We start from the raw sequence: 72,089 nt of genomic DNA on the forward strand, positions 1-72,089 counted from the left end.
CATTATATGTGGTCTTGATTGACATTGCTGCTTTCTTTATTAATACAATGCATCTATTAAAATCCAGCCTAGACACTGATCGCTGATTTCTCTGATCGATTTTATTTTCATACAGTAGAGAAATTACTTCATTATTGTGTTCAAGTAAATACACCTTTATCTGAAAACACACTTCCTCTTGCACTTCCATGAATTGTTTAAGGTAGGTTAAACAGTGAATTTTCTCAAAAATGTGGCAGTCAGCACTTTTGAGGAACTTTTCAGCAGGGTTTCTGTTGTAGTCTTGAAGAACAGTGGTGTGGTGTGATACGAGCACACTGAAAAGTGACACTACTTAATTATGTTTTAGAATTTGCAGACTTTCTGATTCGATTTTTGCTGCACGGTGGATGTTTTGAAGATGCATTTTGATGCTTGAGGTGTTTTCTATTTTTATGCGCTGTCCCTTTAAATAAAGCAGTGCGGGGCGTGCGCGAGCGCGTGAGGGAGTCAATGAACTTTTCTCATTCTGCTTCAGACCGGATATGGCGGATCTAAGAGACTCCTACTACTTAGGGTTTGATTTCAGCACCCAGCAGGTAATCTTTAACGTCATGCATTATTATTATCACTTTATTATTATTATTATTATTATTCGTAGTTCTTACATGCACGCTACCTCCTATTTAAAGAGCGGAAGAACGATTTTTCTTCATAGTCCTACTCCGGGAAGTCCCGCCTCCTCATCTGTGATTGGTCAATGCATTCCACGTCACATTCTGTCAGCCAATCACCAAATACAACCAGAATTTATTTCTTAATTTATTTAAAGCCTACAAAGTTGTGTTCGTATATTTTTTAGGACTCAAGATGGAAAAATGTAAAGCTTATCAGTGGTGTAATATATATTAATATATACAAACCTAAGTGGAAAGATCAGCAGGAGTACTGTGGTGTTGTACTGTAGTGCTGTTAAAAAAATTAAAGATCAAATACTCGTTTTAATGTAATCTTATATGCTGCATATAATATATATGAAACACAATTTCACATTCATGACATTCAAGCTTAAGTGTTTCATAATAGATTTAGCATCAATTTTAGTTTGGTCAATATAAATTAAAGCCTGTCTGTCTGTCTGTCTGTCTGTCTGTCTGTCCGTCCGTCCGTCCGTCCGTCCGTCCGTCCGTCCTCCCTCCCCCTATCCATACATCCATACATCCATCCTAATACCAGTGCCATTACTATCACCACTGCATAGCCAATCTAACCACTATAAAAGTATTTGTCAATTTAACCTGGACTTCTGGAGTCATGAAGCTGCAGTACCACCAGTGACATATTTTTTTCTTTTTCTTTTCTTCTCTACATTTTAATGTAGTGTTTTATATTTACTTTGTTTGTCAAGGGTTTACTGTTCCTTGTTTTTTATACTATTTGTAACTTGAGCGAGAAGGGACTGGGAACTGGAGCACACTCTTCGTTCTTCCACACCAATCTTGACACACCGTGTTTTCACAGAGCTCACTTTGTGCACAGGAGCATTATCATGCTCTGGAACAATTTGGATCTCTTAGTTCCAGTGAAGGGAATAATATTTTGTAAAATGTACAATATTCACCTCTGTATGTATATTAGAAATTGTTGTTATTTTTTTGTCTTATATTATTTTAAGCTGAAAGCCATTGCAATTGATGGAAAGCTTCAAGTTATTCACCAGAGCAATGTCCAGTTTGACAGCGACCTTCCAGAGTTCAGGTAGGGACATGTTTGGATTGCTTCAGAATGTCTTCTTTAGCTACAGCAGTTACAAAAGCATGTTGAACTATATTTAAAGAATCTTACTGTATGGTGTACTGTACAACCTCAGTGCATGTTGTTCTCTGAGATCTTGTATTCGACAAATTTGTATCTGAACAGGACTCAGGGGGGAGTACACATCCACGAGGACAGAGTGACTGTTACCTCTCCAGTTCTCATGTGGGTCAAGGTAGGACATGTTAAATGCATGGAAATGGTGTAAAATAAAATATTTAGTCTATAGTGTTGTGCATTGCATATTAGCTCCTTTTTTCAGCTATGCAAGTTGAATACTCAGTTAGGTATTAAATTCATTTGCAACTGCAGGCGCTTGATCTTCTCCTTGAGAAGATGATGAGTGCTGGATTTGACTTCTCTCGTGTCAAAGCTATTTCAGGCAGCGGACAGGTACGTCATACTCTCTTTGGCTGTGTGCGCTAAAATGCATTTGAAATAAATGAAGCCAGTTTGTTTATGTCTTCACTGCAGCAACATGGCAGTGTGTACTGGAAAAAGGGAGCAAGAACAACTCTGCAGTCTCTGAATCCAGGAGGATATTTACACAGCCTGCTGCAGGTAACACTTATTTCAACAGTAAATGAATTGAGGAGATCTAACCTGATTTCATTTTCAGAGTGTTTAGAGATTATCAGCTGTGTGTCCTTTCTGGCTTTCTTTAATACTGTTGCCAAACTGTTCTTAAAGTAGGACTCCAGAAACACGTTAATCATAAGAACAGAGGGCAGAGTCTAAGCTAAAATAGAGAGTGTAGTGCTAAGTTATTCATTCATTTATTTATTCATTTAACCATGAAACACTAATGTCTGTTCTGACTGCAGATAGAAGGGTTTTTTATTTATTCATTTTTATTTTTTTAACTCTATTGCAAAAAGAGAGCTTTCATCTGCCAGTGACAAAATACAAAGATTTACATTTCAGCATCAATTACAACCCTGAGCAAGATTAATCACTTATTGAAGTCGAATATACGAAAGGCCTAATTAATAAACAAAGGGCAATCAGGACAATGAAAAAAAAACCTCTTGTATTTGTGGAACTATTCTACAATTTATTTTACTATAGAGATAATTATGTTCAAATTATTCGATTATATATATATTTTTAAATAAAAATAACTGTAAAAAAGTGTAAAAGTGTGTAACTTTTCACATGCCCCAATGCTTATGAAATTTCATATAGGTCACATATATTTTATTCAATTCAATTCAGTTGTATTTGTGTAGCACTTTTATCAATGGACATTGTCTCAAAGCAGCTTTACACAGATAAAGCAAGGAAAAACTCAATGAGATGGTGGAGGAAGAAACCTTGAGAGGAAAACATCTTTATCTGGAATGTCCATTCATTACAGTTCCATCATTTCTGAGGTGTACTGTAATAGGCATTTAAGTGCAAAACTGGCATTTAGGGGTCAAGTTAAAGATATGATTTGTCCATAACCTAAATTAAATTTTAATTGATCTGAATTCTAAATAAATCCAGGCACGGTTTGTTTATATTTCAGTAATATTCATCTGAACTTGCAAATAATGGAAAGAGAAGATGAGTTGTGGTATCTGTTTAAACTGATATAGATGCTTTTGTTTTATTTAAAATCTATTCAAACTGATATGCACTTGGTAGACTGGGATATAATATAGAAATTATGATATTTAAAAGATTCTGACCTTTAAATTAAGATCTAAACGAAAAGGTTGACATTTTTACTGGAGCTTTAATTGAGTAAGGGTACGAGTATCAACCTTTTTATTATACACAGCTACGTTTACGTTAATGGCATTTGGCAAAAGCCCTTCTTCATATCGACTTCGAATTATCAAATTTATTTTAAACTTTCAACCTTCCAGTCAGAAACTTAACAGCTTAACCACTGAGCCAGCGCTTCCTGTAAAATACAAAGGGTCTAAAATAAACATTTAAATGGTAGTCACTAAAATGATTTGGATGCACAGTATATAAAAACTAGTCATATTGTAGTTTGGTATTGGTGTAAAGGGTTAATTCATCATACAGCCTGTGTTTGTATATACATTGTATACAGCTATTTATCAGTAATGTAAGAAAATGTTTGAATGTGTGCACAGCCTGCATTAAAACTGGATCTTATCATTCCACACAAATTGTGGTATCTTAACGGGTAAAGCTCTGGGTTACTGATTGGATGGTCAACCCTGGACTCTGACTCCAGCTTTCTAGCAACCTGAGATATGCAAAGAAAGAGTTTCACTGTGCTGTAGTGTATATGTGACAAGTCAAATCTTTTTATTTCACTATGTGTACATTTTGTGCAGGACACTTAGATGATCTGTTGTGTGTTTAATGTGATATAAGAGCCAGTCTGCAAAGTGTGACATTGAACCCTGTGGTGAAATCCTGAGTAGATTCCTGTTTATCTTTTATAGGATTGTTTTGCTGTCCAGGACAGTCCAGTGTGGATGGACTCCAGTTCTGCAGAGCAATGTAAGAGCCTCGAATGTGCAGTAGGGGGAGCTCAACAACTCGCTGATATCACTGGGTCACGAGCCTATGAGGTGTGGACTTTTTTATAATCACTACATTTTTTAGAATGTAACAGGTGTCTAGATTTAGGTTTGATCATGAGATTCAAAAGTGAACAAAGTGTTTTTTTTTATTCCAATATCTGTCATGGTCGCAGCGCTTTACTGCAAATCAGATTGCCAAGATCTATCAGTTACAGGAGGAGAGATACAATGAGACTGAGGTAAGTGTGACAGCAAATTTATAATGACTGTATTTACTCACATAAATAAAGTAAATCTAAATATAATATGGTACATCTTGTACAACATACTTTGTTCTGTTATGTTTGATTTTAATAGAGAATCTCCCTCGTTAGTAGCTTTGCTGCATCTCTTTTTCTTGGTGATTATGCAGCTGTTGACTACAGTGATGGTAAGTTAACAGAGGACTTCTACTATTATTATTATTATTATTATTATTATTATTATTATTATTATTATTATTTTGCTTGCAATTTTTAATGTTAGTGCAATTCTTAATTTTTTTTCCACTACATATTTTATTTTATATATATTTTCTTTGCAAGGTCATAAATTATTATTTACACCTTTTTTTATTTTTATACATTTATACTAATCAGCTAAACGTTTGCTTGATTTGATCTAGGTCATAATGGTTCATCTTTAGTGTTAATAGGTTAAAAAGATAAGTTTGTGGTGATGTGATGAAAAGAAGTTGGAGGAAGTATATGCTGTGCCATCTTTATCCAAAACTTCTTTGATTAGATTATGGAAGCTGAATTACATACAGTGTCAAGTGTGAGTGGTCTGGCTTGAGGTTTATCAATGGGGTAATGAGCACGAGGGGATTTAGTTTTATCAGCTAAATAATTACATATATTCTTTGGTAAAATAACATTATTATTATTATTATTATTATTATTATTATTATTGTTATTATTAATAATAAGAGATGTGTATTATTATGTTTTTTTCTGAGTTTTCAACATACAAGTCTGCCATTATGCTGTTACTACAGAATTAATAATGTATTAGAACAGGACATTTTTTATAAACCTGTAATTTGTATCCAGGACTATTTTCAAAGCTGTTAATTAATCAAGTATTTAACATTGTTGTAGTTGCCTCTATATGATCTATATGATTACCTATGCATCCAATATTCTGGCAACTATAGTCAGTCTAAAGTTATATCTTGTACAACCTTCTGCTTTATTTATCTGGCATCTGGGAATTTAAATGGGTGATCATGGATTTGGTGACATTGTTTACATATGTAAGTGTTTGCTTATTAAAGGTTCAGGGATGAATTTATTGGATATCTTCACTAAAAAGTGGTCAGAGCCCTGCCTGAAAGCCACTGCACCACATCTGGAAGAGAAGCTGGGTAACCCCACACCACCCACTGCAGTTCTGGTATTATTTTTTTCCCTTTGGTCCTGTTTTCTTTACTTTGCTGGTTGTAAATGTGTAGACGTGCTGAAAAATCTGCTGTGGATTCTTTCAGGTGCCTCTGTAGCCTCTGTTGGTGTTTAAAGTGTTATAAAATGTAGATACTACTTTATGGAGCAGCACAAAAGACATGTTTTAGCAATTATAAGACTGCTGTTTTGAATATTTATGTTTTCTCATTTTAATATTCATTCTTCTCCTAGGGATTTGTTTCTTCCTATTTTGTCAAACGATTTGGAATGTCTGAAGACTGTAAAGTGGTGGCTTTCACCGGAGACAATCCTGGTGAGGCTAAAACTACTATAGCAAAGCATGCTCATTTTCGTTCTAGTCAATGTAAAATGCCTGAACCAATGAATCCAGGTGTTCTCACTATATACTAACTTTCTAACTCTCTATGTCTAAATATACGGTAGTAATAAAGGGCCAGTTTTTCAAAGGTAAGATGATCTGATTTTGGTTATCGGATTGGATCAAATCTTGAAAATGGGTTGTTCAAAGGGGAAAGAAGGAATCTGAAATCAGATTAGATCATGGAATCCAATCCTAGTATTAATCTGGATTCAGTTTGTGTTGTTCAAAACTTGTCAGTAGGATTTGGATAACTCTGATCCAAAAAAACAGGATTATCCTGATCCCAACAGGGGGTAGAATTTCAAGATGGATTCCAAGAGGAAAATGTAGTAAAGCTTTGAAATTGGTCAAATGATACATTTGTATCATTTAGTGTATATACTTTTATTTATATTTTGCACTTGACTTGTGTAACCGTTGTAACAGTGATAAAGTAGATATAGTAGAGTTAGGCTACCAATTAAGCTATTCAGTATAGTAAAGTAAAAATAATGAAATATGAAATAATCCCCAAACAGATTTCAATAACAAACAAAAATAATATATTAAATTTTTTTGTCATTCATCACCGTATATTAATTTCAAAGAAACAATCATCAGAGATGAGCCTGTCAAAATAATGTCTAACAATTGCATCCCTTACTATACGTCCAGTCAGTCTCTCATTCTGACAGAATGACAGAGGTTGGTCTGGTTCTTCAACAGGCTCAGGTGCATCATAAACATCATCACAGAGAGGGACATTGCACCTGGTAGGGATGTTGTGCAGGATGATACATGCTAGTATTATGTTGCATGCTCCCTGTGGTTCCACTCGCAAGTAGTTAAGGCATGCAAAGCGTCAGGCAACCTCCTCTTATGAGCACTCATGTTCAGGGTTTTACTCTGGTTTATGTGAAGGGACTAAACTGTCCATGTTGAGAACTTGTTTCTGTGGTAACTTAATTATTTTATGAACGAAACCGTATATTAAATTGTAATCTTGTTTGGAATACGCAACAATAACCCATGGCAGAGGCAACTATGATGATCGCAAATTCTGTACAATGATTTTCTTAATAACATTTTAACTCATCAGTATGAAAGCTGGCCGTAATCCTTTTGCTGAGTGTATGCCTATTTAAGAGTTTCACAACGCCATGTTTTGATGGGTGGTAGATTTCATCACCTTGCGTCTTAATGCAGCCGTTAGATCAAAATTTGATTTATAAAATCCTGCATTAATTTATGTGTAGAACAGTGTAAAATAATTCTATAATTGGTACACCGAAGAGCTGTACTGTATTTGAAATATTATGGGGACACTGCAGTTATTCCCCTGGCTTCCTCACACTATTTAGTGAAGATTTATAGTCACTAGATGGCACTAAAACTGCATCATGTTTCTCGTCCCTCCCCCTCAGATATTCTCTTGGAGGATTTGGATGCACAGTGTTGCCAGTTTGGGTGGTTTCCCATCCGACTGGGGTGTTTTTTTTTTAATCACATTTGGCTGGTATAAATGGCCTTGGGCTTGGAATGTAATTTGTGCTGCCTTTGTTGATTGTGTTTTGTAAGAATGGAATTTAGCAACCCCACTGTATTATTTGTAATAGTAATGATAATAACAACTATTATTTTTATTATTGTTGTTGTTGATATTATTATTATTACTAATACTATAGCAATTACATTAATACAATGTTTGAAAGATATTTAATTTATATTATTGGAACGATAATTTGTATATTTATTACATTTAGATATTATTGGTTTTTATAGTGACTTTGAATAGATTTAAAATAGCACAGAAGCAGCATGTGAACATTCCAAGCTTGAAGTGAGGGCAAAAACGAGGGATGTGGGATGTGAAGAGGGAATATTCCCACTTCTGGCTACATGCCTGACGCTCTTACCTCATTACTCCAGCTTTTAATAGGTCCCCCTCCCCTAATTTGCAGTCATAACCATAAAACTAACCCTTATGCCAACCGTCATTTGTTTCTAGTCATTATTACATCTTGCCCAGCTGGCCAGAGAGCTTCTCTATTATGTGATAGGTATATTAGTGATGCATGCTTCAGTGCTCCTACTATGTATTACCATTTACGTACATGGTACAGAACAACCCATGGTAAAAAAGAATGGCATTTATACATACATGATGAATGTCAAATGCCCACTAGACGATTTTGCTGTGTTTATACGAATATACAGGATGTACTGTCACACAGTTCACAGTTCAGAGCGTAAGCATCAAGAACGTGAATAATGATTGCAGGGCATTACTCTTTAAAATGAGTTACGACAGAGTGACTGCACTCTTGAAAGCTGGAAATAAATGCCTGTAGTCCAAAATGAATGAACAACGGCATTCCTGTTGAAGTATTGAAATGCTCTTATGGGATCATCAGTCACAAACACAGGAGGTCCCTGTGGCTATAGCAGGTTTATTGCTCCGTTTTTACTGCAAAGAAGCTAAAAACAGCCCTGACTAACCATGATTAAATATTAAACATGTACACTCTGCCAACCAAATTAAACCCAGGAAAAAAAGTAGTAGATGTGGTTTGAGCTGTAAATTGCAGTCCAGCATGCATGCTACAGCAGTGTACAGTAAAAGTCTTTTTTTCTGAACAGGATTATAAGACTGTAGAAAGGACATTCTCATAATCTTACATTCGGCTCATGTTAGTTCTCACTCTCCGGTGTTTTGTATTATTTTGAAGATTTATAATCACACTCTTGATATCACCCAAATGGGGATGGGTTTCCTTTTGAGTCTGGTTCCTCTCAAGATTTCTTCCTCATAACATCTAAGGCTGTTTTGTGTTTTTGCCACAGTCGCCATGGCTGCTCATCAGGGGTAAATACACATTGCTCACCTTAACTCTTAAATTCTGTAAAAAGCGCTATAGAAATAAACTTGACTTGTCTTGAATTGATTAGCTTTTTTTCCCCCTCTCTGTCATCTATCGTTATCACTTTCACAGCCAGGGCTGGATATTAGATTGATGGCATTCATTGGGGCATTATGAGTGCCTGCATGGTGATGTTTTATAAAACGGAGAACATTTGGGATAGGAGCTTGATTTCAAAGAGCTGTGTAATACACTTGTGACAGTTTTAAAATAAACTCTGTTCAAATAATTTGATTTTTCTCTTTTCAGGATCCCTGGCAGGGATGCGCCTACAGGAGGGAGATATAGCGGTAAGCATCTCCCAATTTCTCAGAGAGATGGACTTCAGCTTTAATTGGTTACGAGAGTGAGTAAAGCAATATGTAAAATGCAAACGTTTTAGGAATACCATTATACCGCATGTTTCACAAATGAGGGAATATCAAAATAGATGACCAGCTGCTATGCTTTCAGTGCCCAAAAACCTGCAGGTTATTATTCAATTCTTTTTCTTTAAGAATACTATTCAGTAACCACTATGAATTATTCATTATCTCCAGTGAAATTCTTAGGCAAATGATGTAGTTAGGAGTGAAAGGAGTGTTTTACTAAATTGTTTTAAGTACCAAATAATCTAGTCTATAGCCAAACATATGTGAACACCTGACCATCACACCCATATGGTTCTTCCCTCAACTGCTACAAGAAGCTGGAGAACACCCTTGTCTAGAACGAGATTGTATGAAGATTTCCTTTCACTGCTAGCTAAATGCAGGCTTGGCTTGCCAAGGTTGGCGTGGATGAACTCTTATGTCCTGCACAGCGCACTCTACCCCTTTGAACACTTTTGGGATGAACTGGAACACCATCAGCACACTATATCTCAGCATCAGTGCCTGACCTTACCATGCCAGTTCAGTACCAAAACTCTTCTACAAGAAACCATGCTGTTATAATAGATGCATTAAGCTGTTTTGCATTGTCTCAAATATATTATATCTTGTATTTGATATACTTAATATAGTTTTTCTATTTAATACATCTTATATAAACTGTGAAGTTGAAATTAGTGTCAGAGCTGCTGTTGTAGAACATTTTCAGACTAATCAGAATTAAAAATTTAACAATGTTGTGGTATGAAGTGTTGGAGATGTATCAGTCTTAGGTCAGAGATGCAGGCTTTTAAACTAAGCATTGATCACAAACTGGATGGTCCCTCTCCTCTTTAGACCGGAGGACAAGGTTTCCAAAAAGAATTTAAAATTTTGATTAGTTTTATTTCATGTTCACATGAGGCTTCTTCTTTACATGATAGAGCTTTAACTTGTGTTTGTTCAAGGCATGAAGAAATATGTTCACAGACAATAATTTCTGGAGGTGTTTCAGAAAAGGGCCCGTAGATCATGATTTTCACCATTGTCCCTTGAGCATAGAGATTTCTCCAGATTCGCACAATCTTTTGAGGATAGATTTTTTGATGATAATGTGTATTAATGTAGATGAACCTCTGCCCATTTTAATACTAAGAGACTCTCTAAGATACTCTTTTTATACAATCATGTTTCTGACCTGTTTTCAATTAACAGTTTTACTATAAAAATCTTCTTCTTCTTTCGGCTTCTCCTATTAGGGGTCGCCACAGCGGATAATCCGTCTCCATCTCCATCTTCCTATACCACATCCATAAACCTCCTCCTTGGCCGTCCTCTTTTTCTTTTTCCTGTTGGCTCCATCCTCTGCATTCTACTACCAATATACCTTATGTCTCTCCTCTGCAAACGTCCAAAACATCGTAATTTCCCCTTCCTTACCTTGTCCCAAACTGTCCTACATGCGGTCCCTCTAATAAACCTGTTTCTAATCCTGTCATCTTCTCAACACACTCTCCTCACTAGTCAACACATTTCCATCTTTATCCTTTATTGCTCTAACTTGCATCACATCCTTCCCAGCTCGGTTCCTCTGCCTGGCCAATCGGTACAAATCCTTTTCTCCTTCCTTAGTGTCCAACTTCTCATACAGCTCCTCATATGCCTTTTCTTTGGCTTTCGCCACATCCTTCTTCACCTTCTGCTGCATCTCCTTGTACTCCTGCCTACTTTTCTCATCTCTCTGTCGATCACAATTCTGTTTTGCCAACCTCTTTCTCCTTATGCTCTCCTGCACTTCCTCATTCCACTACAACATCTCTTTGTCTTCCTTTCTATTTCCAGATGTCACACCAAGTACCTTTCTAGCTGTCTCCCATATCACTTCTGCAGTAGTTGCCCAATCATCCAGCACCTCTTCACTCTCCTCCACTTATTCTCCACCTCCAAAACCATTCTACAGACCACCATCTGATGATGTCTAGCTACACTGTCCCCTGCCAACATCTTACAGTCTCCAATCTCCTTCAGGTTGCGTCTCCTACATAGAACATAGTCCACCTGTGTGCATCTTCCTCCATTCTTACATGTCACCCTATGATCCTTCTTCTTAATAAAATAATTGTTAACCACTGCCATTTCTATCCTTTTAGCAAAATCTACCACCATCTGCCCTTCCACATTCCTCTCCTAAAGGCCATTACTACCCATCACCTCCTCATCACCTCTGTTCCCTTCATCTACATGCCCATTAAAGTCTGCCCCAATCACCAATTGTTCCTAGGTACACCTTCTACCACTTCATTTAACTTCCTCCAAACTTTTTCCTTCTCCTCCATTTCACAACCCACTTGTGGAGCATAGGCACTGATGACATTTATCATCATCCCTTCAACTTCGAGCTTCAAGTTCATCACCCTATCAGAAACTCCCTCCACTACACTCTTACTGTACTCTTCCTTCAGAATCACCCCTACACCATTTCTCTTACCATCCACACCATGATAGAACCGTTTAAAGCCACCTCCAATGTTCCTGGCCTTATTCCCTTTTCACCTGGTCTCCTGAACACACAACATATCTAACTTTCTCCTCTCCATCATATCACCTACATCTCTCCCTTTACCCGTCATAGTACCAACATTTATAGTACCCACTCTAACCTCCACTCTCCTACACTTCTTCTTTCCCTGCTGTTTTTCCCCAATTTCCACTGGTACCCTGTTGGCTAACAATACCTGTGGCGGTCATTGGTAACCCCGGTCTCAACCAATCCGGTAAAATTCTGGTTTGTGATCTGCATATTTGATTTGGCATATATTTTACGCTGGATGCCCTTCCTAACACAACCCTCCCCAACCCCCAAGAATGCACTGGCTTATGCAATCCTAATGGCTGGGTTAACAGTTTCACTGTAAAATGTATACTTTTTAAATTAAGGGTTTCTCTTGCTGCTCTCTTTTAATAACACTTTTCCAGGATTTTGTTGCCCCATCCCAACCTTTTTGAGATGTGTTGCAGCCTTCAGTCTCAAAATTATCCTTAAAAATTGTACATTTCCTCAATTTGAAAACAACATAAAGCATTTGGTGTTCTCTAACTTCTATTGTGAAATAAAATGAGTTTATGCGATTTGCACATAATTGCATTCTGTCTTTATTTACATTTTATCCAGTGTCCCAACCTTTTTAGAATTGTATAACACATTTTGGGTTGTATAACACATTCAGATTTCCAGCAATGCGTGGCATGTGTTATGTATATCTAGTGATATAGAAAAGAGACATCAGAGCATTATGCATATCTTTTCACTGTTCTTAAAGATGATGCCACACATCTGACATGCCTCTAGTGGATTTCTGTCAGTGTAATTTATCACATTGAATGGTTAAACGATTAACATTTGCATCTAATTAAAATACTAGATCTCTGCTGTTAATATATGCTCATATAAAGCAGTGCTGTTGGAGCTCCCATGCTGTGTGCTTACAAATGTAACTGCTGGTCACAGCTCATGGGGTGTGTCCAAATGAGAAGCCTTGATGCTCTACCGCTCATGCTGTCGTCTTATAAGTCGGTGCTTTTGATAGCTATGCAATTAGTTTAAGGAAATGGTTTGAAATTCGCTTCAGAGGCAGTATACGTCATCATGTTGCCAGGTAACTGGCACAAATGGTCAGCTGTGAGAATGATTTGAGCTTTTTCTGTCTCCCAGGTGAGCCTGGGAACGAGCGACACTGTGTTTTTGTGGATCAAGGAGCCCAAGCCTATGGTGGAGGGCCACATCTTTTGCAACCCTGTCGACTGCCTGTCCTACATGGCTCTGATTTGGTAAAATGATTCAGCATTACACAGAAGCAGATTAAAGTGGTTTATAAATACAACTATATACCTGTATGTTTAGTAGAAAAGAGAATTTATAAAGTAATAAAGAGTGCTAGATATGTAAATGCCAATGAATACAACAGAAACCTAATCATCCATAAGCCAACATGTTCATGGATGGACTAAATTTGTTAAAAGATTCAAAACAATTCTTATACAGCTCTGCTGAGTTCTTCAGTCTGATTGGTCACAAGATGAAAGACAGCAGATAACAGTAGATCAGACTTTTGAAATAAATCACAGCATTATATTAATGCACTAATTGTAACACAGCATAGTATCTATGCAGGGAATTGTATATTGTATTGTGGCAGATACTTTATATAAACAGATAAATAATTTGCATATCTGTTGATATGTTTAAGTTTTAATTTGCATTTTTTTTAATTTTGGAGTCTACAGCATCAAAGCTTTGCCACAGAATATTCCTTAGGTAGAGGACTAACCTGAAAAGAGTGAAAAAATATTGAGTCTGGTGATGAATTGGCTGTTAACAGCTGCCATGCTCTTAATAAAAACAGAAACTAAACCTTCACAGATGTTCACAACAATAAAAGTAACTGTATACAAAAAAAAAAGTATAAGTGGATAAATTGATTATTAAAAATAAATGCATCTTTGGTAAATTGCTGGGGTATAGGAGGGCAAAACAACTTTTGCATCTTATTTGAATTCACCACTACATTGTTTGTTATTTTATTATTACAGCTTGTTCAAAAATGTTAATTTTTTTACAAACATTTTTCTTAAATTTGACAGTGAACAGGATAGTGGAGAAAGGATATGGTATATGGTAGTATGGCAGTATGATAAGGAGTCGAACCACTGCATTAGAAACAGTATGAACTATATTAAAAGAAGCTAAGGAGTATTTATCATCTCTTTTATCCAAAGCATTACAGTTATCAAGAGTAAAAAAAAAGAAAGAAGCTGTTTTTTTGTTGATTTGTTGCTCAAATCTTATGGCATTGTAAAGAGTTATACCCTATTATACAGTGATAATGTTTATTATGTTGTGTGTTTAATAAGGATGCATTGGTACAAAATTCACGGTTTGGTAGGTACCTCGGGTTTTATGACACAGTTTGTTCAATTTCGATACAGTTAGGGAAGAAATGCAAAAAATAAAATGAATTGTCTTTTTTTATAATTAACACAGTTTATTATTATGAATTTTTTTTTTTTAAACAATTTTAAATAAAATGCCTAAGTAGTTAAATCTTCTTCTTCTTCTTCTTCTTTCGGCTGCTCCCATTAGGGGTCGCCACAGTGGATCATCCTTCTCCATACCACCCTGTCCTCTACATCTGCCTCTTTCACACCAACTACCTGCATGTCTTCCCTCACCACATCCATGAACCTCCTCCTTGGCCTTCCTCTTTTCCTCCTACCTGGTGGCTCCATCTTCAGCATTCTTCTACCAATATAATTCATGTCCCTTCTCTGCACATGTCCAAACCATCTCAATCTCGCCTCCCTCACCTTGTCACCAAAACATGCTACATGTGCTGTCCCTCTAATAAACTCATTTCTAATCTTGTCCATCGTCGTCACTCCCAACAAAAACCTTAACATCTTCAGCTCTGCTACCTCCAGCTCCACCTCCTGTCTTTTACTCAATGCCACTGTCTCTAATCCATACAACATCGCAGGTCTCACCACAGTCCTATAAACTTTCCTTTCATTCTTGCAGATACCCTACTATCACAAATCACTCCTGTCACTCTTCTCCACCCACTCCACCCTGCCTGCACTCTTTTCTTTACTTCTAACACACTCTCCATTACTTTGCACTGTTGACCCCAGGTACCTGAACTCCTCCACCTTCTCCACCTCTTCTCCTGCAACCGCATCACCCACTGCCCTCCCTCTCATTCACACACATGTACTCTGTCTTACTCCTACTGACTTTCATTCCCCTTCTCTCCAGCGCATATCTCCACCTCTCCAGGCTCTTCTCAACCTGCTCTACTCTCACCACAAATCACAATATCATCTGCAAACATCATAGTCCAGGGAGACTCCTGTCTGACCTCGTCCATCAACCTGTCCATCACCACTGCAAACAGGAAAGGGCTCAGGGCCGATCCTTGATGCAGTCCAACCTTCACCCTGAACCAGTCTGTCGTACCTACTGCACACTTCACTGCCGTCACACTGTCCTCATACATGTCCTGCACCACCCTCACATACTTCTCTGACACACCTGACTTCCTCATACAATACCACAACTCCTCTCTTGGCACTCTGTCGACGCTTTCTAAATCCACAAATACACAATGCAATTCCTTCTGTCCTTCTCTATACTTCTCCATCAACATCCTCAAAGCAAATAAGGCATCTGTGGTGCTCTTCCTCGGCATGAAACCATACTGTTGCTCACAGATGGTCACCTCTTCTCTCAGCCTGGCTTCCACTACTCTTTCCCATAACTTCATGGTGTGACTGATCAACTTAATTCCCCTGTAGTTACTGCAGGTCTGCACATCTCCTTATGCTTAAAGATCGGTACCAGCACACTCCTTCTCCATTCCTCAGGCATCCTCTCCCCTTCCAGAATCCTGTTAAACAATCTGGTTAAAAACTCCACTGCCATCTCTCCTAAACATCTCCACGCTTCTACCGGTATGTCATCTGGTCCAACCGACTTTCCATTCTTCATCCTCTTAATCGCTGCTCTCACTTCCTCCTTACTAATCCTATCTACATCCTGCTTCACCAACTCCACATCCTCCAACCTTCTCTCTGTGATTTTCCTCATTCATCAGCTGCTCAAAATACTCCCTCCACCTTCTCAACACACTCTCCTCACTAGTCAACACATTTCCTCTCCATCCTTTATTGCTCTAACTTGCAGTACATCCTTCCCAGCTCGGTCCCTCTGCCTGGCCAATCGGTATAAATCCTTTTCTCCTTCCTTAGTGTCCAACCTCTTATACAGCTCCTCATATGCCTTTTCCTTGGCTTTCGCCACATCCTTTTACCTGCTGCCGCATCTCCTTGTACTCCTGCCTACTTTTCTCATCACTCTGTCGATCCCACTTCTGTTTTGCCAACCTCTTTCTCCTTATGCTCTCCTGCACTTCCTCATTCCACCACCACGTCTCCTTGTCTTGCTTTCTATTTCCAGATGTCACACCAAGTACTTTTCTAGCTGCCTCCTCATCACTCCTGCAGTAGTTGCCCAATCATCCGCACCTCTTCACCACCACCAAGACCCTGTCTGACCTCTTCCCTGAACCTCACACTACACTCTTCCTCCTTCAGTTTCCACCATCTTATTCTTCTTTCAATCCTTACTTTCCTCCTCTTCTTCTTCGCCTCCAAAACCATCCTACAGACCACCATCCGATGCTGTCTAGCTACACTGTCCCCGCCAACACCTTACAGTCTCCAATCTCCTTCAGGTTGCATCTCCTGCATAGCACATAGTCCACCTGTGTGCACCTTCCTCCACTCTTATACGCCACCCTATGATCCTCCTTCTTCTTAAAATAAGTGTTCACCACTGCCATTTCCATCCTTTTAGCAAAATCTACCACCATCTGCCCTTCCACATTCCTCTCCTTAAAACCATACCTACCCATCACCTCCTCATCACCTCTGTTCCTTCACCTACATGCCCATTAAAGTCTGCCCCAATCACCAATCGTTCTTTCCTAGGTACACCATCTACCACTTCATCTAATTCACTCCAGAATCTTTCCTTTTCCTCCATCTCACAGCCAACTTGTGGAGCATAGGCACTGATGACATTTATCATCATCCCTTCAACTTCCACCTTCACGATCATCACCCTATCAGAAACTCTCTTCACCTCTACTACACTCTTACTGTACTCTTCCTTCAGAATCACCCCTACACCATTTCTCTTCCATCCACACCATGATAAAACAGTTTAAACCCACCTCCAATGTTCCTGGCCTTACTCCCTTTCCACTTGGTCTCCTGAACACACAGCATATCTACCTTTCTCCTCTCCATCATATCAGCTACCTCTCTCCCTTTACCCATTATAGTACCAACATTTAAAGTACCAACCCGAACCTCTACTCTCCTACACTGCTCCTTTTCCTGCCGTCTCTGTAGATGTCTTCCTCCTCTCCTTCTCCTCCTTCGGCCAACAGTAGCCCAATTTCCACCGGTACCCTGTCGGCTAACGATACCTGTGGCGGTCGTTGTTAACCCGGGCCTCGACCGATCCGGTATGAAATTCTCATTTGTGATCCGCATATTTGATTTGGCATATGTTTTACGCTGGATGCCCTTCCTAACGCAACCCTCCCCATTTACCCGGGCTTGGGACCGGCACTAAGAGTGCACTGGCTTGTGCCCCCCTAATGGCTGGGTTTAAGTGGTTAAATAATATATAATTTTTATTAAATTGAGTAATCAATTAAATTGGAAGAAATTAAATGGATTAAATAAAATAAAATTAATAAAATGTAATTCAATTAATAAAATGTGAAAAATGTAATTAAATTGTTTACATTTGTTAGACCCATTTGGGTAATACAGATGTGTATGTAAGTGTGTGTTTTACATTTAATATATCATTTTCTAAAGATAGGATCTCCTTAACTGTTCTGCTTATTTTAGGATAATTTAACAAATGCCTTCATTCCTTTCATTCTTCATTTATTAACTTCCTTGATATGTGGAATTATAAGGGTTTTCTACTTTAGAAAAAATATATTGAAGCTGGACTTAAAATGCTAAAGAATCCAGCGCTATGGATTCTTTAGCTTTTTAATGCATGCGCAAAACAAATCTTATTTCGGGTACTGAGTAAGTAGCACATTGCATTGTGTATGTTTTTAAGTATAATTATAGTAATGAAAAAGATGGCAAAAGTTCATATACCCTTCATTCACAGGAAGTACAGTTACTCGTGTTTTAAAAGTTGAAGTACTTAATACACTTTTTCACTCAAGTTAAAGTAAAGAAGTTTGGGCTTTAACACGTACTTAAGTAAAAAGTATCCATTAATGTCATGCTGGCAACTAGACATCATCATATTAATATATTAATACAAAATAATTGTTATTTAATGAATGTATCCGGACTGAACAACCACCATATAGAACACAAGCAGAGAAAAGATGATCATGATGATCAGGTGATCAGGAATGTCTCTGATCTCAGTCATGTTTACATCACTGACTCCCTCTGTCTTATCCACGTTACCCCCAGACTTCTTGCTGCCTTCTACTCATTGTCATCTTCGTAAACTAGTCTACATCTGTGGTGTGTGAGAGTCAGGAAATGATACACCAGTGGAATATTTTAAAAAGAAATAGGTTAATGGGATGACAATGGCTAAATTAAGTAGCCTGGTTTACAAATGTAAGAAGAAAGTAAGAAGAAAGAAGAAGAAAGATTTGTGTAAAAAAACTTAATGAGTGAAAGTAAAAAGTTAAATAGTGAAAAATAAATAGTGGAAAACAAATCTACTTGAGTACAGTAACGAAGTATTTGTACTTCATTACTTCCCATTTCTCACCCCAGGCCTCTTCACCCTACATCAGTACCTGACTTTACTAACATCCTTGTGGCTGAATTTGCACAAATCTGCACAACCACACTCCAAAATCTAGTAGAACATCTTCCCAGAAGCGTGGAGGTTATTATAACAGCAAATGAAGGCTAGATGTGTAATGGGGTGTTCTGTAAGCAAATACAAATCTTATGTCAGGTGTCCACAAACTTTTCTTCTTGTACTGTAGTGTACATTTTATATGCATTTACTATGTTTGCATTTATTACACTTTATACATTATACTTATACATTACACTATATAAGATGGGTAATATATTTGAATATCATTACATGATACAGTATATGCATAGGTAATATGTGTATACTATATTAGATAGCAACATATTGTAGGGTTTTGGATTGCTAATCAAAATGTTTTTTAATTCTTCTATAATTGAATTCAAATTTTTATTATAAATTATATAACAGTATATTGACAGTATGTTCCTCTGTTTGCTGGCATGTTAAGTATGTGTAAAACCTTTTGACTCAAGATTAAATCTATCAGAGTGTTGTCTGAAGACATTCTTTATAGATAATAGATATTAGAAGATATATGGAATGATGAAAGTCTGAACTTTGGCACAAACACAGTATCACACATTTGCTTACATTTATATAGAGTCTTAGACTATTTGATTTTTTAAATATTCCTGATATAAAATATGTTTGTTCTTTTGTTTAAAATGTGTGTAGTATATAAGAGAGAGAGTGAGAGAGAGAGAAAGAGAGAGAGAGAGAGTTGGTGAGAGAGAGAGAGAGAGAGAGAGAGAGAGAGAGAGATGGAAAGTCTAGAAACTCAGTTTTTATTTATTTATTTATTTTCATATTCCCTGTATATAATGGTAATGTGTATTGAGTTCCTGAATGGCTCTTTTCTGAAGACTCTTCAAGCTCTGTAGGCATATAGCACACATAAACCTCAAGTGCCTTGCTCTCTGAAACTACATGAATGGCTTTAGGGAATTATCAAGCTATCTTGAAGAATTGAGGCACTGGTAAAGGTCACTCTCATGCAGAAAAGTCCACAATATGATAGCAGCTTTTCCCCTTTTAGTAGCATTCCTTTTTCTAACTTTCAGAGTTTTTACTGTATTTGTAGATACTCCTAAAAATGACTTCTGTGAATAAAGAAATGAAGTGCTCTATCTACAGGTTCAGATTATGAACAGAAGTGCTGTTTGATTGGTCTGAACCTGTAGTTAGAAAAGACTGTTTACCAATTTCCAGTCTTCTTTTACTTTGTATGCCTTCATGGTCTCTTGGCTTTTTTTTTTTTCGTGCTTTTTTCCCCATTGCCTTTTTTTTTTTAAATATCAGCTCAACCTAAATGGCCCTTGAAATTAGCCCATTCTCCTGTTTTTACTTCACGGTCCTTGGCTGTTGACAATGGGTAATAAAAGCCCAAAGGAGCATACTGCTGATTACCTTGTTTTTAGAGGTATGCATTTATTCCCTTTTTATGGCCTTCACAAAGAAGTAGAGACTCATTTGTGCTGAATGTATTAAATATTAAAATCTTAAAATTTGATGTTGCAAATACAAATGTGAAGAATTTTTCAACTTTTGACTAATTCATTTATTCATGTTGAGTCAGGGTTGAACTAGCGGCCCTGAGCTGTGAAGCAGCAACGCTACCTGCTGCACACCTGTGCCAACTATTGAAAATAATAATTCACAAATAACTGATCGTGTTTTTTCAGCTTTTTTTTTTATTTAAATCTTTTTCAATTATTTAAATTAGCGTTTTTCCCAGATATCCTTCAGTTTGGCACATTTTTTCTAAATACACATTAAATATCTAGACCTGGAAGAAACCATTAATAATGACAGTAAATATAAACTGTACTACTTCTAGTAGTAGTACTAGTTTGGCTGGAGTGGTGCTTTAACCACTGCATCATTATTTTAGCTACAATAAAATTTTCTGTAGAATATTTACATGTATTTCTATTTTGTATTGAATTTGTACTGTATTAAATGTAAACTATATCTACAATTAAATAATTCTGACTGAATTACATTATATGATTGTTAATATATATATATATATATATATATATATATATATATATATATATATATATATATATATACACAGTACAGACCAAAAGTTTGGACACACCTGCTCATTCAAAGAGTTCTCTTTATTTTCATGACTATGAAAATTGTAGAGTCACACTGAAGGCATCAAAACTATGAATAGTAGCCACTTTTAGCTTAGATTACTGCTTTGCACACTCTTGGCATTCTCTTGATGCCTGCTTTGAAGAACCTACAATATGACATATTTTCAGTTCACTTTTTGTTATGTATATAATTCCACGTGTTAATTCATAGTTTTGATGCCTTCAGTGTGAATCTACAATTTTCATAGTCATGAAAATAAAGAAAACTCTTTGAATGAGAAGGTGTGTCCAAACTTTTGGTCTGTACTGTATATATAATATATATAAACCTTTGGTCTGTACTGTATATATATATATATACAGTACAGACCAAAGGTTTGACACACAAGGTGTGTCCAAACCTTTGGTCTGTACTGTGTGTGTATATATATATATATATATATATATATATATATATATATATATATATATATATATATATATATATATTTATTTATTTTAGTGCTTCTCAACCTGGATGGTATAAAAACCCCTAAATAAAATATGCATGTACCCTCAAACACATAACTGATACTCCAGATACTCTTATATACAATATAACATGCAGTACTTTCTACAATATCATGTCTGGTCCAAATCTTTTTGACATTTTGGGTAGCTAGGAGGTCAAAGGTTTTTTCTTTCCAAGTTTTACTTGGCTGAGTGACATTTAAAGTTCATCAGTAAAAAATATGCCAAAATAAACAAACAAAAAGACGAAACCAGTGATAGTAAAGGGAGAATTTTTTAAACAATATATAGTTAATCAGATACATTTATATTTGTAACTATTTTTAAATTAATTAGACTAATTTCTTAAAAATTACTTTGTTGTTTAAACCTTCAGATGTGTTTTTGGATATTTATTCCAAATGTTTCAGGGCAGATCCAAAACCAACCATCTTCTATTTCTTCTTTTCAGCTACAAGAACGGCTCTCTGACCCGAGAAAGGATCCGTAACAAGTGTGCCGATGGATCATGGGAAAATTTCTCCACTGCCCTGAGGTCCAGCCCCATGGGGAACAATGGAAACATAGGTGCCTGTCCTTTCACATCATTTGTTCAACTAATTAAAAACGTCAGTCATTATAAGTGCATCCTAGGAGTAATTTGATAAACATGCTTGCTTTTCACATCATTCGCTGATTTAATTAAGAGGAATCTGGGCCAGACGTGGTCATGCCCTACAGAGCGATGCCACAGTCCCACAGGAGCCGTGCTGTGAATAGATGATGATAAATGAATTAGGTCCGATCAGCTACATTTTCAAGCTGTGCTTTTTTTTTTGCCTTGTTACTTTTCAGGTATTTATTTTGATACAGTAGAGATCACACCTCCAGCAGTCGGGATTCACAGATTTGATCAGCGTGATAAAGAAGTAGGTAGCTTTGGAGTTTAACACCTGTAAATAAAATCATAATATGGTTGCAATACATGACATTTAAAGCCCCTGTTAACTCAGTTTGATATTTAGCTGTTATTGTTAGTGTCTGTGGTTTGCAGATTTTACTACCATATTTTTTTTTGTAATGTCAATCCAGGCTGGCCTGGTTTATTTTTGGTACAAGTCGACCACCAATATATACCAATCAGAATTAACAATCTGCTAACACCATCTTGCTTGTTGCTGGAGCATTAATGAAACGGTCTCTAGTTTTAATTGTTTCTGTTTTATTTAAAACAATGTTTTAATGTTTGTGAGTAGTTTTCCCTCATGTTTTCTCATTTCCTTTTTGAAAGTGGTAGGTCAGTGGTTAAGATATTGGGCTTCTGATCAGAAGGTTGTTAGTCCAAATCCCAGAACTGCCAAGCTGCCACTGCTGGGCCCAAGAGCAATGTCCCTTCAACTGATTAGTTGTGTAAATAAGATGACTTTTGGTCTCTCTGGATATGGACGTAAAAGTATTTTTAAAATGGTGATAGGAATAGAAAAATATTCCCATAGATAATAACAATCTACTTTTAGTACTGTAAAGAAAAAAAGCCCTGGTTTATCTAATTAACAAGCTTAATTATTTTTTTTACATCTTTTTTATTACCGTATTTTTCAGATTATAAGCCGCTACTTTTTCCCCACGTTTTGAACCCCGCGGCTTAAACAACGAAGCGGCTAATTTATGGATTTTTCCTGGGTTTTTCACGGTTTCACAAACTTCAAGCCAAAAAACTGAGCGACATAACATTAGACCAATGAAATTTCCAAATGGAAACGAAAAAACGCACTTCACCTGTGCACTGAGCTGCACGGCATCGGGAGAAAAACTTCCACCGGTGGTGATTTTTAAACGCACGACGATGCCAAAAGAAAAACTCTCGAGAGAAATAGTTGTGAAAGGAAGGAGGAAGACAGTGAACAATGACTTTCTTGGTAGGCTACTGTTCAGATACAAGCCATTGTAGTGCGTTGAGTCTGGGTCATGGGAGAGCTCGCTAACTCCAGTTGCAACAGAAATCATATAAGCACAGACAGGTTTCCAAAACTCGTGCTTTTTTATTTTTCTTGGCAACAGCGTTACGGGTTAGTCAAAGAAACTTAGAAATGAGCATCAGAAAATAATAAGGACATATTCCTCGGTCTTGCACACATGCAGTAATACCGGAAAAATGCGGCGGCAGGCAATTCCCAAAATGCCGCTCTGCTCTTAAAGGAGCCACAACATATTTCACCCGTTACACCGTGTAACAGACACTGTCTTTCATTAAAGCCTGTGTAAAGTTCATTAGTTTTAATGTAGACACCTGCGGCTTATAGACAGATGCGCCTTATTTATGTTCAAAATAAAGATATTTGTAAAATTCAGTGGGTGCTTATATATGGGTGCGCTTTATAGTCCGGAAATTACGGTACTTATTTCTATATGTATTACTTCTACATGGGCACATTAAGAAGCCAAGATGTTTTCTTTATTGTTTAATAAGATTTAATGATGTTTCAAATGGAAAACATCAAAATGGATCTGATGTTGCTAAGTTTCACCAGCAAAAGTCATGACTCTGGGGGGAAAAAAAAGGCTAACAAGCCACTGTTCACTGTGCGATTACAGGCAATTACATGAGGCCACAATAAAGCTTATTTTAGTGTAATTTGTTAACTGTGCACATTAGAATGCCATGCTTTTTGTGGCTTTTCAACTAGATAAAACGGTGAGAGTCACAGCAGAAAATAATCATACCATACTATTAGGACAGCTTACAAAACGTGCCCCAACAAACCGTGCAATGTTCATGGCATGAAATGTAAAATCCGAATTGCTGCTGAAGTACTAGCACTTCACAAGGTGTTTATACTGCCTGAGCGATATAACTGTGTCTACCTATGTTCTCGCAAACTGCTGTAAATGCTTTGCTAAATATATACGTGCATTACAATAATTTAATTCTGCGTTAGTGTGCCACATTTAAATCAATAAAATCATAACACTTAAACAATTGTTGTGTCCATAGAAAATATTAATCTTAATACATTGCTTAGCAACCAACCCTTATGGTTAATAACTTGCATTGCACGGTGATGGAATTGTTAATTGCAAGTGTAATTAATAATATCTTACCTATAGGTATACTCATCAGCAAAGAGCTTTTGCGCAATAAGCTGCTTTAGGACATGCGTTACAATGAGTTTATTATGAATAAGGGAGTTTTAGGGAGTACAAATCCTCTTAAGCATGATAAAACCACTGTAATGCATGCTCTGAGTGGGTTTGATGACTTATGATAATAATTGATGATGACAGATTTTTTTTTTATCAAAAAGACTTTTATAACTATGTTGCCAGGGTCTTAACATGTTGCTTGACATTCATTTTTTATTCTTAAAAGACTTGTATTAGTAACAATGTTATTTACTCTCTTCATCAACACTTATAGCCATGTTGTCCTTATACTTTCTCTGAACTAATGAGATGATCTCTCCCAGGTTAGAAGATATCCCTTCCCCACTGATCATCGCCCACCATCCACTACTCAGAATGTAATCCCAGCCATTTTTAGACAAACCTGAATATTGCCTCTGGATCAGTGTGTGCGAGGTTTGTTATTACTCAGCAGCAGGATTTAGCGATGCCTTGCGGTGTGAGCTGAGGTCACTGCTGCTTTCGAGCTCCTCTGTGGGAAATGCCAGAGCAGTGAAAGAGGGCTTTGTGGAAGCCAGAATCATGCCTGTCTCCATAGTTAAAACCCGCCTTTGTGTTCTGCTTCTGCACAGGTAGCTGCCTTCACCCTGGAGGTGGAAATTCGAGCCCTGGTTGAAGGACAGTTCTTGGCAAAGAGAGTACATGCCCAAAGGTTGGGTTATAGGATTAGTAAGTGTTCACAATCTCACATTCACAGTCACATATCTCCTTCCTTGTGTCTCTGTAGATGTCTTTTTCTTATTCCTTTTCTAGTATTTGTTCTTCTCCCCATTAATCCCGTTCACTTTAATTAGCTTTGTGCATATATTTTCCTCTGTATCTTCGTGGGTATGCAAGTTCTAATGCGTCACCGTTTATTTCAAAAAGGAATTCAGGGGAATTCAGCAGCTCAGAGATCTGTTAGTACACTGAATGAAATTACCTTCATATCCTTTATTATTGGCCGATAGTAGTATTACTTCCGTTTTTTTTTTTAATACACACAATGTCTGCCTTTTACATTTTTGTCCCATTATTTTGTACATTCTCCCTCCTCTATTATGCTCTATTATGCTGAAGCAGAAATCACGGTGAGGGTTATTACTTTACAAGTAGGGAAGCTTGCAGGTAGACAGCCGGCGAAACACACACTTTAATTAAAGTGTGATCAGGTGCTGAGAGATGAGAGTTTTCTCCCAGCCTGATAGAGATTGCCCTGAGTGCTGCCCAACCTGCTTGCAGTTTGTCCCTGCTGTTGTCAGAGCTGTTTAAAATGCAATCACACCTTCTCTGCCTCACATCATCTCCAAAACGTACAGCCAGGCAGCAGCTCGTTGTCAGCAACTTGGGAAAATCTCTCTGAAATTAGAACAGCATTGGCAAGCTTTTCAGAAATGAAGTTGAGTGAAAGATTCAGTAGAAACTTCTTGCTTATGCAACTTTGATCGACACAAGACAAAGCTGACATGCATAAAATCCTGGCCTGCCAAAGCTATTAAATGCCATCATTGTGTAACATTTCACCATTGTGTGCTTCAAGTTTTGTTTGAATTAATTTTGAAAACTCATTTTGAACACGTGTCTATGGCTTTTATTAAGAAGTAAGAAGTGCAAGTTTTGTGATACTACAATCATTTGTGTGCTAGGGAGAGTGATTGGTTTTGCTTTCTGTGGGAGGAGGGGATGGCATTCATTTGTCTTCTGTCAGTCAGAAGGACACCAGTGAATTGAGCTTCCCTGTTATGTTGCATGAACAGTAGTTTCATATATTGTAGTCACATGTTTTAGAGGAAACGTGTTGACCTTCATCACTGCATGTGGCTACTGTTGTATGGGCACAATGATCTGTTGGCAATTTCCAACAACTTACTTGGGAGAAAGCAGGGCATGAATTGAAAAAAAAGAAAGAAAATGATGCTCTATCAAAATTCACTATTGAAGTTGTGTTTGTCACAGAGGAAAATCAACTAGATTACTGCAAAACCTGCTAAAACAAGGGTATTATGTGACTGTAAGGGGCTTTTTTAACTTGTCGCATGTATTTTACATCACAGTAAAATTATTTTTTAGGATATGGGCTCAGAGATGATACAGCACCTCTGGAGTTGAGGGCCTTGCTCAAGGGCATAAGAGTGGCAACTTGGTGACACTGGGGCTTAAACCCCTGACCTTCTGATCAGTAACCTAAAGCTTTAACTACTGAGCTACCACCTCCCCATATGTGTGTATGTGTGTGCCAGCACAGCATCAGAGAAACTGTTTATCAATATTTAGCTAGTATTTTAAACCTTTAAACCAATAAGGTTAATATTACATTTCCTCTTTATTTTTTTGTGACAGTTTACTTGGTATTTAATTCATGTTATTTAATTTTAAACGTCAAATTTGGGGAGAAAAATCAGTATCTCACAAAAGTAAATTCACTCCTCACATTTCAGCAACCATTTTAGTATCTTCTCAAGGGACAATACTATAGAAATAAAGCTTGGATATATTTTAGTAGTCAATATGCAGCTTGTTTAGCAGTATAGATTTACTGTCCTTTGAAAATAACGACATACAGCCATTATTGTCAAACTAGCTGCAAACAAAAGTCCTAAAAGCCTTAAGTTTTAACAGCTGTACGTCATTTAACCATGCAAAGCCACATGTCCTATTAATCATGTTCATGTTTGGGTCTGCTGGACAGGACCATACAAATGTAAGTATTTTGTATTAGAGCAGTTAAAATTAGGTGCTTTGAGTACGGATTTCGCATACTGAACACTGGATGTTTAATATGGCACCTCATGGCAAAGAAACTCTCTAAGGATTTAAGAATTAGAATTGTTGCTCTCCACAAAGATGGCCGAGGCTATAAGAAGATCAGTTACACCCTGAAACTGGGTTACTGTGCAGTGGCCAGGGTCATACAGAGGTTTTCTAAAACGGGTTTTACTCGGAACAGGCCTTACAAGGGTCAATCAAAGAAGTTAAGTCCTCATGCTGTGTGTCAGGTACAGAAACTGGCTTTAAAAAACAGAAGCTGAAGTGCTGCAGCATTGCGTTAGAGGTTGCAGAAGAGGAAGGTCCACATGTCAGTGCTCAGACCAGACGGTTTGGTTTGGATGGGTCGACAAGTCGGTTTGGCTCGGTCGTCGTCCTGAAGGAGCCTTTTCTGAAGCTGGCTCACAAGAAAGTCCACAAACAGTTTGCTGGAGACGACCTGTCCCAGAGCATGAATTACTGGAACCATGTCTTGTGTTCTGATGAGACTAAGATAAACATGTTTGGCTCAGATGATATCCAGCATGTGTGGCGACGCCTTGGTGAGGAGTAGCAAGTAAATTGCGCCTTGCCTACAGTCACGCATGGTGGTGGTAGCATCATGGTCTGGGGCTGAATGAGGGCTGCATGTGTGTGTGTACATACAGGCCACTGTATGCGGTTCAGTTGTTGAATATTATATAATTAATCAAAATTTCTAGTTGAAAAAAAATCAATAACACACAGGCATACGAATGTATGAAAATAAAATCTCTGTCACGTTTGCTCTTCCAAAATCTCATGAAGTGTGCTATAGTTTATACTCAATATTTCTTCATATTTCTATCATATTTATCAGCTTCTGATTAAACATTTTTTTCCCATGCTGAAAAATAACCATCTGAACAGCAATCAGGGGATTCTTTTCCTCCAAAATACCGCCAGCAAAAGGCACATTAGTGAAGGGATTTTTTTTTTTGTTTGTTTTTTTCCATGCTAGCACTTTGTCTATTGATTTATGCTCACTGTGATTTGACATTTTGCCTTGCTGGAGGGTTTTTATCTGGGGGTGGCAGGAAGCTGAAATCTCTCTCTGCTGAAGGTCAGCTGGACTCTGACGGGAGCATTTTTGCTAAAAGTATTGCTCACTACCGTCTATTGATAGCTATTAATAATGTACTTGGTGGCTGACAAATCGCTTATACGTGTACACAAACATATCAGCTGTGTGGTATACCCTTTATAAATTATTTCATATATACAGCTTGGAAAGAAATCTCTTTCTTTCAGCAGATTTTATTGTCTGTGATAGCTGTCTATGACACAACATGCCACATTATTAATGTTTTATTGTGCTCAGCGTATCAGCATGTATCACTGATTGAGAATGATCCATTAAGATAATGTCCATGATGATTAAACATATGAAGGTGCGATCACCCCTTACATCCACTGTGGTTTTTTTTTCCAGCCTGTTTCTAAGCCCCCTGATGGGGCATATGTGCTGTAAATCCATCTCTTAGTTAAGGGACATTGATTCTCCCTGCAGTCCTGCTGTTGCTGTAAATTATTCACTGTGCTCTTTGATCTGTGCTGGCCACTTACTCAGGGGTCGGTATGTGGCTCTCTCTCTCTCTCTCTCTCTCTCTCTCTCTCTCTCCCTATTGCTCTCTTAGCAGAGTTTAAACATTATTTGCATGACTGTCAAAATTTCAGTACTGCCACAAAATTAAGATTAATTTGGGCAATCATGAAAGCAATGAGATGATTAAACATACAATATTTCAAATGTTACGAGCAGCACAAGTGCATGCAATAACAATTGAAATCTGACAAATTACCATTTATTATCATCCAGTGCATTGTGTGTGTTGACAGTGTCAATGTCCTGGGTTATCTCCTGCTGACACATGCACTAATGCTCGCTGGCAAAGCTGTGGCAGTTTCCCAGAACGATGCGAATTCTAAAGTAGTTGCCACAAAACACTTATCTTTAATATTTGAAAATGTTTTCGGCATATTGCCCGAAATAAATTGGCTATAACCCTGTCATCTGTACAGAGATAGTGAGATTGTTTGCTGATGCGAAGCCACAGTATTTCACTTGGATGAGCTTCACCAGTGGGTTGTTTTCTCTTTTTAAGGCCCAATGGCCAAATTAGAAATTGTATTATTAGACATTTTGAGCCCGATTTCCACCAAATGTTCAAAAAAGATTATGATTATATGTCTTGATAAGCAAATGGTTATTAAAATCATGCTTTAGATCTTTTTCATAATCTAAATGTGTCCTACTAGAGGTTTGTCAAATGGTTGTGCTGCTTTTGCAGCATTTAAACACCATTTAAACAGCTTTTATGTATCCATTCTTAATGTAATTTACATTCTTTAAGTTAAGAGTTATAGTTTTCTGAGCAAATTAAGCTCCGCCTCCTAGAATCGATTGGCATGTAGTGTTAATATTGTTTACAAATCCCAACATGTGTTTAATAATTATTGCATTTCAAAATCTATTAATATTTTGACACTGGGTTTGGCAAGATACACCAGAAAACCATGAGCAATTTTGAAACTGTAACTTTGAGAGTTCTCAAGATATGAGCCAAAACACACCAACTATAGAGTCAGGCTAGTCCAGCTCAACTCTTTTACCTGAGGAAGCAATTAGTGCATGGACCCCTAATAAGATTTCTGGGATGAGCACAGCTCTTCAGAAGTATAAGTCTACAGTATCCAGGAGCTATGATCCACTAGTGTAAGAAACTGATCTTCACTGAAGCTGAAGCACAAATTGGTTGGTGCCAAACCTTTTTTCCTATAATGGGTTAAAAATCTAACTTGACTGAGGACTATTGGCCAGAAATGGGCCCTAAACTCCTGTTAGGGGTCGCCACAACGGATCATCTGTCTCCATACTACCCTGTCCTTTCTTACTTTGTCTCCAAAATGTCCTACATGTGCTGTCCCTATAATAAACTGTACATCTCTCTTAAACCTCTTTCTCCATATGCTTTCCTGCACTTCTTAATTCCACCACCACGTCTCATTGTCTTCTTTTCTATTTCCAGATGTCACACAAAGTACCTTTTATAGCTGTCTTCCTTATCACTTCTGCAGTAGTTGCCCGATCATCCAGCACCTCTTTATCACCACCGAGCCCCTGTCTGACCTCTTCCCTAAATCTCTCACTGCAGTCTTCTTCCTTCAGTTTCCACCTTCAGTTTCTTCTTGCAGCCTTCACTCTCCTCCTCTTCTTCATCACTTCCAAAGCCATAGTACAGACCACCATCTGATGCTGTCTAGCTACACTGTCCTGTTGCCTAACTATACCTGTGGCGGTCATTGTTAACCCAGGCCTCGACCGATCCGCTATGAAATGATATAAAAATTTTAAATAAACATTATATTAAAATAAGAGTGTCCATAGTTCCTCTCATTTATATTTAATATTTAAAAATAAATGAATAAATAGATAAGATCCCTTATTTAATGTGCTTTACTAATTCTAATGTTCTAGTTCAGTGAAACTTGTTGTACTATGAAAAACAATCCAATTTATTGTACAGTAGAGTTTACCTCTACTGTACAATGGACCAAAGCAAAGGTCACTATGGGCCAACTTTTAGTGCTAGCACTAGTTTGGGCATCTCTGAACTGTAATCTTTTGTACATTACATTGTGGAAATATAGTAACCCTGTCTGGGTTGATTAAAATTTTTTCTGAATAACTGAACTTTAGAGTTTGTTGTATGTAATTAGCGTAATTGTCTTTATCTTTGTACCATCATGTATCGTGTTAATTCGGTGTATATACTACAGAATAATTTACAGTGATCTTAAAAAATACAAAATTTATAAGTAAAAGTTCATTCCTTCACATTGCTGAAATCGGTCCTTCTAAATAAGCACATTTTAAAACATTCACATTCACTGATTAGAAACATAGTTGTGGTAAATGGCACTGAAATAAAATTCATTCTACAGGCAAAACTCTAAACCATGATGCTACCATTGTTTGTGATTATACAATGCTAGTGCTGAATATTGTCATGCAAATTTAACAAAGACTGGCATTGGATGTTGGTGTGCTCAATAAAATGGGATATGCATTTATAAAATTAATTTCATTTACTGTGCTGCATAGAAAAGGCTAGTTCTAAGCCAGGTAGGAGCAGACAGCAAACCTTATCCTTATAATATCTGCTCTTCTATTTCTTTTGCCTCTGTATCCTCTCATTCACAACATCTTTGCTATAATCAAAGGGTGACCACATGTTCAGTCATACAAATGCTCATGATGCATTGACTATGCATTCACATTGCTGTGAGAGTCATTGGATTTTTGGTGTTTTTTTGTTAAGGACAGTGGCACACAATCCTATCTACACTCACCTAGAATTTATGAGGAGTGCTTACATAATCGAAATCCTTCTATTATGTTCTGTATGCAGTAGTAGGATTCTTGAAGGACCTTTCCTCCTAAAATAGAAGGCAATAAACAAGAATCATTGGGCTTTCATAGCCTGACTAACTGCCTTGTTTTTTTTTACTGCTCATTTCTGTCTTGTGTGTGGGAGTGTACTTGCCTTTCTGACCTGAAATCGGGAAGAAATAGAACGGTTTAAGTAGAGGTGTTAAAAAAACAACAACAAAAAAAAACAAAAACAAAGGCACGATCAAAACATTTCACAACCATTCTACAGTAAGCACATTCAGCAAAGCCCTCATTTGTCCTTACTGTAGCTTTCAGAATACTAACATACTCATGCTATTTTTGAAAGATTCTTGTAGCTGTAACACAGTAAAACAAATCCTCAATAGACACCTTCAGTTGTTCACATATTTCACTCACGGACTTCTATATTTGGAACTAGCTGGTGTTTTTCTAACCTTCAGCTGTCTAGTTTTGTTGATCCTGTGCCCACTGTTGCCTCATTGCTCATTCTGACTAATTCGATATAATTCTATGTGGTCTTCTATTACTGTAGCCCATCTACCACATGCAACTGACTGTACATACTGTGGTGCTTTTCTGTTCACTATAGTTGTAAAGATTGGTTATTTAACTTAATGTAGTCTTTTTTTGTCAATTTGTAGCAATCAGTTCATTCTCCATTTCCCACTTTGCCATTAACGTGCATGAAATTCCCAAGAGGAATTTCCAGAGGTTATTAAACTTCTCAAACGCACAAAGCTAGAACCAATATCCAGCTACAGTCAAAATCACTGGTGCCGTGTTTTCATTCATTCTGATATTTAATGTAACTAAAACAGTTGTTCTGTATGTTGTGCATTGTGAAACTTCCATGTGATTAAGAAAGTGTACAGGTGTTACTTATAAACTGGCAGGTTTGTTTATATTGCATTACTCGATAGACTCAATGCCATTTATTTTGTTGACATGTAAAAAGAAATGGTTTCTCCCCTACAGTTAGTTGAAAGCTATTTAGATAAACTCATGGACGGCTGTGTTGTAAGCGGAAGGTGGTACCTTAGTGGTTAAGGCATCGAACTTTCAATCCTGAGGTTGTGATTTCATATCCCAGCTACATTACGCTACTTATCCTGGGCCCCTGAGCGAGGCCCTTAATCCCATAGCTGCTCAGTTGTATGAATGAGATAAATGTTAGTTGCTCTGGAAAAGGTCATCTGCCAAATGCCATAAATGTAAATTCCATGTATTTGAAGGGCACTTTTTTTGACAGATTTGACCTTCTGTGTTGAAAGCAGAGCCAAAGAATTTGGATGAAAATAATATAAAGACCTGTTGCATTGGATTTTGTGATTTTTGTATTAAAAACCCAACAGGTCAAGTACTATATAATAATAATATAACTTGTGATAAGAGATTAGGCTGTGATCATGATAAAATGATGATACATATTGGAATGTGTTTAATCCTGACGTGCGTTTGCAAGATTTACAGATAGATTCCAAATGAAGCTGCATAGTTTAACAGTGTAATAGTTAAAATCAAGGCAAACTGATTACTAAATTGATTAGCCATCTTGTTTGTCTAGGAAAGCATGCATAGAGCATGCATAGAGTTAAAGTAATGGACACAGTTTATACTCCAGCACCTTAGATTTAGAAATAAAACAATGATTACGAGGTTGAACTACATTAATTAAGTCAGTACGTTTGCATAAGCGAAATATATAGTGCAAGGGCTTTATGTATAAAGAGTTTTAGTATAGCTCTCACTCACCGAGCGAATTTAATGTTTCCACAAGCCTGCACACAAGCCATGCTTTATAGATTCCCTTCGATTCCAGAAGATGAAAGAGGCAAAAAAAAAAAAAAAACGGCTCAGTGCGGACGCATGCTTACTTTACTGCTCTGTTTGTCAATAGTAATAGCCAAGAGATTATTGACAATGCACTGCCTGAAGATAGAAAAGACGTCTGCTTTTTTCTTTTTTTATCATAATCAAAAATCACATTTATGGACTTTCTGAATAGAGATATTCATACATCCAAGGCTTCCATCTTCGCAAATACAGTATATAACCTCAAACTGGCTTTTGTATTAGTGTGTATTAATGTTCAGACATTTCTGTGTTCAGACTGGAGAAAACATGAACGATAGCTTTTACAGCCTCTTTACAACATTAAAAAGTAGTTTCTATTATGCAGTATCTGTGTGTGTGTGTGTGTGTGTGTGTGTGTGTATATATGTATATATATATATATATATATATATATATATATATATATATATATATATATATATATATATATATATATATATATATATATACTGCATATGGTCTTTCTATCAATCTCCACTCCACTCCACTTTTTTTCCTCCTCTGTCCTGACCTTTGAAGTACATCATTCATTGGCGGTCAATGAAAGAGCGTGAATGAGACAATAAATCAATCGTGGTTGTGCTTTGTTCTTATTGGCACCCCAAGGCTACACCCAGTGCACCCGCTGTTGAGATTTAATACTGCTCAGGAAGGGGATGATAATACGTTACAAGAGGGAGAAATGTCATTCTGGGGTTTGTCCCATTTGCTATCACTATGGTAAAGAATAACATCAGTATTCATGTTTCTGTCATGAGTGAAAGAGTGAAATTTTCTGAATTCTTCTCTGAAATAAAAATTGAGCTAATGAATGCACTAGAAAAAAGTCTAGGTTCTGCTTTAAAAATACTTTTCCCAAGGAAGAGTCAGTGCAGGCTAGCTAGCAACTGCTTTATTTTTCTGTCTCAGAGAATAAACTCCACTCCTCCACTCGGAAGATGTTTCACTAGATTTTGGAGTGTGATTGTGGAGATTAGTATTCATTTATTTAAAAAGCGTGTCAGTAAAGTCAAGTACTGATGTAGGGTGAGCAGTCCTGGGGAGCAGTCAGTGTTCCAATTAATTCCGAGGTGTTCAACAGGGTTGAGGTTAAAGATCTATAACAGGCCACTGAAGATCTTTCACTGTAACCCATGTAAAGCAGATCTTCATGGAGCTGGCTGTGTGCACAGGAGGCATTGCCATGTTGGAACAGGTCTGGGTGTCTTACTTCAAGTGAAGTGCAAATGTAATACTACCACATCCAAAAATATCTATACAGTCGCATGCCTCCAACTTGGTGGTAACAGATTGGGATGGATGGAAATTTCAGGTGTCCCAATACTTTTGTCCATATATTGTAGCAACAGATAAAAAATATGAACTGCATCATTGTAATCTGCCATATGTGCTAAAGCATCATGGACATTATGACCAGGTATAAACTACACATACTAAATAAATGTGTCTTTGCTCTTTGTTATTTCCCAAGTTAATTCAAGGTTATGCTTTGGACATAGTCAGACAACAGTAAAAGAAAGAAAGAAAGAAAGAAAGAAAGAAAGAAAGAAAGAAAGAAAGAAAGAAAGAAAGAAAGAAAGAAAGAAAGGAAAGAAAGGAAAGAAAGGAAAGGAAAGGAAAGGAAAGGAAAGAAAATGGAAAAGGAAAGGAAAGGAAAGAAAATGGAAAAGGAAAGGAAAGGAAAGGAAGGAAAATAAAATGGAAAAGGAAAGAAAGAAAGAAAGAAAGAAAGAAAGAAAGAAAGAAAGGAAAGGAAAGAAAATGGAAAAGGAAAGAAAGGAAAATAAAAGGAGAGAAAGGAAAATAAAAGGAAAGAAATAAAAGAAAACGAAAAGAAAAGAAAAGAAATAAAAGAAAACGAAAAGAAACGGAAAGAAAAAGAAAGGAAAAGAAACCTGAGAAAGAAAAGGCCTACCTTTAAAAAAAAAAAAGAAAAAAAAAAGTTTTGACCTAAACTGTTATAAAATATAAAAGGATACGGACTGTAGAAAAGTACAGAGACACTGACTTACTAAAGGTTTGCATATGTAAAAAACGTCACCTTTTAAAAAGTGCTTCTTATGGGCATACTAAATTTCATTGGGAATGCAAAAATAATCAGTGTGCTTCACACTGCCCTGTTTTGGAAGAATCATCCCAAATTTCATATTCATGAAGCTTAACATGAACAACAGGCCTGACCTGTTCACTCGCTCATGTAAAATACAATTTTGCAAATTTTACCATGTTTGCAAATGTGTGTGGTTTTTTTTTTAAAACATAACCTTTTAGCAAATCAGAGCCTGAAATTATTCCTGTCCCTTGTGAAACTGTGAGAGTAATATACAAGCTCTGAATATTCTATGTGAAGCTTGAGTCCTTAAAGACCACTTAGTGCTATAAATATAGTACAAGGTTGTCATTTCGGCTTATGAGAGAAATAACAAAGGCAGTGCATGAAATGTTTAATAGTGTACGTTCAGTTAAAGTGTTCAAATGTTGTATCCCTGAGGCCCTGGTTTGCATTTGAATTTATTGTAATGTATTTTTTTTTTATGTATAGTTCCAGAAACAAGAGTCCTGGCAACAGGAGGGGCCTCATCAAACAAGGACATACTTCAGGTATGCAGCAAAACAACAGAAAATTGCTTGATGAATGAACACTTGTTTGTGACCTCAGTAAGACTTCTGAAAAGCCCTTTGTGTGGCTTTCACAGCACTGCTTTGTTTTCATGAAATTATTTTACTTTTGTCCAAAATGCTGAACGCTGTGGTGTCACGATGAGCAGAAAAGTGTGTGTGTGTGTGTGTGTGTTTTTCTGGTGTTTGTTGGTATATGTGCTTGTTTTGAGCCTCATTATAGATAGATAGATAGATAGATAGATAGATAGATAGATAGATAGATAGATAGATAGATAGATAGATAGATAGATAGATAGATAGATAGATAGATAGATAGATAGATAGATAGATAGATAGATAGATAGATAGATAGATAGATAGTTAGATAGATAGATCGATATATATTGTTTATTTTTCCTGGTTTGGAGGCCAAGAGAAAAAGACAGAGCTAGTGCACTTTGTATTTGCATTAACCGAACCCCGGAGCAACTAACATTACATTACATTATGTTGAACATTAGGTGATTAGAGAATTTTGTATTGTTATTGTAATGTCTGTTTGACATTACATATATAAAATCTAAACTATAATATGAGCATCTGACTTTCAGCTCAGGTTGAAGGTATAAAGGGATTTTATCAGTTTCGTTACTTCCCTGCTACAGTCTGGAGAATGTCGAATGAATATACAGTAAAATTTGCACATTTTTTCAAGACAGTAAAGGTTTATAAAAAAATATACAAAGTATTGGCGAATCTTATTTAAGTATTAGATACAGACTAGATTAGAAAAATATTCTCCCATTCAATTCTAATAAAAAACAACAAACATCAAAGCACTGAAGCCAAAAAACCATATTTTAATGCAGTTGTAGCTGTTCCTGACGATTAAATGCAATTAAATTGCAGTTTATTGATAACCCTTCACATAGAGGAAGAGAGTATTTGACACCTGCATATTTCTCATTCTGTCAGTGAACATGGTTTTAGGGTTTTCTTCTTGTTTGTTTGTTTTAATATTGAACTGCTTTGGTTTTGAATTGAAGCAGGGCTTGCGCACTTACAGTAAGTATACATGTACCTTACATTTGAGACGATTCAGATTAATACTGAATTAAACCATCCATTTATTACATTCATTTTAACAGTCCTGTTTGGAGTTTGGAGAGTTGGCTGCTCTGGTGTTTTTGGTCAGTTGCTTGTTTTTGCATCAGGAGTTTGTGTGCCAATGACCTAACAAAAGGTCTACGTTTGATTCCAGCATTTGTATTCGGGAAACAGTGTATCAATTTCAGTAAAAGAAAAATTGGATTATAATGGGGTTCAAAAATCAAAAAATGCCAATGCAATCACCTGACCTGAATCCCACTGCCAAACAAGCAGAAAACTAAAATGGCTGCATTATAGATCTGACCGAGCGACTTGCAATTGCTCTGGATAAAAGCATCTAAGCAGTCGGGGGTTAAGAGCTTTGCTCAAGGACTCAACAGTGGAAACTCGGTGGTGCTATGATCCGTGTATAATTCATCCGATTCTCTGCAAGCGCACTTTTTCCCTACAGTATTAACACGTAACAACAAGCACTTGTTCATTCTACATATGCACATTTATACCGTGTTGGAATGTGCACTAGAATTCATATTATACAATATACATGATGTAGATACAGGAGGTGTGTAACATATCTCACAGGTTCAGACTACAGTATATGTGTAAATGATGCTTTGGAATATCAGAATCCAAGGTGGATTTTCTGCCCTGAAAAAAGGGTTGGGCAAATATACTTTAAAATGTATTTTAAAATGAAATACCAAATATCTTCACTTAAAATGTATCAAAATAAACTACAAAATACATGATAAACGACTGTATTTTCGTATTTTAAAAATACTAAAAAATACCTTTACAAGGGAGCATGAAATTTCTTCACAAACCGTCCATCAATTGGCCTATTTGATCTGTTCCTTCACCATTACACTGACTCAGTTGATTAAATAAACAATGTTTGATAGCAACAGCTTTTCTCTGGATGACTCATGCAATAAATCTGACATATGCAACCAGTTAACAGATTAAAAATTCACATACATAATCCCTATGATTTCCCAGGCGAAGGTTGGTATTAAAGTAACAAACAGTTTAATGTTGAACAGTTTGTGAATGATTAATAGTTGTATCCTAATTTAGTTACTTGGTATTTGGTAACGAAGGGCCTAGTTTGCATCAGCAACACTGATTCGAAGACAAACAAGCCATTCATTAGAAGACAATTGATGGCACCTGTATTCATAGCAACTAGTTTCTAACTAATTAATCATTTCAATTAGGGTACTATTTACTATTTAGCAATTAAATATTTATTTATCAATCATGGGACACCTATTTGAAAACTGACAGCGTGCGCATTTCTTACCTTGACCACCTTCTTCCATATGGATCAATTTTCTGTTCTGATCTCAAGAAATCTGGGAAAACTACTGAGTAGGCACCAATCAGAGGCCGCATTTTTATGATGTCATCATGTAGATTTCTTACAAAGTATTTTACAGTATTGTAAAACTACAAAAATACAAAATATGAAGCTATTTTCATCAACCCTATCAAATACAAATGACAAAATCCTATTTTATATTTGAAATACATAATTGAAATACACATATGATAAATACTGCCCACCTGCCTGCAACCACACATTACATAGATTACTGATCAACTGTAACTCTAACTAGGATGTAGGGGATGCATACACACTCATTTTTTGATTAGTTTTTAAAAAGTCATTAACTAGTTTTATTATCTATTAAAAGTAAAAAAAAAAAATTCAGTTTATCTCTCTTTCAAGGCCCTAATCATCAAACCAGCTCGTATAATAACACTACAAGTAAAATTTCTTCCTTCCCTGTTATTTTCGGCTCAACTATTCACAACGAAAGACAAAAAAGTATATTCGATTACATTATTTAAAAGTCTATTGCACCATCTTGCACAATATTGCACAATCTTGTACAATATATAATGACTCCCATTTTTAAGAAATGCACTCCTGTAGATAAAACCTTTGAATCTAAAAATGAGAGCACAGCATAGTGTAATAACTGAATATAGCATAATAATGTAATGAGCTTGCAGTGTTTACAGCAGCATTTGCCTCAGTAGCATCCGGGAAAAAGTGTTAGGAGCCCATTCTAAAATACACTGAATAGTGCTGGAAAAAATGTCTTTCTTTGTATTTATTTTTGTATTTTTAATTTCTTTCACTGTAATGGATCTGAAACACTTGGTTAACACTTATAAAGTGGTGAGCTGTATGTGAGTTTTTTAATCTTACTCTTGCTCCCGTAAGATTTGCTCATGCAGTTATTTTTTTTTATTGTCCTTTAAAGCTAAATAAAACTGAAATAAAGTCATTGGAGAGGGGCTTCATGAATTCACTTGTTACAGCAGTGTATTAGATTGTTTTTAAGAGTCGCATGTAGCACATCATTGTCCAGTCCCTTTCAGCAAGTTTTGAGTCTGATGCACCAATTGTGCATTACTTAACTTTGATCCTATTCATTCATCTTTTGTGAGATCTTTGCCCTGGCCAAGAGGCCAGTCAATTATTGGGCATCAGTTTGCAGTACCTGATCCACCTGCTGGCAGATTTTTGGAAAGTTGGAGGATACTAGAGAACCTGCTGGATTTCTACATGAACACAAAGAGAAAATGTATAAAAAATAAAATCCAAAAAAGTATCCAGGGCTGAGGATCGAACCAAAACCCTGGAGCTGTGAGTCTTTCTTCCATGTCAGATGCTCCAATTACAAGATTATATATTGAAATTCTTCAATACAGTGCTGCAAAGGACAATTTTCTTTTACATAATCGAACCGAAAGCATGGTACATACCGTATACAAAATTCGACTTGCATGTTACTGTATTAGAGGGTTAAATAGTATGACAGCTTCATTTATGTAAATCATTATTGCACTATTGTGACTGAGATTGCATCATGAAATATATAATGAGCATGACCTCTTTTTTTTAATGACACAGGTTCTCTCGGACGTGTTCAACGCTCCAGTGTACACCATTGATGTGGCCAACTCTGCATGTCTCGGCTGTGCTTACAGAGCTGTGCATGGTAGGATTATCTCTTATTACCGTATATATGCGCAGCAAGCTTATCTCTCTCGATCATTCTTATTGAAAACGGTACATGTAGAATATCACATTTAACACACGATCACTGCAGTTGTGTGGTTACAGTATATGGGTTTGAGGTTATGAAGACATTTCCGTTTGTCTAAATCAGCCTTTATTAGTGTTTATCATCTGACTCTTTTGGGTATCATGTGTGCCTCTGTGTGTTGACTCAGTTATAAAGATGCACCGATTCGTTCCTTGCCAGTGCCTAGTTATAATTCATGGTAGTGTCCTATGCCTTGTCATGGCTACACTCCAGACAGACTCATCAATCTGATTAGACTAATATGACTTGACTGAGAGTGCCGTTTAAAAGCATCAAGCCTGAGCGAGCCATTTGTAGCGTTCACCAAGATCTGCACAATCGCATATTATACACCCTATTTCTTAATTGCTATAATGGACCAGTGAGCTTTAAATTCTTGAGTAAGACTATAATTATTCTTTTATTATTCAGTCTGTTGTTTGCATGTTTTTTTTCCTGACAAGGAGTTTGGCAATGCATTCCCATTTGAATGCAGTGTTAATGTGTCACCCTAAGCACTCTCATTATTACAAATAAAAGCCTGCCTGAGAAGCAGCTTTCTCTCTTGCTTTTGTACTGTTGGTTTATGAATTCTCTTGAAGCTCTGCTTAATTAAAAGGTAGGAGAAACAGGTCGGATTAATTGACGGGGGAAAATGCCATGCCTTTTCTTCAGAGACCGCTGATGCATCTGAACTCATGACCTCCATGTTGTTCCACTGGATGAATGCTGTCCGTGCACAGAGCTGATGTGTGTGTGTGTGTGTGTGTGTGTGTGTGTATTTTTAAACACAAAAAAAGAAAGAGAGAAAGTATGTGTACATAACCACATGGCTGTTGTGTTTTCAACATATATTATGTACTATGAATACCTATTCTCAACAAGTCTTGTTTTCATGATTTTATAGTAATATTTTAGCATATTTATTATTTTATTATTTTACATGTTTAGCATAAGTAGTGGCTCCTTGAAAGCTATTTTGCATATGTTTTAATCCATATAGAGTAGTTAAGATTCAACAATGACAATGGGAAAACTAAGTATCTATCTGTAGTCTATGCCTTTAGATTCAGCCATGTAAGCTTCGTATCTGTCGTTTTTAAATGTTGTGTTGTAAATTTATAGACCAGTTAACACAATTGTATATTTGAAAGCAATATTTTCATTTAAAACCTGTAACGTATCTTGAAAGTTATGCCAGTAACATTTATTAGACTAATTCTGTTTGTCAGAATCATCAGATCTTAGAGACCACCCTTTTCCTTTCAATTAAATTGCAGTTATTGTTAATTTTTTGCTGGTAAACAATAATGATGGGAAAATGAACAGTACACGACTGTATATTTTGCTTTCATGCAGACAAAGGAACCAAATGTGAGGTGTTGAAATATTCAGTGTGTAACAGAATGTGACTCTGCAGTCGATTAATCCAAACAGCTTCCTATGAGCTTCAGTGTCTGACGTCCTAATCACCGGTTTCATCAGCCGCATATAATTACACGTTACATGACTCACTGTAGTGATTTAGGGGAGTTTTAACATGGTTCTGTGGTTTTCAATGGAAATTTGTAAAGGTCCAGCTGAATTGCTTACTTACAGAAGTGTGGGGAAACAACTAACATGAATGATTTTCATCAGCAGTCACATTTTAATGCTGAAACATTAGTGCTTATGTTTTGTTTCATAGACAAACTTACCAGTTTTGACTATGCCCCAATATCAAATGAACTGAAAGACATCTCTTTTAAATGGAATGTGGGGAGCATAAACCTATACTTCTCTGTCCCTCCTTCTTTCATTGCTGGTATTTTTTTAATGAGCCATGTCTTTCGTTTGCTAATCAACCAGGATGTACAAATAAAATGAAAAATGTGTAAAAAATCCAAATCCAACTACCGTAATTTCCGGACTATAAAGCGCACCCATATATAAGCCGCACCTGTGTATAAGCCTGTGTATATGTCTACATTGAAACTAATAAACTTTACACAGGCTTTAACGAAAGACAGTGTCTGTTACACGGTGTAACGGGTGAAATATGTTGTGGCTCCTTTAGGAGCATAGCGGTATTTTGGGAATAGCCTGCCACCGCATTTTTCCGCTATTACTGCATGTGTGCAAGACCGAGGAATATGTCCTTATTATTTTCTAATGCTCATTTCTAACTTTCTTTCACTAACCCGTAACGCTGTTGCCAAGAAAAATAAAAAAGCACGAGTTTTGGAAACCTGTCTGTGCTTATATGATTTCTGTTGCAACTGGAGTTAGCGAGCTATCCCTTCACCCTGACTCAATGTGTTACAACGGCTTGTATCTAAAGTCATTGTTTACTGTCTTCCTCCTTCCTTTCACAACTATTTCTCTCGGGAGTTTATCTTTTGGCATCGTCATGCGTTTAAAAAAATCGTTTTTTCTCCCGATGCCGTGCAGCTCAGAACACAGGTGAGGTGCGTTTTTTCGTTTCCGTTCGGAAATTTCATTGGTCTAATGTTATGGGGCTCAGTTTTTTGGCTTGAAGTTTGTGAAACCGGGAAAAACCCAGGAAAAATTAATAAATAAACCGCTTCGTTGTTTAAGCCGCGGGGTTCAAAACGTGGGAAAAAGTAGCGGCTTATAGTCTGAAAAATACGGTAATTTATTAGACATCTTACACAAGAGAATTTACCTGTTTATGAAAACCCTAGTGTTCAATTCATGAAAATCCAGTTAGTTTGTAAAATGTTTAGATTTCATATAGAATGCCTTGATAAACTCTAGTGTTAAAATTTCTCTTCACTACAGCTAAGGTGCCCAGGGCTGCCTGAGCATGACAATGTCCCTGTACTCAAAGTAAGCTCCATAAAGTAACCTCCATGAAGACATTGTGTTTTAAGGCTGGAATAAAAACAAAACAAAACAAAAAAACCTTGATTTGTCCTAAACAGAGCCCTGAGCACCTCTAGGATGGATTAGAATGCTTATTACATGCCAGGCCTCCTCACCTAACATCACTGCATGGGCTCATTAATTCAGCTGTGGCTGACTGAACACAAATCCCCATAGCCATGCTTCAAAATCTAGCAAAAAGCTTTCCCAGAAGAATGGAATTATTATAACAGTAAACGGGGATTTATCCATATCAATGGTTTATTAAACATATACCCATGGGTGTGACGGTCAGGTGTCCACATTTTGACTATATAGTGAATAAGAGGCTCTATCGTGATACTTCTTTAAATAGCTTTTTATAGTATATGTATTTTGCTGTCAAGCTTAAATCAATCATTAATTTCAATTGCAAGGACAAATATGATGTTGCGAAAAATCACTTGTTTCATATTAATTACTTAAAAGAAAGCATTCTAAAACAATCCATAAATAAAGACAAATAATTCTATTTATTTCAGACAAAAGAACTGGTGTCCTATAAAAGGAGGACGAGTTAGTATGTGTATATGATAGGTGAAATGCTGCAATGGAAGATTTAGCGAATATTGCAGTTTTGAGGCGGGCTTTCACCATCCAGTTGTCATTTTGTCACATTCATTCCTCTGTGAGCTACGCCTTCTTATGAAGTTTTTGCAGACGTCACAAAATGCACATCAGCTTTACCATGAGTGTGGCTGGAAACGTTTTAGGTGAATGTCAATGGACTTTATACTCATATCCCTACCAAGAAAATCCACAATACTATAACAATTTCTTTTTATTTCAGTGTGGCACATCTTTAATGGTAGCAGTGTTACATCTCCTGTTTTACAAATGTGGAACATTTGGGAAAAATGGCCTTATGAGACCGAAGAGACAGTGAATTAATATAAAGTACTTATTCTCACTGCCTCTGCCATTAGCTAAAACCTCAGATGGATGACACATCAAATTAATCATGTTTTTCTTGGTCCTCCTCTGATTCCAAAACTGGTTTTATCATAATCCAGCTGCCTGGATATGAGACGAGGATGATGAGAGCCCTGAGGTTGTTAATTAACAGCTAAAGCAGACCCTCAGCTTGAAATGATCCTGGCCTACATAAGCAAATGAGAATGGTGTTCAGGTTGTCACAAGTCCGCTTTTATTATATTCGCAACTTGATTTTATTCATTCAGGCTATTTATTCATTTTTGCTGTGGCCATCAGTAGTGTAGAATGGAGATGAGTGTCAGTGGTTCATCATCATAAACCACTGTCTCAATTTCTCCTTGCCTTGATTGCATTAGTATCAGTATTACTCTTGTGTCAACTTTAATGGCGAGAAAGACAGATGAAGATATTGAGAACAGTGAGAAGGTTCTCACCGTTGAGTAGCCCTGCCTCCGCACCGGGTCTGCCTTCATTACTAAATCTCATAGGGCTTCTAGTCTCATACAACTTGAAGTGTCTGGAAGTGTAAGCTAAGATAGACCTGACTTATTATGGACTCTAGATCTCTGTACATGTGCGAGACAGTAGACTGAGGTGTGTGTGTTAATTTAGTCATAACCGAATCAGTCAGTTGCACAGTTTTTATGGTCTAAGCTGCTATCATAACATTGTATTACTGTATCTGGACCCTATTTACACAAAGGGGTAAGAATTAGATGCTCTACAGTAGACCTAATGTTAAATATGAACTTGCTTCTAAACTAATATGGAGTCTGTGAATTGATTCTTTATGATGATGTATTTTCTTTTAAAAATTAGGGGCGAAATGGTTTATCCTGTTCAAACATTTTCTTCCTCACTTACGGTTCTTGACAGATTTGTAAATGTGCACAAATTCTGAAATGCTTCTGGGGCAAATCTTTTTTACTTAGCATTACAACCACATGACTTATTTCTGCAAAGTAGTTACAGTAATTGCCAGAGGCTGCTGTTTGAGCTGTGGTTAAAACTCAAATGTTATTTTGATACATAAAACCTACCCCACGATTGTGTTATAACCTCTCTAATGAACAGGAAGCCATTTTGAATACAGCCTCATAAGTTATGAATGTATGAATTATTCCTTCATACATTCAATCTGGAGATTGAAGGGTTTAATGTGAAGATGTTATGTTAAGAGAAATATCACTGACTATAAAATGTTACTGTGAGTAGTCAAAAATGACTGGACAAAAATAAATTTAATTAAATTAAGATCTTCCTTTTGATTTTCCCACATAACTTTGTTTACCGTGATAGATGATAATCAGGCTTGTTAATATTCAGAAGTACTTTGGTACTAAATTAATAATATCAGAATGAATTTAGGTAGTTTGTCATCAAAATTCTAATGAAATTTTAAAAGGAATTGGTTCAGCAGTATTTTAACTGCATTAGACACTGCAATGTTAAAAACATTGAACAAGAAGAAAAAAGGCACCTAATGGCCATTGAAAACTAACCTTATTTTCAAACAAAGATTAGTACAATGTCAAAACTGAAATCTGATCCTCCAAATCTCCGAAAGTTTAGGGGAAGGGGGAGAGCAGTGGTTGAGATGTTGGACTTCTGATACAAAGGTTGTGAGTTCAAATCCCATCACCGCTAAGCCGTCACTGCTGGTCCCTTGGGCAAGGTTTAAACACACAACTGCTCAATTCTATTAATGAGATTATTACTCTGAATAAGAGTGTCTGCCGAATGCCACATATGTAAATTTACATAGTTTATCCTGGTCACTTCATTTAGAGTTTGTACCAGAAACACTGGGTATGTTGTGATAATACACACAGGACAGAACAGCAGTCCATCATAAGAAATAACAACAATAAACAAAGATATATATTTAAATAAGTTCATTAGCTTGCAAAACATTGATACACAAATAAAAATATATCTCTTATCTACAATGTTGTAATAAACAGCTCAATTTGTAAAACAGTTTGTAAAACACATGGATTTGGCACATCTAGGCTGGTGGTACTACTGAGAGTGTAGGACTTTGAAATTAGAAGTTTGAAATAAGCTGTGGTAATAAATTCTGGTTAAAAATGTATTTATTAATAATGTAAAAAGAAAAACTGCTTACGCAAAAAAATTACACAAGCCTCAATGTTTCTGCAGATTCCTGTAGAACTGTCCAGTATTTCAGGACCACAATCTCGCTTCAACATCACTTTGCATACTAGCTGCTGTGCGTGCAAATATGATTATTTTCTTTTTTCTTTTTCCTTATTGGTCTCTGTGTACATTAGTAATTTTTTTTTACAATTTCAATTAAATGAAAGAAAAAAAAGTACTACTGTACTACTATTACTGTAAATCCAGTAGTGTTGTGCTAATTGGAAATCACTGTTGATCTCAGTAACTGTTTGTTATTAGTCCATTTAATGCACCAGCTGACTGGTTCTGGATACTGCTGGTATCTGATAATTACTGCACCACTGCATTATCTTGCATTTACACACAAATACTTTCCTTTACAGTTTACTGCTGACTGTGCTGCTTATATATTCTGCTGCTCCTAAAAGGAAATGAATCATGGTTCAGCATGACTGAATTAAGTTGTACCCCCACCAGATCGATCTCATTCCTCAACCTGAGTTTATTCTGTTTCACTCGGTCATTCCAGTATTCAATCGATGTGCCATGATGTGCACATGATTTATGTTTCCAAAGTGCTTCAGTTTGAGCTTTACCTGGCCGATGCATATTTGTGGTTTACTTGGCATCACTTGGCATGACTTAGCTGGTTGTTTAGCTTATAAAACATTGAGGTGTCATCCAAAACACGACTGAAAATGAAAAGATTTTCCAGCTCATGGATCAGGCTTCCCCTTCCACTATTTATCACCATGTAGCCTCAGTGTCCAGGAATACTTTAAATCCTGACCTCAACTATACTATTTTCTAAATTGCATTTTTATTTCAACTTATACATGAAGGAAAGACATGAACTGTTTAAAAAAGCATATGAAGCCTATGTGCACTTTTCTCATTCCTTCTTTTTTTTGTGCTGTTTTTTTTTTTTTTTTTTACACCCCAGGATTAGCTGCTGAAATGGGAATGTCATTTACAGAGGCAATAAGTGAAGCCCCAGGAGCACAGCTTGCTGTGAGACCAACCCCAGGAGCTGAAAAGGTATGCCAATACATCCTGCATCACACTCCATAACGGTTCAATTGCCAGCTTTGGATCAACTAAAACTCAATCCACCGATTGATCCAGTGGAAGAATTTATTTGAAATGTTTGTTTTAGAAGCCTGGCTTGCACTATTGTTGCACTCCAACAGTTTAATGTAGTAAATATTTTATATGTGGCAATTTTTAGGGGGTTTCCAACATGGTCAGTATATTCCAATCACTATTAGATTTTCAATATAGATACATATTCACTATACAAAGTATATATATTTTATGAGGCTCTTTAACATGATACATTATATACATACAGTACAATGTGCTTTATCAATATACAAATGCTGTATAATGAGATTTTAATATGTGAGTATAAAATAATAGGCATTGTTTTTAGAGACAAAATTGGCACAGAAACCAATGGTAGTATTAGAATTAGGAAAATGGGAACATTCTCAGAACTATATATTTATACATACAAACATACATACATACATACATACATACACTATATTGCCAAAAGTGTTCACTTGTCTGCCTTCACATGCAATTGAACTTGAGTAACATCCGTTTCTTAATCCATAGGGTTTATTATGATGTTGGCTCACCCTTTGCAGCTAGAACAGCTTTAACTCTTCTGGGAAGGCTTTCCACGAGGTTTATTTGCATGTGAAGGCAGAAGAGCGAATGCTTTTGACAATATAGTGTACATACATACATACATAATTACATACAAAAGATGGCAAAAGTACGCACATTTTTCACTCAAGTAGAAGTACAGATACAGTTCAGTTTCCCGAAGGCAATTTGTTTGCAGCATACAAGAACATGACAAGGCATAAAACAACTCAAACACATAATTCAAACACTTTCTCCAAAAAGTTTTGCCTTGAATTAAAAAACTGTATAGCTAAGAGGACCAATGAATGTCTAAAAAGATTTTTTTTTTTAACTTTTTTTACTATTAGGAGTTTGATACCGCATGCCAGAAGGGAGGAGGTGAAACTCTTGATACATAGGGTGGGAATGATCTAACAAAATGCCCTGGGCTTTACCCCAAACCTGTCTCTGACTCCCTCTGTCTCATCCATGTTAGACATACTTCTTTTTGCCTTCTGTCTTGCTCGTGTTTAGCTTTGCAGGCTAGTCTATGTCTCTGGTGTGTGTGAGAGCCAGGAAACCATACACCAGCGGTTGGTTAAAAAAGCAGCGCAATGACAAGAAATAGGTTGATAGGATGAAAACTGTGCGCAATGAGAAGAAAAAATATTGAACATGTAACCAAATAGATTTAAACTAAAGAAACGAATCTGATTTGAAAATGTAAGAAGTAGAAAGTACATATATTTGAAAAAATATTTTTGAAAAATAAATAGTAAAGTACTGATACCTGAAAATATCTGTTTAAGTACAGTAACGAAGTATTTGTACTTCATTATTTATGTATCTTTGATACATGCACGCGTACTGGGAGTACTAGTGTAAACGCTTGTGTTTTTGCATTCTTTTCCAATTTAATTAAATGGTTTTCACTGTAAACTATATATAATTTACAACAGCTTGAGTGAAAGGTACTCATTCAAATACTTACATGAAAGAGTTTCTTAGTGATTCCTTTGTCCTCTTTGTGCTTTAAGGACAGGGTGCACCTGAGCTGGCATGGACTTCACAATTTTGTGCCTTATGATTATACCACCTTTAAGCACATTTGTGAGGAAAATATGACCTGATTTCTTCAAAGCATTTAAAATGGTCAGTTGCACATATTTGCCTATTCAACTAGAATCAAAATTATAAAGAAATAGTGTAGAATCTCAAGATGCTGAATATTTGCTTTGCTATTTGTTTTAAAAGTAAAAAAAAAAAAATCTGTATATTAGTTAGATAGATAGATAGATAGATAGATAGATAGATAGATAGATAGATAGATAGATAGATAGATAGATAGATAGATAGATAGATACTAACTTATTAATTTATACAAGAACAAAACCCACACTAAATTATAAATAATTTGCTTATATAATGTAATCTAGCCTGTTAAAATGATGCAATGTGAAGATTATGTTGCAGCAGACTTGTGAAGTGTGGCTTTATATCCATTAAGGGTGAATTTTTGCAAATGAAGCGATGGTGATCATGATGAGAACAGTAATAATATTAAATCTAATAATGGCATGTTAATGGTTTAACCACTTCATTAATATAATTATGTCAGGAAAGATTGTTTGTACGGATCATTAGCAAATACACAATTCAGAACTATAAAAGCAAACCAAAGACTGATAGATGTGATCATAAAATAAATCTACTGCATTAATAAACCACAATAATGTTTTTATTCACATGTTAACTTAGAGACTGAGACAAAACGTGCTGTATAAGGCAGTGCAGTTTACTTATCCCTCTTCTTTAATGACCTTGTGTCACTCTTTGTTTTGCAAAAGTGCTTTTTTATATTTTGTTTTGCTGTATTGTTGAGATCTGCCTTGTGAATGAGTGATGGCTTCATTTGGCGTATGACTGAAATGAACAATATTTTTTGTTGTTTTTCTGGAACAACATGACAGAGGTTAACTCGAACATAAATTTCCTCATTATGCATGAGTTTGCCGCTGACAGCACAACAGCAAACATTGAAATTGTTTTTATTGTGTTATGATGCTGCTTTGTATTCTTTCATTGCGGAAGGTCGGTCTTTCTGTTAAAGTTTCTGTCTTTATGAGGATGTCAGAAAGAGGTCTGCTGATGGATGTGCTGAGGGAGCTTGTGCTAACTACAGCGTAGTGTTATGTGTCGTTTCCTGTAAGAGCATCCAAAGGAAGTGTGACTGCTCTGAATTTCCAAAAAAGAGTAAACAATAAAGTCCTGAAAAGTCCAGGGCTGATCTAACGATCTATACAGAATGCTTACTGCAGGTAAGCTTTTTTGCTTTATTGTAAAAATTCTATTCGGTTTTAAGGGTATAGCTCTTGTCACAGTAGATATTGGCACAAATTGACAAATATTTAGATTTACATTTCACATGACCAATCCACCAATCCACATCAACAAAAAAACACCTATAGGAACCATGAGAAGAACTCAAAACTAGGAGTCCAAGACTAAACACCGATTTATTTTCATGATTACAGCAGCAGTTATGCACCGAAACAAGGCTGATAGTTTTTTAGAAATACATATCTAGGAAAAACGTCAAAATGTAGTCTTTCACGATAAAAAAAAGTTGCAGCAGCACTGAGAAAATTGGAAATTGTAGTTAGTGGTTTGGTCATGGTTGGTCTGAGGTGAAACTGAATACACAGCAGGTGGCCATTTTCCTTAACATTATTTATTATTTGCTTTTATTGTGGCTTTGCTGTTATTTGTTATTTTATGCTAGCATTATTCAGGTCTTGTTCCACTTCCTTTAAATTTAGATTACAAAAAAAAAAAAACACACACTGCAATGGAGACTTGGTCTATGTCTTCAAAAGGTCAGCCTAGAAAATGTGTTTTTGCTTTTTTGAGAGCCACTTTGCCACTGTAATCAGAACCTGTAAATTATTCTCCACTTTGGGTGTACATGGAGGGTCAAGTTGTCCCAAAACCTACCAGGAAAATTAGCACAATTGAATACAGTAAGCATTTCTGCTTTCCTGTTAGATGTACTTGATGCACACTTTTCAGGTTACTTTAAATATAGAGGCAGCATGTTTAAAGGAAAAACATCTAGATATGAGTTTCATAAGCACTCAGGAATAATACAGAATGCCTGATAATATTAGAGCCTTTAAGGATTTAGGGCAGAAAGGCCATGTTACGATCTATGGATATAGAAAGAAACTAAGGTCCACGTGCTACAAAATTTAAGTGTGAAGACGCAGTGTATATACATATCTCCTCTCTTGAGCAAGGTCTGTTGGTTTGTGTGCTCTGACACTGCTGATGCTGCTGCCCACTGCTGCTGTGCACTGATTTGCTTCCTTATTGATTCATTAACTGTACAGTTGCTAAAAATATGTTTCCTCTATGTGGTGTGCATTATTTAACATGATACAAAAATAACAATGTGAGATTCAATCCATGCCTGGATTCACTATGTATGGAGTAACGCTTGCCATTGCCCATGAGAGGTGTAAATTAGAGACATAATTTTCTTGCAGTTCCCCGCATCTGCTGCAACCAGGTTTATTTTTTACTTCAGAAAAAAGGCATAGCCATGTTGGTTCACCCGAGCCTGAACCTGCTTCATGAGCCAGTGAGCGAAAAAAATGGTCTCCATTGTTCACAAGCATTTGATTAATCCTCATAATATCATTACAGAATGTTCCGAAACCTGTGGGGAAAATAAGTTCTGCTGTTATTAATTTGCTTCACTCTGCCGTGTCCTACTTCAACTCGGCAGTGAAGTCAGTAGAGTGCAGGCCACTTCAGGCTCCCTTTTTGATGAAGGGTCCTCTTTGATATTTAATGGCGTTGTTATTCTTGGTTTCTCTTACACGCTGAAGTCCAGTCGGCACGGAAAACCAAGCATCCGCCTTTTCCGATTTCAAGCTGGGTTTTCGAGAGCTGTGTTTGGAGCTGTGAGCTTTCACATTTGATTTGTAGGAAGGAACACACCTCTTGAAAATATTGGCAGCTTTAGAGTTTTTAGTGATATTCCTTTGTCTAAACTCAGTAGTTTTGAAAAGATGGTGTTGTCCACTGCCAGTTATTTGCTGTGTTTAACAAAGCACAGCGGGACTGCCGGGGATGGCGCATGTGTAACTTTTTCTCTGAAGCAACGATTACTGGTTATTGTTTTGTTTTGTTTTTTTCTTCAGGGTATTGAAATAATCCATAGAAGGTAAATATACAGAAAAGAACATACTGCCTTCATTTTACTTGTGCACCTAAAAATGTCTAAAATTAAGAGCATTGAAATCTTTGAAATGCTGCAAACGCATTTCGTGCACCCACGCAACAAAGGAGAACAACATGTACTTTTATAATGATGGAGATGAATTATGTTGAATTTAATTCTGGAACTTAGAACACTGTTGGCTCTTTAACGCCCAAATCTTGTGGGATCTTGTGCTCTATTCAGTCTCTTAATTGCTCCACTTGATTCAATTACCAGGCCCAATTAATGCTTGTCATCCTATACCCAGAGGTGCTGCACTTCTCAGAGTTTCAGCTGCACACAGGTGTAGTAAACCTGCAAGTTTAATGGCATCTTACTAGCTGGAGAGAACCTTTAAAGATCTCCTCACTAGCCCCATGCACAACCCTGCTTGAGTGATTTGCTCGGGGACTCGGTTGTCCAGTAGACTGTGGAAGCAAAACATCTTTTCTGGCTATACAAATCTAAATTGCACTAGTAATCCAGTGGCCCTCTGGCCTGGTCCCTTCTGAGAAGTATGAGACTTTCTCTGACCTTATTAAGATTGACCCTGGTGGGAGAAGGACGAGTGGGGTTACACACACACACACACACACACACACACACACACCAATCTTTCATGTTTTAATTGGTATGTGTTTCTCCACCACTTTCCTGTCTCTTACTCCATTTCTCCTGCAGTCCTGCACCTATCACACCTTCATATTGAGGATGCGGTTAGCGTTTAACACGCTGCATATTTCTCTCGCTATGCCCAGAGATGGGCTGCCAGAGCATAAAATGGATGGATCGTGTCAAGGGGCGGAAAGCAATTTACCATGGGAGGCAGAGGGATGGAAATACCCCCTCCCTGAGCTCAAATACAGATCTACCTTGAACAGACAAAATGGCTGACCTTGACATATTCGTGTAGTGTTTCTTTTATGTATTTCTGTAATAAGGACCATCATTCACTGTGGAGAAACGGTGCATTTAAAGCAAACAAGTCAGATATTAAACCTGTTGTTGAGAGAAAAATGCTGCAATAATCTATAAAAGATGTTATAAGATACTTCAGATCTTTGCCTACTGTGTTCTAGTTTGATACACAGAGCATATGTCAGACACTAAAAATTGATCCAAATGTGGTGACAGCTTTGAAAGTTTAATCATCAGTCAGTTCTCAACTTGAAGTCACTGTGACAGTGATGAACGTTTGATGTTTTTTCCCCGCTAGATGAATTGCACATTATAACACTCTATCCACATTAAGCATTGTACATTTATGATAATCATTCACCATATGTCATGATAAGAAGTAGCGTTTTACAATAGGGATTTTTGTTGTACTTTACTGATTTTTGCATGCTTATCAGCCGTATCAGTCATTTTCTTCCTACATTCTTCTCTCTTTTCAGTACAGTAAGGATTTGTGATTCTCTCTAATATATTTAAGCCGTTGGGTAGTTTATTAGGGATGTCTTTTTATACATTATTTACCATCGATGAACAAAACTATTTTTTCTTATTTTTTCTTTACTTATTTAGACTTCTCATGGTTGTCTTATATCATTCAGGCTGCTTTTTGAAGCCTAAAACGACGAACAAAAGCAAATGTACAGATTTCTCATAAAGGGTTTTAAAGATCCTTTTGATTTTTTTGTGATTGCTTGTCAATGGCTTTGAATTTATGATGATAAATGAACTTCAAACTTCTTTTTTTCATATAAGGCTGGAAAGCTTTTTAATTGAATGACTCAAGGCTATTCTACTTCTCTAAATCTAAAAAGTTCAGTTTTTAATGTATTGCCAGTTGCTCTTGAAGAGTCCACACAGAGTTCCCTGCAAATTTAGTTCTAATGTCCAAAGTTAGATTAGTTTATGGTAATTGATTTGATCACAAAGTCAAGGCTCAGGACTAACCTCTGTGCGATGATTAAAAGCATTGGATATATTGTTTATTCCAAGGCCGGATGGTAGTTAATTATATTTGTGGTTATTGTTATGTGGGAAATGTAATTAAAACACTCAAAATGATCTTGCACCTCTAAAGCACAGGGCACACAGTTACAATTTATAGAGGTACAGATGACTTGCACTAAAGAGTGCGATCTAACATTTAAAGAGGAATAATCCAGGACAAATATATAAATTATTTGCCTCGATGCTTCATTTAGTCCATTTAACTACACACGAAGCATTGTTTTCCCATGGACCATTATCACTGATGCACCACCAGCTAAACTCTGGAGTGCTCAGGACAGGTAACACAGAAGACAGTGCAGATGCAGACGCTCATTTTAGGAGACCCGTCTTATTTTCTCTTGTAAATTTTGTATTGCTCTTTAATTGCTCTTCTTATCTGATTAATCGATTAATCAACAGAATAATCGGTAGAATACTTGATTACTAAAATAATCGAAGGCTGCAGACCTAATTAATTCGCCATCTTGTTTCAGCATCAGTAGGATTTGGCAATTTCTCTCTACAAAAGTGACTCAGGTGCTTGTTTAGTGTCGAGACTGGACTCCTGCAAATCACTCCTGGCAGGTCTTCCCCAGTGTGCCATTTGACTCTTGCAAATGATCCAGAATACAGCTGCACGACTTGTCTTCAATGTCTCCCAAGTTGTTTCATGCCAGCCTTTTCTCTACAATAGCAAGTAGGGATGTGCATCTCCATAACTAAGGACGATGCAATTGGCATCTCGATGCATAGTCAACGATATGAACATATAAAGCAGCTACCAATGTGATGCGATATAATTTACCCCTTTTACAATGCATAAAATTTCGATTTGATTCAACACAATGTAATGCAAGGGAAGAAAATATGATCAGACAGACAGCAAATCATACATTTACTAAAGTGCCTTCTGACTTCTAATGCATGGTCCTTTCACGAACAGGTCTTTGTAGTACAAAAAAAAAAAGAAAACCTTTACATAAGACCAGACTTTCATCTTTTCCTGTTCTGTCTCTAGGAAAATGCAGATCTACCTCTGCCATGTTAATCTATATTATATGTGACTCTCAGGACACGCCTCGTTCTTTTTAGTTTGTGATGCATCATATTCAGATAGCAGCAGTGGTGCTGAGAGAACGCGCTTGTAAAACAGTTTAGTGGGGGGAAATCTATTTACATATAAAATATTGGTCACAAATTATTGGACACTTTCTAAATAATACAACTATATCATATCTACTAATAATAATATATAATTCAATTGTTTTATTTACGATGCAAATATGTTAAAAACTATGCATTGCGATGCAAATGTCAAGGTGTATGCACACTTTTTAAATCTATACATCACATTGTTAACTTTTATGCCGATGCACAAATGCGAATCATTGAATCTTACCATCTGTAATTGCTAGATATTTAAAAGACATGTGCATGAACACAATTTCAGGAACGGACCCCACACCTTAAAAATAGACACTTATGAAACCATGCTAGAATAGCATGACCTGACCCACAATTCTTCAGGCTACAAGAAAGATATGCTTTAATGCTTTTCACTGTACTGTGAATTTTTCAATACCACTTTTCTTAATAATTTTCCATTCAATAAAAAAAAATGTTTGTTCTTGTGGTACTAACATCTCTTTACAGACTATACAGCTTTGCTATGAGTTACTGTGTATAAGAGCATATATTATGTCCAGCTCCAGCATGCTCCAGCAAAAAAAAGAAAAGTAATTGTATTCTTGTTTGTGGGGTTGAATTCAATTTTTTTCTTCGGTGTAATGAAAATCACATCACGTCTGACAATTATGAAGTATGCCTCTATGATGCAAGTGACATTTTATTTTACGTCTTTGTAGGTCTACGGGCCTCTCCTGAAGAGATATGCAGACCTGGAACAGAAGATTCTGAAGTGCACGCCACAATGATTCAACACCCTCTCTTTTTTGAAAGCAAACAATAACAGATGATGCCTCTAATGTGATTCTGTCTAAAGAATGCTGCGTTGGTTTTGAGCGTGGAGATGTATGAGTTGATTCTGCAAATGACATACACTAGTCAGTGTTAATTGTGGGCAGGAAGCAGCTCAGTGTGATCATTAATTTGGCCTAACAGGTTCAAATCTATCACTACGTCAGGTGTAAATGTTAAAGCACTATTGTATAACATGGTTCCAGTATGAGCTGTGAAATGAAGCAAAACAATAGCTGAAAGAAGCTGTGTGAGTCGACCTCTCCTTCCCCTCACTGAGATAGAGCACAATTATTTTCTATATATATGTGCCAGTGTGTTTCACTGATACTTTGACCTAAGAATGTGTTCTATTAATAATGCTCCATCTGAGTTTCACACTTTCCCACTCACTGACACCAGTGTGCCTCGGCTGCCGCTTTAAATCAATTGGTCATTAGTCTCCAGCTCCAACCTTTGCGCTGTGAAAATGTGAATTGTATGAGAATGTGAATGCATTAATGCTGCAGTCTTTGCAGAGTCCTGTAATGAGTTTAATACACATTGTGCATTAAGACCATCACATTGGTATTGTTTAAAAATCTTTGGTGATGATGGTCTAGAAGTGTTACACAAACCAAGCCATCGAAATAAACTGGTGAAAATAAGAAATTGTGAATAGTGATGACCCAGATACCTCAATATATTTTTTAGTTGTGTTTGCATGTGTTTTGTTTGCTTTCCAAACAAGACAACATTAGGATATTAGATGCGCTTTGTGAAACCATTCATCACAAACTGACAAGGCATTACGAGTTGTTCTTTTCTATATAATAGGGTACATAAACCATAATAACCATGGATGTTCTGTGTTTATTATATACTGCATTTTCAGGGAATCTCATGAAGATGGGCTGATTGATTTTTTTAAAATGAGGTTTACGGTGTGACATTTACTCGTCTATAAGATATCATTTAAAAATAGCAGTTAAATAGCTGGAAATGGATGACTATAGAAAACTCCATCACAACATTTTGTACTTTAACATCTTAGTTACTGTAGGTTTTGTATCTAATTCAATAAAAGCGGCATTATGTAGTTGTTTCATACAGTAATCTGTTTATTATATGATACATATGTTTAAAATGTGTGTGTGTGTGTGTGTGTGTGTGTGTGTGTGTGTGTGTGTGTGTGTGTGTGTGTGTGTGTGTCAAATCAAATCAAATTATATACAATACAATAATCACATAAGGTGGTTGATTTGATTGTCCTTAAAGTGAACGTGTGCGGTATGGTGTGGTATAAAGTGTACTGTGCCATGCAAGTCTAGTGTTAATTGTGTTATTTGTGTGTGTGTGTGTGTGTGTGTGTGTGTGTGTGTGTGTGTGTGTGTGTGTGTGTGTGTGTTTGTCGTTTACTCAAAAAAATGTGTAATCCCATAGATTCATGTACACTTGAAGATGTATTAAAGAGGTAATGAGGATTATGGATTACTGACTGCAATTGCATTGTTTTAATACCCATTCAATCAATCTATGCACTACAAGCTTTCCACATGGAAGCATTTCCTAAAAAGCTACTACGTTGTATTTATGCTAACAATGTGTGTGAATGAAATGCACTACTGCCTTTATTTTCTCTCAGACACATGACACATGCAGCATACATATACAGTAATGCATGTATTATACACTATATGGACAAAGGTTTGTAGACACATGACCATAAGATTCAAGTTGCTTTTGCGAACATCCTATTTCGTCCCCAATTGCTGTTATATTTACCTCCACTCTTCTGGAAAGATGTTTCACTAGATTCAGGAGTGTGCTTTTTGACATTTGTGATCATTCAACCACAGGGGTGTTACTAAAGTCAAGTACTGATGCAGAGTGAGGAAGCCTGGGGTGCAGAGGTGTTCCAATTCAGTTCAGTAGGGTTGAGGTCAGAGCTCTATAGCAGTCCACAGATCTTCCACTCCAACTCATGTATATAGTCTAGCTACTGTATATGTAATTGATTCATATCGACTTATTCTTTACATATTAATATACATATCTATTGCATATATAACCTGATTATTTTACATGGGGTGCTTCTACAGTGAAAGCATGCATATAATGTATATGGCAATGGAATGGCACAGAAGGAGATTTCCAAGTAAACTTTCGGATTATGTATCATGTCTGGATGGTGTTTCTGTCTCAGTGTACAGCAGTCAAAGACTTAGTGTGATTATTGACTCTAGTCTTTCCTTCGAGGCTCATGTGAATAACGTTACCAAGATCGCCTTCTTTCTCCCTAGAAATATTGCTAAAATTAGAAATACAAGATGCAGAACAACTAGTTCAAGCTTTTGTTACATCTAGATTAGACTACTGTAATGCTTTACTGTCTGGGTGTTCGAGTAAGTGCATAAATGAGCTTCAGTTAGTTCAGAATGCAGCAGCAAGAGTCCTCACTAGATCTAGAAAATATGACCACATCACTGGCGTATAAAGGCACTTAACGGTATCTGAGTGAACTTCTGTACCATTATGATCCCCCATGCCTACTTAGATCACAAGGTGCAGGCTATTTGTTGGTACCTCAAATAATGAAGACTACAGCAGGGGGCAGATCTTTCTCTTATAAAGCCTCAAAGTTATGGAACAGCCTTCTGTTGACAACATACTTATTTAGTCAAGCCTTTTATTGGTAGATCATGGATATAGAGTTTATAGAGTGGGATATTTGTATGCTGTCATCTTCTTACTCTCACACGTTCACTCAGGTTTGTTGACAGTGGTGTGGTGAGCTGTCTCTTATCCCAGAGATCCCTCATGTCTGTAATTTTGTTTTTTGTTTCTACTTTTTAGTTATGCTGCTATAGTCTTGCAGTGTCCTTAATTTTATTACAACAATAAGGATACTTAATAATCTATAATCTTTCTCTCCCTGTCACCTGTCCTCTCTCTCTCTCTCTCTCTCTCTCTCTCTCTCTCTCTCTCTCTCTCTCTATATATATATATATATATATATATATATATATATCTCGGTTAAGTTTAACATGCTCATGAGATACCAGTGATCACTGTTCCTGCTTCTCTGCTCTCCTCTCCTCGTATCTCCTCTCCTTTGTCCCTGCCTGCCGCTGGATGGTGTTCTCTTCAGTTGGAGGCCACTCTGTGCAGCTGGGGATGGTTTTTCATCAATGGCCTGGGGATTCATTAAATTTGACTATACTTAATGTCAACAGTCTGCTACACTGACTCAGGAGTACAGTTTGCATTCGATTACAATCACTGCACACCTTAACATAGTTATACAACTGTAATAAAAGGACATTCTGTTCCACCCAGATAAGGATGGGTTCCCTCTTGAGTCTGGTTCCTCTCACGGTTTCCTCCTTATGCCATCTCAGGGACCTTTTCCTTGCCACAGTCCCCACTGGCTTGCTTAGGGACAAACTTACAATTATAAAGAACAATCTTATTCATTCTTTATTATCTGTGTAAAGCTGCTTTGAAATAATGTCCATTGTTAAAAGCGCTATACTAATGAAAATGAATTGAAATTAGATTTTACTTTATGGTCATACGTAGGATTTATGAAACAGTGAAAAAAAAGATTGCGGTAAGTTTTAGATTATTGTCTGTTAAATGTCTTTTTTCAGCGTTTTCTTTTTTTGACTGATTGCAACATATTTGCTTTCAGAATTTGCTGATATTTTCAGGAATCTCTTTTTCTGTAAACTGTTTTCTGTGTAACTGGCTGCAACACAATCAATAAAGCATAAAAATGTACACCTATGCTTAATAGTTGGCAAGGTGTTCTTTTCAACAAATGCTACTGTTATTATTTCCCCCCAAACATTGGTGGTTGCAGCTAAAGAGTTACTTTTATTCTTTATCACTCCACAGTGCCTGTTTCCAAAATGCCTCTGGATACATCAGATGTTGACTGCTGTGACTAGGTTTCCTCTGATGACTCCTCCATGGAGATCATCTTTGTAGAAGCAGTTCTGCAGAGTAGATTAGCTCCTGTGCCAGCTAAACCAGCTAAAAAGAAGGTTTTATATATAGGAGGGTTTGCTTTAATGGGCTGTTTTGTGTCAAAGTTTTGCCCTAAACAGTTCCCTTAATTGACAATTTAGATTCTGGAAATTTTTGGTTGATGGATTTTTGATATTCTTTCATAGTATTACTCTTATGTGTAGGTATCAATTCAATTAGAGATTCTCTGTTGATTGGATTCTCTGCTGCTTAGAGAAGCCAATGGTTGTTGAATGTTAGAACAAGTCAGAGAATGTCGACTTTTCTTTTAAGAACAGTCTGTATACATTTGCTTAAGTTGCTTAAGTTTTGGGAAAGGTGCATTTCCCCATTTGTGTCTGAGACGTGCTGCTCAACAGGCCAAGGTTTTGGCAGACTGGTAAATGTTTTACTTCTGACAGACTCTGCCTTTCTAAGTTAATCTTTTTATACCCAACCATCTTACTGACCTGCTATCAATTAATGTAATTAGTTGCAAAATGTTCCACTTACTTTTCCAGTCTTTTGTTATCCTTTTTTTGTGAGACGTGTTGTAGTCATCAAATTCAAAATGACCTTATTTTTTCTTAGAATGGTACATTTCTTCATTTCACACATTTTAAATGTTCTATTGTAAATGAAATATGGGTTTATGAGATTTGCAAATCATTGTATTCTGCCTTTATGTACGTTTTACACAGCTTCCCATTTTTGTTAATTTGGGTTGTATTATGATTATTGTTCCTAATTGCCATTTTTGACCTTCCTAATGATTAAGTATTTAATCATTAGGAGGCAAATAAGGCATGAATTAAGTAAATGAATTACAAGCACTAATTTTTTACTAACAAGAATAATTCATAATTCATTTTTTGTTAAAAACATATATAATCTTCATGTAGAATTCCTTCTTGTCTCTTTTGCACTTAAAATTAGTTAAGTGTGTAATTTATTCAAGCATAAAACTATAGATATGTGGAGATTGCATATTTTCTTTTATGGAAATTGTTCCTAACAGTCTGTGCCTTTTGTCTTTCAAAAATAAGGCAGTAACTTCTTTTTTTTTTTTTTTGGCAAATCAGTCAGTGAGAAAGACAACAGACACAAGGCTTTCACTGCTGCCTTTCTGTCACAGATGGTGTATGTTACCAATTGCTCAACTCCACTGTGAAACAAAGCAGATGCAGAAGCAGTCGTCGTTGTGGATCTGCCATTTAGAGTGAATGTAAAACCTTCTTTATTTGTATGAAATCAAAACACAAAGAGAGAGCAAGACAATCAGAATTTATAAAAATATAAAAAAAAATCACCATATATAGTTATTATGGCAGTGACTTAAATTAGAAAATCATTTGATCTTATACGTGAAGCGAAATGCAATGCAAATATTATGGTTGTTGTTGTAGTAGCAAGTCTTGGTATCTGATCTCACAATATTTTGATAATCAGCATAAAACAATGCCCTCAGACACCACTGTTCACAAAATCATCAAACACAAGGATTAACTAGCAAACTTCAAGATAAGGTTTAGTGGCTCAGCTGCAGATTCTCAAACACAGAAATTCATACTTGTACAAGGCCATGGATTGTTTAATAGAAAGCTGCAGTAAACTAGCAGGAAGAAAATGAAGGCTTCTATTAGTCAAGTCAAGTCAAGTTTATTTCTATAGCGCTTTTCACAACAGACATTGTCCCAAAGCAGCTTTACAGAAATCAACAGTCAAGGTGAATGGTGTGTATTTATCCCTGATGAGCAGCCATGGTGACTGTGGCAGGGAAAAACTCCCTTAGATGTTATGAGGAAGAAACCTTGAGAGGAACCAGACTCAAAAGGGGAACCCATCCTCATTTGGGTGACATCAAGAGTGTGATCATAAATCTTTTTCTTTCTACAGTCTTATACAGTCATTGTGGTTATAAAACTAGGAGCTACTGAGCAACTCATAAAATAGCTCAACATTTGTGATCATCACAGATCCAACACCAGCTTCTCCATGCCAGAGCCTTTAAACACTCCAGGAGGTCCAGTGTCCAAACTCCACATGAAGTGGGATCCAGTTGGCACTGGTACGTCTCTAGATTTTACTGGATGTTTGCGAGTTTGGCATCTACTTCTTCAAAAGTCCATATTCTTCATGAGGTGGGACGTGACTGAAGCTGGCCAAACCTCAGGATGCTTAGGGATGGGAAGAGAAAGAGAAGCAGTGGAGAGGAATTAGCGTAGCTGCTGTTCATGATATTAACAGCACAAGTTGATAATGCGCATGTGATCATATGTTCTGGAGCAAAAGGTTATGATGTGAGACGCATGTTATGTGTAGGCTTTGCTAAAAAGATACATTTTTTAATCTGCACTTAAACTGGAAGAGTGTGTCTGAGCCCCTCCTATTAGAAGGGCAAAGAAAGTTTTAGTACAATTTTCATTAAAAATAAATCTACATATAACCAATTTCACTTACACTTATTCTGCCTCATTTTCACACAAAATGTCTATTCACTACTGGCTGCATAATAGAGCATAGAAACAACCCATCATTATACAATCATATCAATAGGTCCTTCACTTCACCATCTGCAGTAACCAATCATAATCCATCATATGAACACAGTTCATGTTGTAGCCTGCAAAAACCATTATGTGTTATTCAACTGTCCTTTTCTAATTTAAGTCTGAAATGGTCTTGTTGGCAGGCAATTTTGCTCCTTTCTAAGAAAAAAATACCCAAGCTTGAAATAAACAGAATAACCCAGCAAACCAAACATTTTTTAAACTTGAAAGCAATAAAAAAAATGTTGTGATGCCTAATAATGCAGAATAATGCCTAATAATCATGTGTTGTATCGTTTGAGATATGAGATTTTCTTAATGTTCAAGATTGTGTGTATAAGCAACAATACAAGAAATGTTCTCATACCACATGCTACTATATGATGCACCATGAGTTTATGCTGTCGCACTGATCAAAAAACTAACAAAAAAATGACAACGTTTAGGACACATTTCATGATTAATGATAGAAAGCAAAGCAAAGCAGACTGCAAACTGTGCTTAAATCAGTAGGGGTGCAAATGACGCTCTTTTTCCTACACAAGTACAAAAAAATCTAATAAAACATCTTATAGCCTTTACTGTAAAAAAAAAATATATATTAGAGATAGTTTGGGCAGCTTACACAGTGAATGCGTCAATAAAATCTAACATAAATTGCAAATGTACATAAATTGTGCATAAACAAAAAACATTAAAATTTTGCTCATCACTCAAAGAAACATTTTTCAATTAACAGTAAACATTAATGACCACACCCTTGATACTGCTCTGTGCACACTGGTCAGCCACCCTCACACACTCTATTTAATCAAAGTGTAAAATCTGTAACATTAATATAAAGCTCAGTGTGGGGAAGTCATTGTTAGCAGCACATGGCAACAATTCGACATGAAGAATATGAATAAGGTGTTTTAGGATTCCTTCTGATTAACTAATAATAAATAGGTGCATAATTTCAGTATTTGTATCTTGACAAAAAGACAGGAGGCTGTACTGGAGGTGGTTGAGAGTTGAAGATGACGCAATTTTTATTGGGAAAGACGAAGATGGACAGGATTATAAATGAGTTCATTAGAGGGCAGGTAGGACTTTTTGGAGACAAGGTAAGAGAGGCTAGATTGAGATAGTGCTGGTTTATGGATGTGGTGAGGGAAGACATGCAGGTGGTTAATTTGAAAGAGGCAGATGTAGAGAACAGGGTGAAATGGAGATGGATGATCCGCTGTGGCGACCCCTAATGTGAGGAGTATTGAGGAGTACAAAAAAGGAATCTAGAGGAGTGTAGTTGCTCGAGTTTTGATTGAGGAATTTTGCCTTATTTGTGTTTGATTCAGGATTCTAGCTGCTCAACAGTCCTGGGTTTTTTTGTCACATTTTTTATTTCATGCTCTGCCAAATGTTTTAAATTTGGTGAAAAATCTGGACTGCAGGCAAGCCAGTTCAGCACTCAGACTTTATATGGTACCATGTATACCATCCAACATTGTTTTTTGCTTTTGTCCCTTGTGCACAAAGATTTCTCCAGATTCTCTGAATCATTGGATGATATTGTAGGCTATGTAAGATTTTGCAATTTTATGTTGAGGAACATTATTCTGAATATTTGTAAACACTTTTTTTGCAGATTGGTGAACCTCTGCAGATCTTTACATAGAAAAAAGACTGCTTTTCTAAGTTGCTCTTTTTATACTCAGTTGTGTTATTGAACTGGTGCCAAATAATTAATTAGTTGCAAAATGTTTCACTAGCTGGTTCTTTTTAGTAACACTTACATTGCCCTGTTCCAACTTTTTTGGTACTTTTGTTGTTGGTAAAAATTACCTTCTATTTTTCTTTAAAAATTATTTTGCCAAGTCTTGTTTCATTTTGCTGCATCTGCCAGTTCATAGCTGTGGAAGGGGTCAGCAAGATCCCTTTTTGGCTGAGGCTCTTTTTAAATGCGTGCCAGATTGAGATTAGAGGTAGAGCTCAGAGACCAACCCGAAAACACACACTTCATTAATTCATAGTTTTACTTTTTGGACACACTGCTAATTTAACACATACACTGCCACTTCTGTATTTCTTTTTATTTATATTCAGTCACGGCTTAACAATAATGATTGGCGGCTTGATATTTATGATGATGCATGGCCATTGCCAGAAGGCAAGATTGACAAGTTGGATGCTCATTTATGACAAAGTTAATGATCGCTGAGCAATTTCTATTTTGTAACCATAGCAACAATAGCCTAAAATATCACAAACAGTGTTTAATCATGACATGTCATTCGGGAATTTTCCATCATCATATCTGATGCATAAAACATGCAATAGAGGTTATTCTAGGTGATTAAGGCAGACAGTAAATGAAACAAAGCCTAAACACATTGTTTTAGAAGTGCTTTACATTTAGCATTGAAAAGATTTTTAACTACAGACTAAAAAGTAATTGCAATACTGTGAGCAGTAATATGGTGGAAAGCTTAAAAAAGCATTTAGGAAACCAGGCTGAAACCTGTGCAGAGGTTATGGATGTGTAGTTGTGTTGTTTGTCAGTCTGTTGCTGTGAAGGATTAGTGACTGGGATTCAGCATCAGTCTCTAAGGGCTGAGCTTACTGACACACAGCCACATAACACAGCAGCTTCCAGTCATGGGAACAAAGATGCTGCACATCAAAGATGGAAAACAATAGTGACAGATCCCCCCCATGTGAGGTCCTTCAGGATCAAACACGCTGCAGAGGGAAGCGAGATGAGAGCAGCCTTTTAATCTATTAGTTCAGTTATTTTGTTCCACTCTGTGAAACATAATACGAGTAAAAGCTACTCTGGTATGTTTTTAGGTTCTTCCTCATGGATGTGACTTTTATCCTTTCTTACCTCTTTAAAAAAGGAAGTGCAACAGTGTTCCAAATGTGCTGATAATTGTTTTCTTCTGCTTGTTTTCAGCAGGCAGTCACGTTCAGAGCAGGTTCCATAACACTGAGCGCTAGGATACGGAAATTAGTTTATTAAGCCTTGTACTACAAAATACAAGCAACGCCAATTAAAGACTAGCAAGCAGGTCAACTTGTGCTCTTTCATCCAACAAATATAATAGCATCACCTATATACCTATATATATATATATATATATATATATATATATATATATATATATATATATATATATATATATATATATATGTGTATGTATGTATGTATGTATGTATACAGAATAGCAATTCATTATAGAAACCTTGCCTAAAATGCCTAATTTAAGTGACAATGATTTTGTCCTTTTTGTAATGGTATATCATTCCAATGGATTCAAATCATTAAAAGCATTTAATATTTAATAATCAGCATTCTTTTAGTTGAATTTAAGTAAATTTTGTATTCAGAATGAGTTTGGCACTATGTAATATAGAGTATTAGACAGGTCTGCATTATTTTTTGGCGACAAGAAAGAAGGCAAACAGGGACATGTGCACAGAGCTCTCACCAGTTTCATTGAGTCTGTCAGACAAGCACCTGTGCATGATGAAGTACCCTGAGTAATCGCGTAATCCCCTCCTCAGCATGTCCCTTGGTGCATCCATCTACCTCTACATGGACCTAATACTCCTTAGGCATGTACTCAAAGAAACACCAATTTTCCATGCATTACATCCAAACAGAGGTAAGCATACTTTCCTGCAGGGGTAAGAAATGAAGAGCAGTGTAATCGTAACCATATCCACAATGATTTTGCATGCTTATATGAAGCATAACAGGCTAAATGCATCACTCAGGCCTTCTTTTTCTTCTGCTTGTTTCTCATGTCAAGTTTGTGATCCCACTCTTAAATCCATGGCCAAATCATACATCTTTCCATGAATGTCAAACATTGAGTGGTAAGGTAACAACACCTGAGAGTTGTTACGTTCCTCCAATTAATTACTAAACGCCCTGTGTCGAAAAACCTCCTTGTTTTACTTCAATTAATCACACACTATGACAAAAACAAGCAAAAAAATAAAAAAAGTAATAAAATCACAAAGGACACATAAAAAAGAATATTTACTAAACGAAATTAATGCTATTGCTAAAAATATGATTTGTTTTTTTACTTCTTTTAAAAGGTGAATGTTAATCATAAGTGTAATTGGCTTATAAAAAACTCTCTGTAAACCGAGCAGGAACAGTGAAAGGTGAATGGATGGATGGATGGATGGATGGATGGATAGATGGATGGATGGATGGATGGATGGATGGATGGATGGATGGATGGATGGATGGATGGATAGATAGATAGATAGATAGATAGATAGATAGATAGATAGATAGATAGATAGATAGATAGATAGATAGATAGATAGATAGATGAATATACATATTGTGCTTGGCCTTACAAAGCATTTCATCACACTACTTAAGGATCTACTGCATGTGGTTACTATTTATTTTGGTGATCCCACAAGGTGGTGAAGTCAGGAGAAGCACGCAGTTCACGCGTGAAGTAGTTGCACAGATGGTCGAGTCTGCAGGAGTCAAACACAGTGCAACTCAGTGCTGTTAGACACTGTGACCTTAAAGCTGCTGGATGTAAGATTTTGGAATTTTGCCCTTTCTGGTATGAAAAAATATGTCACAGAGGAATGTTTTGTAAAGCACATTATGCTGCTTTTTCACCATGCATGAACATTTCACAAATATACATGCCAAGCATTACACATTCAATTACTTTTCAGATTTGATCGCACCAAGAAAGAACATAAGTGTTGAAAAAGTTGTCTACATATTCATAACCCTTTAAACATACCCAATTAGCAAACAACTATAAGACCACATGAAAATGACGATTAACAACTAAATAAAGATGCATATTCCATGAGGACAACACAGCAAAACATCTATTATTTAATAGCTTCGAACCAAACATAAAAATTTAAAGTTTTATCTGTTCAGCGAAGACATTTAACCAAACCCAAATTTGTTCTTATAGTGTACTAGAATCTTTTGCTCACTATTATTTTACTTAAACTGTCCCACTTTTCCATTCTCTTATCCTCGTTTGGCTGTGGCTCCCGCCAGTCACATATGAATCTTTCTTTTACATTTCTACATTGTATTTTATCATTTGCTTGATGCTTTTATTCTTAGCAACTTCCAAATAAAGCAGGATACACTTGACTGGATGATAATTAAGTGGTTTGAAGAATGAGGCAGGGCTTCAGTTCAAATCTGAACACACAACTTTCTGATCAGTAGCATCAAGCCATTTAGCACTGAGCCACTTTCCTTATTGTAGCCTCTGAAGTGTCAATATAATTTTCTCAGCAACTACAACCTGATGCCCCAAGCACATCTGTGAATTTCTGATGATTGTCAGGATGACTCACAGCAGCTCAGTAACATTGTATGATGTGGTATTTTCTTGCTTCTTTACTGAAAACATCAAATCCTATGCCATGTTACTTGAAATAAACAGCCAAGCTGAGGTGTTCAAAGACACCCAGATGTCATCTACCAAAAACTGGGTGATCCTTGTAAGTTTTTGATGTGAGTGTTTTTGATGCAGGGTTGTACTGTCTTGTCTTGTACTGTTTATTCAGTGCTAGAAATAATTAGAAGACTCCCAGTGGCAAGATAAATTGACAGAATTATTAGCAACATATGCAGCACAGCTACTATCTAAAATTTCACACAGTCAAAATACACCTTTTTTGCTGGTCATTATCATTGCAGGAAGTCCGTCTTTTATATTTGCTCTTGTACATCCTCTCTCGTGACCTTGTTTTTCTCATACACTGATGCATCTCAGTATGGCAGAAAATGCCATTCAGGCTTCAAATGTTATTCATTTCTGGAAAGAGAGCTGTATGGGTTCCAGATGTGCCTCTGTGCATTACTAAACCATGACACTCTCTGCTACCTCCATGAACAACAAAAGCTTTAATATGGCTTTCTGCATCAGTGAAACCAGGTGTTGTTTTCTGCATTTGTGGGAGTTATTTTATCTTCAGCAAAATCTGATTAACCTTTTAGGAAAATACAGAGAACAAAGGTTTGAGAGGAAGGTGCTCCTTTGTGCTCCATTTTCATCTACCCGTGTCAAGAATCACAGCTCTGAGTTAAAACCAATTGATGACAAATGTGTAGAAGCAAAAATATGAAATGCAAAACAAGGTAAAGAGCTAAATATAGAGGATTCTTGCTGTAAGAATTACGCAACTGACCCTCAATTCCTCTGAGCAGATTACAGCATGATTGCAGTAACTGGGTAAAGGTTAGACAGTAAATAATGTGTGATTACACAGCATGGTAAGAGAACGGACATGATGCAAGAGTTTGGAACAGAAATAGGGAATACTTAAACGTGAAAAAAATAATGGCCAAAATGTTTTATTGAAATGATCTTGCTACCTTGCTTTTCTTGCACTACTTAGACAAAATACAACCTCAACCCTAAACACAACCCTAACCACTGATTATAACCCTTGCATTTAATTTGCTAGGCCATGTTAAATTCATGATCGGACTTTTAATGCTCACATGTTTTGCTTTTCATTAATAGTACATGAAAGCATGGGCTTACTAAGATTGCTTTATGATACTCTGTTTAGAATGTCTTTATATATCGTCCTCTGATTTATTGTGTGGTAATGTTTTTTTTTTCTCTTGGATACTTAATGTTAAATACGCAGAATATGTTGTATTTGGATGCATTGAATGTGTTGTATAATTATTCATTGTGCATTTGTTTGGTCTCAGAAAACACTAAACTCCAAGGTCATATAACACTTATTTACGCTCTTTGTTTACAAAAAAATCATTGTACATAAGCTGATATTAACACGAGGGGATGTGGACTTTTATCTCCTATACCTATGACCTTGGTGTTATAACACATCGAATTTAATCAATATATCTATCTATCTATCTATCTATCTATCTATCTATCTATCTATCTATCTATCTATCTATCTATCTATCTATCTATCTATCTATCTATCTAGTCTGTCTGTTTGGTTATCTAGCTAGCTATCTTCTTTGTGCTTTCTCTCTCTCTCTCTCTCTCTCTCTCTCTCTCTCTCTCTCTCTCTCTCTCTCAAGGTAAAGCTTTTCTGCATCATCTGCTTTCATGTGATTTGCTCTTTGGACATTATGGACGACAGCACTGCCACTGAGGGTTTTCATCACTAAACCATCACAGTGAGAGCACAGTGTGTGTGCGTGTGTGTGGTTGTGTGTGTGAGAGACTGTATACTCTCCAGGTAACACAGCTCATTGGTCTTTTCCCTGATCAGATTTATTAAATGTTATTCCTGCTGATACCCGTGTTAATCCCTGCGCTGCTTGCAAGGTCATTTAGTATAAGAGACATCACAGTTTAAGCTGCAGTTCAGTTTCTTAACCCTCACATTATAACGTTTAGATTCATCCACAACGATCAATTACCTGAATTTGTTTTATATGAGAATAAATGGTGCTGAGGAGTGGGGAGTGTTCCTACAGAGCACAATGTGCGATTTGTAGTGTAGACTCAGGTGGGTGAGTGCATTGGTAGGTGAACCCTAGGGGTAGCAGTGAGATTGAGATTGATTATGAACACAGCCAACTGCATTTTAATAGCGGTACTGCAGTTACTGGATGGAAGGCTATAGACTGTGCTTTGGTCTTTTAATGCTGAACTTCATGCACATAACTTGGGGCAATTGTTCTGTAATAGGAGAAATTAAAAAAAGTTTCCAAAGTAAATTTCTTAACAATCTCTTCTTCTCTTCTTCTTCTTCTTCTCCTTCTTCTTCTTCTTCTTCTTTCGGCTTCTCCCATTAGGGGTTGCTTCAGTGGATCATCTGTCTCCATACCCCCCCTGTCCTCTACATCTGCCTCTTTCAAACCAACTACCTGCATGTCTTCACTCACCACATCCATAAACCTCCTCCTTGGTCTTCCTTTTTTCCTCCTTCCTGGTGGCTCCATCCTCAGCATTCTCCTACTGATATACCCCATGTCCCCCCTCTGTCCAAACCATTTCAATCAAGCCTCTCTCACTTTGTCGCCAAAACATCCTACATGCGCTGTCAGTCTAATAAGCTCATTTCTAATCCTCTGCATCCTCGTTACTCCCAATGAAAATCTCAACATCTTCACCTCTGCTACCTCCAGCTCCACCTCCTGTCTTACTCAATGCCACTGTCTCTAAACGAAACAACATAGCAGGTTTTACCACTGTCCTATAAACTTTCACTGTCACTCAGGTACCCTTCTATCACAAATCACTCCTGCCACTCTTCTCCACCCTGCTTGCACTCTTTTCTTCACTTCTCTAACACTGCCATTTCCATCCTTTTAGCAAAATCTACCACCATCTGCCCTTCCACATACCTCTCCTTAAGGCCATTCCTACCCATCACCTCCTCATCACCTCTGTTCCCTTCACCTACATGCCCATTAAAGTTTGCCACAATCACTAATTGTTCATTCCTAGGTACACCTTCTACCATTCATCTAATTCACTCCAGAATTTTTCCTTCTCCTCCATCTCACAACCCACTTGTGGAGCTTACGCACTGATGACATTTATCATCACCCCTTCAACTTCCAGCTTTACATTCATCACTCTATCAGAAACTCTCTTCACCTCCACTACACTCTTACTGTACTCTTCCTTCAGAATCACCCCTACAGCATTTCTCTCTCCATCCACACCATGATAGAACAGTTTAAACCCCTTCCAATGTTCCTGGCCTTACTCCTTTCACTTGGTCTCCTGAACACACAACATGTCTACCTTTTTCCTCTCCATTATATCAGCTACCTCTCTCCCTTTACCAGTCATAGTACCAACATTTAAAATGCCCACTCTAACCTCCATTCTCCTACACTTCTCCCTTTCCCCTCTGTAGATGTCTTCCTCCTCTCCTTCTCCTCCTTCGGCCAACAGTAGCTCAATTTCCACCAGTACCCTGTTGGCTAACGATACCTGTGACGGTCGTTGGTAATCCAGGTTTGGTTTATCCAGGCTTGGGACCGGCACTAAGAGTGCAGTGGCTTGTGCAGCCCTAATGGCTGGGTTACTATGCACATAATCTAATCATAACCTAAAATGTATAAGAAACAGATAAAAAACAACAATGTACAGTGTTTATTAGATTACAAATTGAAATTTCTTATTTTTACTGATTTGTGAAAATGGTCTTCAGTGTTTGCGGTTTGTGATAGTACACTTTCCACCACAAGAATTTAGCACTTTATGCTTTATGGTAACATGACAAGTGGAATTTATGTATCTTCATTTATGTTAAAAGGAAAGTGAGAGTACCAGTGTTTATAGCTGTTATACCATAGCTGATATTTTTGACTTATTGGC

The 72,089-nt window shown here is 36.7% G+C and overlaps 1 protein-coding gene across 1 annotated transcript; it reads left to right on the forward strand.

Moving 5' to 3' along the window:
* The first annotated feature begins 276 nt into the window (after positions 1–276).
* On the forward strand, positions 277–57,314 carry xylb (xylulokinase homolog (H. influenzae)). Its single transcript, XM_046847982.1, has 19 exons — positions 277–578; positions 1,655–1,737; positions 1,900–1,969; positions 2,107–2,187; positions 2,269–2,355; positions 4,203–4,331; positions 4,457–4,522; positions 4,641–4,713; positions 5,599–5,717; positions 5,957–6,038; positions 9,257–9,297; positions 13,070–13,185; positions 21,869–21,984; positions 22,252–22,325; positions 25,152–25,248; positions 36,156–36,214; positions 40,251–40,338; positions 47,351–47,445; positions 56,116–57,314. The coding sequence occupies exons 1-19, from the start codon at positions 525–527 to the stop codon at positions 56,182–56,184; spliced, it is 1,599 nt and encodes a 532-aa protein (XP_046703938.1). The 5' UTR covers positions 277–524; the 3' UTR covers positions 56,185–57,314.
* Positions 57,315–72,089: the final 14,775 nt, after the last annotated feature.

Source organism: Silurus meridionalis, chromosome 4, assembly GCF_014805685.1.
Source record: "Silurus meridionalis isolate SWU-2019-XX chromosome 4, ASM1480568v1, whole genome shotgun sequence".
In the NCBI taxonomy this organism is placed as follows: Eukaryota; Metazoa; Chordata; class Actinopteri; order Siluriformes; family Siluridae; genus Silurus; species Silurus meridionalis.

What these genes read in the sequence shown, in the direction of transcription:
- xylb (XM_046847982.1), top strand. Translation starts at nt 525, where the DNA reads ATGGCGGATCTAAGAGACTCCTACTACTTAGGGTTTGATTTCAGCACC. An exon ending in CACCACCCACTGCAGTTCTG is followed by an intron (nt 5,718 to 5,956) that starts GTATTATTTTTT and finishes TTCTTCTCCTAG; the next exon opens with GGATTTGTTTCTTCCTATTT. An exon ending in TTGATCAGCGTGATAAAGAA is followed by an intron (nt 22,326 to 25,151) that starts GTAGGTAGCTTT and finishes GCTTCTGCACAG; the next exon opens with GTAGCTGCCTTCACCCTGGA.